Genomic DNA, 72,089 nt, shown 5'->3' on the forward strand with positions numbered 1-72,089 from the left:
CTTTGTGGTATTCACAGGAGGGGTCCACAGGAATGAAGGACTCCTGACCTCACCGAATCTTCTGGAGTCATGCCTGTTTAGATATTTCTAGTGCAGTCCCGGTGTGATCAATAGCTGCCAGTGGGACGATGCTGATGGAACTACAGGGATTTAAAGGCATACAGCTGCATTTTAAAGGGGCCAGCTTTTTGGAAGCAGAAATTTCTAATCATGAGCTTGAAGCAGAGACCTAGCAGGGCACCACAGTTTACTGATGTCTGTATAGCCGTGCTCCAGAAAGAAGTGTGACAAAAGAGGGTGGCCCTGTTTTGTACCCAAGGACACCATCCACATAGGTAAACTGTGCTGAGTGCCTGAGAGAAGGTGGTGCTATAAATCACTGATATCGTAACCACCCAGAGGATGCGACTGCAAGTGAGGACAAAGTTCTAAGGTATCACCAAGCTAGAATTCCACTATTGCCTTGTGCCAAATGGCTGGGCAAAGTTTACTTGTCAGTATTTTCTCCCCTTCACAGTCCATTGAATGTTCACTATGCAACCTCCACAGAAGCAACTTTTACCTGTAAATCTTGCAGCACTCACACCTTTAAAGTGCTTCACCCTCAAAATATTTCCATCTGAATGTTGCTTCATGAAACATGTGTCATGTATCTTACATTATTATATATAACTGTATCCTAACATGCTATACATGACTGTAATAAGATATGACCTGTAACCACCAACATACCTTACCACCAGGGGTGCACTTGCAAGACACAGGTATATAAGGACAAGTCTCAGGCAAGTGCAGCATTCCAGAGCTGTGAAATAAAGGTGCAGGTCCAGAGTGACCTTGACTTCACTACATGCCTCATGTGAATCTGTACTGAGGGGACAGGACTTTACAACATGTATATATCATTACACCCATGATTGGTTCGAAGATGGCTCACCATATGTGCTCCTGACACTTCCAACTTCTCAACTCTGCTTCCCTGTTTGCAGGCTAAGGCATTGCACAATAGAAGGAAGCAGATGGGGACTAGAGAACGCTCATGAAATATAATTTCCTTAAGTATAGCAGAAGATGTTACTTTGAAGAACATTGGGGAAGAAGGCATGGAAATATGGGGATGGGTGAACTTTGAGGCCTCATGAGACTCAGACGAGTAACATGTTTCTCATGTTCTTCCTTCACAATCACTGATTATTGCACCCAAAAGTAAATACTCAAGCACACTGTATGTGTCTATCCTCATGTAATACATATTTGAAGAGGTATCCTGTAGCCAGCATTCTAAAATATATTCCTTTACATTTTCTACAGGAGTGCCACAGGGAGCAGTGCAGGTCTCAGTATTTCCAGAGAAAATAGCAGATCACAACAGCTTGTGTCACTCAATACATCCAAGTCCAAGCACCATCATCGGCATATCTGCTTCATTGTTCAGATTTTGAGTGGTCCCTTCCAAGAAATGGGGCACTGTCTGGCCTCCTGCACTCCTTAACAGACATTGCTTTTTTAAACAAACTTGGCGCATTCCAAATTGGCCAAATCCTTTAAGCTAATGCAGAACTTTTAAGTCCTGCTTATCAACAAATGAACACTGGGAGCTTGCCCGTATATTGAAGTCACACTAACCCAGCAGATCTGAGGGTCAGCGCACTATTGGTTGGAGGGGTACTATTCATGCACCACCCATTTCCAAATGGGTTTATGCCCAATTGAAAACCGAGGCTAGCATGTCAATGATGTGTCTAAAACCAGGAGACTATCAAGGAGAATAATGACATTAAGAAGACTACCAAGGTAAGGATGATGGGGCCAAAAATCCATGGCCCCAACATCCCATGATGAATGCCCACACCTGATCAGTGCTGACCCTGCTAAGGGTCAGGGGAAGGTCAAGTAATTTAAATAAGATGGGCAGCCGCTGATGCCACTAGGAGTGGATCTTGTTCACCTGTCTTGGTAAAGAGGCTGGGAATCCTGGCGGCGTTTTCTCGGTCCAAGGAAGGATGTTGAGACCTCCCCAGAAGCATACCTGTAATTTGTCTCTCTGTAAAATGACTGTGTGTAACTCTCCCAGACTCAGACATGTTGACAATTAGATTATCTCACAGGTGTAATCAGTTAGAGTATTTACCATTTCTAACTATCAACAAAGCTGATGGGTAAATTAGTTAGCTTCAAAATTCAACTGGCATTTTCTTTGCTTCTCTGCTTTAACAAAGGCACTCAGTATAAACTTCACCTCATGTTCCTTCTGAAATTTCCACAAATAAGTTTGATCAACAACTCAGTAGAAGCTAAAGAAAAATATTCCATCAGTACAACTGACTCAATGATGCCAATCCTTCCTGGAAAATGTGATTCATTGCACATGCTCAAATTACACAATCCAAATTCAGCTCACAGTGTCACAACCTTGAGTAAAAATATCCAGTACAGTTCTCAGGCTTTTGGGAGAGGTTGGGGCCTTAAACTAAAATCTTTACGAAGGCATTAAAGGGCAAAAAAAAGGCAAGTCAGACAATTTGGGGTCGCAATTTGGTTGTGGACGCCGCCCGTTACCGCAAACGGACGGTAAAGGCCTAACGTCGTTGTTAAGCGGCTCTTTGGCAGATGTGCCAAGAGGCAATGCTGCTCCAGCTAACGCCATCTGCGTGGTGACGTCATTCAGGGTACAGCGCCTTTTTGACGCCTCTGTCACGATATTTGCTTTGTACGGCTGTCGTACCGGCAGGCGGTTGTACAGCCTGAAAAGAATGGTGGATAAACAGCATTTCTGAATCGCCCAGAAAAGAAGGTAAGTTTTTCTCTTTATTTCTGCATTTTTTATTAGTTTTAAGAGTGGGGAAGTTTATGTGTGGATCGGAGAAGTTTTAGTTATTTTTTTTTCTTCCTGTTTTTTTTCCAGCATGGCGGCAGCCTCCCATTGCGAAATTCAATAGGCCTCCTGAGCTCCCACCCAAGGATGAGCTTGCAACGCCACATTTTAGCGCTGATCTCTCATCATTGGGCGTAAAAACTGAATTTGGCAGTTGGAGCCTGCACCTAACGCCTGGCGGTAAAGTCAGCACTCAGATAGTGACACTGCCTCAAAAACGGGGGTAGCAAATTTCGTCCCCTAAATTTCATAATGTTATTGTGAAATATGTAATTTTTGTTTTAATTTGTTCAAACTCTTATTTGGACATTTAGGGAAATTGCCCCTTCCGTTAAGGCCTCTGGCTGCCTGAAAGCAGCAGCCACGGAGCGGCGTTGGAATGTCTGCCGAGTCTCCACAGAGGGGCCGCCATTTTTTTAATTGCCCTTCCTCGGTCAGAGCGGTGTAGGGGAGTGCTCCGCCTGTTTTCCTGTCACGGCGTGCACGCGGCGACCCCTTCCCGAAATTGCCCTATGGAAAATATCCCTTTTGTGGAATTGCCCCGCGGGAGCAGTGCTGCCAACAGCCGGTGTCCCCGACAGCTTTTTCTGTCGGCGCACTCCTTGTTGGTCGGCAGCACGACCGCCCTTAAAGGGGAGGTGGCGCTGCCGGTGACGACATTTTCTTTTTTATTGTCGGCCGGGCTGCTCACAGGTAGCCTGGCACCCGTTCTTGGGCCACTGGTGGCCCAGTGAACCTATGTGAAAAATATGAAGAGTTTGCAGCGGCTCTCCCCCTTTAACTGAAGGGGAGAGGCGTTGTGACGCATTAGCGCAAGGCAGCACGTCCGCGTCGCACTGATGTCATCAGCGGAGAAATCTTTAAAAAAAATGGAGGGTGCGCCCTGTTTCAGGCAGTGGGAAATTTCTACCCCTTCAGTTTCATTTACTTAAGAAAGATGGTGGATCAAAAATTTTCAAATGAAAAATCTTCAGAAAGCATCTGAATGATTTGGAGAAAAAAAGATAACACATTGCACAATTACAAATGGCATGTTTGTGTAGGTGTTTCCATTGTAAATGTGAAAATAGGAATATATAATGAGAAAAAAGTTGTCATAAAAATGTGGTTAAGAAGGTTGACAACTGGAAGTAAGATGTTTTGAACAGGATATGCGTGCAGGCACAAAAGTCCTGAAATTCCATGGTGTTTCTTTCAATCTCCTGCTGTAACTCTGACAGTAGATCGTGGGAACCTCAAGGGAAATGACAAGAGACCTGCTTTCAACCGTTCCCTGGGGATCCTGTCAGTTTCCTGCCAGAGTTACAGGAGATTGGGAGAACCCTCCCCTCCTGCAGAATTTCAGAGCCAAGATTTTCAATATTACTTCAGATAAATATCCTGAAGTGCAATCTCTGCGTGGGGTGAAATAATAAAGTATGAGTACAAACCACAAGCACTTTATCATATCTACTGTTACACTTATGGGAGTTATTTTCTATTTTGATTCCAACTTTTTGTCAGTAGCTATCTTGACATATAGCATGGCTCAAAGCATTCTGTATGTGATAATGTCCACACTAAAGAACTTAAGATTTTGATTGCAATGTTGCCAAGTGATATTCATCAGAAAATTACTATGCAATATTAATGTTAGTACATAATGGCCTAGAAATTTGTTAGACCCCCGAAAATGGCCGCAGGGATTGCGATGCGTGATCAGCCCTGTTCAGAGAAATGCAGGCAGCACCCGAACATATTGCTGCCTGCTCATTTCCATGATTGTGACATTCAGCCCAGCGCTGAACATGCTGCTGAGTGGCTAAATGCTCAGCAGGGGCCCAAGTTCACATGAGACTAGCACCACTTAAAGCTAGCTTGCACTACTCCGCTGACCACCTGGCTCATGACTCCATTGCGCAACCCACACTCACGTGGGCAGCATGCATATAACAAAAGCCATTCTGCCACACGGAATCAGATAGAGCAGACGATTGGCATACTTAAGCAATGCTCCCTCTGCCTGGACTGCTCTGGAGGAGCCCTGCAGTACTCAGCAGAACACATCTCAAGATCCGTCGTGGACTGCTGCATGCTGCACAACCTCGCCATCCTGAGGGTGCAGCTCTTGCCACCAGGCATACGGCGACCAGCTGAGGAGGAGGAGGAAGAGGAGGAAACGGAAGGGAGGAGGCAACCCAGACAGCCCCTTTCTGCCTGGGCTGTCCATGATCGACTCATTTGACTGTGTTACCAGTGAACGTAACCTGAATTCCCCATTCAACAATAGTCTCACACCTTGCCTTCCCTCTGTTACTGACCATCACAGCGTCCTCTTGGCCACAATGCTGAAATAAAAACCACCACAAAAGAAACATTCCAATCCAACATTTATACATCAATCCATCCCCTATTACATAACAAAGTCAACTAATCACCCTTGTGCATCCCCTTGGTGCCTTTGCCTGTCCTAGTGCTCCTACGAAGTGCAACCCAGTGGCTGCAGCATGGTTGGTGGAAGGCTGCTGACTTTCAGTGGGGGAGACTACAGATGGCCTTTGCAGGACAGCCTTGAGAACCTCTGGGCCTACAAGGCTTTAGACTGGACCTCTTCGACATGGGCAGCAGCAGTCTGGGCTGGCTGGCTGACAGGCAGCAACAAGAGCAATGGCGGAGTGGCAGTGGTGGGAGTATGAATGTTGTCATTCTGAGAGAGGACAGCAGGTTTGTGATTCACGGAGTCAGTGTCACTCCACCGGGGTGGTGCCTCAGCCTTGCTAGTCATATGTTGGAGGACAGATTGCAGGACTGCTGTGACACCCTGAATACCCCTTTCCATACTGGTAAACACAGCCATGCTGGCATCAGTCTGAGCTTGCTTGGCAGTAAACTGATCCTGCATGAGAGCAGTCTGAGCTTGCATGACCGAGGTCTGAACTTCCACTGCAGCACTCAGACGTTGGGCTGGCTGGCTGGTTGTGGGCGGGTAGGCCTGCAGATGCGAGGGGTCAGCCGGGGGAGTGGGTTGGCATTCAGCATTGGGGATCGCGAGAGGTGGGTCGGGGGATCGATATTGTGGATCCCGCGTGGAGGGTCGGAATTTGGCATTTAGCATCGGGGGGGGGGGGGGGGAGGTGGGCATTGAGGATTTTGAGGGGCAGATCGGCATCTGGGTGGAAGGATCGCGGGTTGGGTCAGGTCGACGGGTGGCAGGGGGGGCAGGCGTTGGTTGGCTGAGGATCGGCAGGGAGTGGAGAGAGTTTTGGGGCAGGCTACCGGAGGATTGTGGCCGGTCTCGGCATCGTTGGTGGGGTGGGGCGGGGGACGGGGGTGGCAAGCCGAATGGTAGGGATTGGATGCCTGGGGTCATGATCGAAGGCCTCGTGAGGGGGCGGGGGCAGGTTAGGCATTGATCCTGGATCCAGGAGGTAGGTATAAAGCTACTTACCTCCTGGATGCAGCAGTCCTCGCCTCGGTTTAACTGCTGGGTTTCACAAATTGTGTGAAACCCGTCCACAGGCAGTTAAATTCAAAATGTAGGGGAAAAAGAGGCTTACAGCCTCATTACAATATTTAAATTAAGGTAATGCCCCCATTCTTTTAGGGGAAAATTCCGGCCTACATCTTTCAGTGAATGCAGGAGCATTGTTGATTTTAGTCTGGATAGATTTAAAATTTTAAGATAAAACCTTTCACAAGGGTAAATACTTCCCTGCATACTGCTGCTAGATTTTATTTTTGAACTGGTAGTGAATCTAATGGAGATCTAGAAAGTTCATTTCACAATCAATAATCTCATTATTTGGGATTGTTTTTCACTTGCTATTAAAAACAGCAACAAATTCATAACACAAGCAAAGATGAAGGCATACAATTGCAGAACGGAATTCCATCACACATCACTTATTTTCAGATTGGATTTGTGAACATTCACTGAAGCCAAATGTCACGAGACTAAATTCAGTCGATTGACTAAGGAGAGTTGGGCTGGATTTATCTTGGGTGTGGTGACATAGACCGATTATTTTTTTAAACTATGGAATGCCTAAATTTCAAGTGGGTCTTGCTGCACATCACAGATCCTTCAATGAAAGCACAAAGCTCTAGAATTGCAGTTCATCAAGGCAGTTAGTCATATCTAATGGATTTCTGTGGAACCCATATTAGAGCACTTGGAATAGTGTTGGTATAGTTGCTGTTGGTTACAGTCTACTGAAACAGCACTTTTCTCCTTGTCGAACAGCATTACTTGTTAATAACTACCTCTTCGGACTCAATTTTCCCCAATGCCGTTTTTTGGCATATTTTAAGAGTTATGTCTTTTTTTTTTTGGCCCCGACTACTCCGAAAAAAAACTTGAAAGTTTCCCCATTCTAATTTTTGCAATTGGCGCCACGTAGCCTGTCCTTTAGCTTCTGGAGGTAAAGCCTAATGTCTGCACCGAAGAAAGGATGCCACCCCCTCCCCCCATTCTGCAAATGCGCAAAAAATAAAATGGTGTTTTTTATGTGACTGCGATGGATGCACAGGCCCAGTACACCATCTGGTCTGCATTTGGCCATTTTTAAAGAGCCGGTTGTGTGTGAGAACTTTGAGTTGTGTGTGAGAACTTTAATTCTAAGTGGAAAAAATCAGAGCTGCAATATGCAACATGGCTCAAGGACCAAGAATTTCTCACAGGATGAAGTGGAGGCACTAGTTACTGTGATTGAAGCCAGATGGCACGAGCTGGACACCAGCAGAGGTCAAATAAAAGTTTCACTGAAAGAAATGAAGAAATGCTGGAACCAACTTGCAGAAGATTACTGTGCAATGGTGACCACCCTGAGGTCCGGAGACCAGTGCAAAAAGAAGTTGCAGGACCTTGGTCAAGTAGTTAGTGTAAGTAATATTTTCATTTATTCACTGGAATTGCAATTGTAAATGTGACCATCTGTATGTCCCACCCAGCAGAAAGACACCCTCTCTAAAAAGTTATATTTTCATCTTTACAGAGGAAGATGGCACACAACAAAAGAGAGAGAACGCAAACAGGAGGAGGCCTGGCAAATCTGCACCCTTAGAAGAGAGGGTCACTGCTTTGATGGGTCCTGCAGGGTCTACAGGGCTATAGTAATACCCGCCCTCCTATATGGCTCAGAAGCATGGACAATGTATAGAAGACCTCAAGTCGCTGGAGATATATCACCAATGCTGTCTCCACAGGATCCTGCAAATCCCGTGCGAGGACAGGCACACCAACATCAGCGTCCTCGTCCAGGCTAACATCCCCAGCATTGAAGTGCTGACCACACTCGATCAGCTTCGCTGGGCAGGCCACATAGTTCGCATGCCAGACACGAGACTCCCAAAGCAAGTGTTCTATGCAGTGTTCCTTCACAGCAAACGAGCCAAAGGTGGGCAGCGGAAACGTTACAAGGACACCCTCAAAGCCTCCCTGATAAAGTGCGACATCACCACTGACACCTAGGAGTTCCTGGCCAAAGATCGCCCTAAGTGGGGAAAGTGCATCCGGGAGGGCGTTAAGCACTTCGAGTCTCAACAGCAAGAGCGTGCAGAGGTCAAGCGCAGGCAGCGGAAGGAGCATGCGGAAAACCAGTCCCACCCACCCCTTCCCTGTCTGTCCCACCTGTGACAGAGTCTGTGGCCCTCGTATTGGACTGTTCAGCCACCAAAGAACTCACTTCAGGAGTGGAAGCAAGTCTTCCTCGATTCCGAGGATTGTCTATGATGATGATGGGTCCTGTCTGGAGAAAAGCAACCACCACTGCACAAGCTGGGCCCACACTCGAGGGAGAGGGTGAATCCTGAAAATTCAACAGTCTGGCTTTGCTAAAAGTTAAGTACTGCGCAGGCTAGCCATGCTTCGGTTCATGGGGATGTCTCCATCAGCTACGCTTCGGTTGATGCTATCATTCATCGTGGTCCTTCAAATGAGCCTGCTGCCTGCGCTGTGTGTGCCTACTCATGCCACCCTGCTCCCTCCTCTGCTGCTAACCATTTGTCTGTTCTGTTATATTTTGCAGAACTTGAGGCCAACCCTGACGAGGCTGAAGCCGATGCAGAATAAGATTCAGAAGCAGACGAGCCTGAAGAGGAAAACATCTTCCAATCCCACCTTCCAGAACAAGAGTTTGGGGGTGAGGGGCAGGGGGAGGGGGAGGATGATCCTGTGTACTCACTCTGGAGGAGATGCTGGTGCTGCCCATTGAGGAGCCAGCCCCTTTCCTGAGTGGTACGAGTGTTGGGACATTCCATGGTTTCACACAGTCTGAGGCTGTGAGTTCCAGTGGGGTGCAGCGAGCCACACCCAGGGCCGCACCGTCCGAGGCTGCGGGTCCCAGTGGGATGTAGCGAGCCACACCCAGAGTGAGGAGGGGAAGGAGAGTTCGACAGCACTCTCCTGAGGTGCAGCATGTAACAGATTTGGAAGGTTATATAGGGAACACTTCCGCTGGGCCTAAAGAGGGTATAATGAGTGGAATTCCCAGGGCATCCCAGGAACTCCCCCAGATCTGCCCCCAGAGCTGACTGTGCAGGTAAGGAGGGGGGGGGGGGCGGGCAGGTGGAAGATTTCTCTGCACCCCTTCAATCAGAATTTGGCATATATCATTAGCGGGTTGGAAACCCAGCAGATCCAACCCAAATTCTGGTGGGGTTTAGCCTCCTTTGCACTCTTGCACGACTGAGAATCTCTGAATCCAAGATATCTTGAAGAAACAGCAAAAATAACTTTCCTTAATTTCCTGTATGTTTACTTCTCCTCGTGACATCCAAATCTTTGAGGGATGGCTTCAAATCTGCTTCAAGCATTCGGCTAATACCGCAGTATCTGATACCTGGATGTGCACGATAGCAGCCCAAGTTAATTTCTCCTCCGACTATTAATTTGCCTTATCTTCCGCCCCCCACTTCCCTCTCCACTCTCAGCTGCATGTGGAGAGGCTGCATTTGGCATTTTCTACCGAAGAGGAACAGCATGAGGTTTTATTTATACTGTAACATGCCTATTAAACTGAAAATGTTGTATGTAATACAGTATCTCTTTAACTATTCAGACTGGGACTTTGCTTAGTGCTAGCAATGCGATAACCAGCCCGTGGATCACTAAAGTGGATAAGAGTGAGTTATTAGAATTGAGAATAACCTCTTTATGTAGCTGAGATATTTTAGCCAGTCAGAGCTGGTGATGGTGCCAGCAGTCAAGAACACAAGCACTTTATAATATGAGTGAGCAAAGCTGTAGAAAGCTAATGGGAGTACCAGTGTTAAATTAACTGCTCTTTTGAGATTAAACTTATCCCCAGGAGTCCAACAGGATTTTTACTATTGAGAGGGCAGAAAGTGTAAAGCTGATATTGTAATGATTATTTTCACATTTTCTTGCAATTCTCTACGAATTACAGATGAGAGGATTCCCACAATTTCAAGTATCATAGTTGTGCATCTTATTTGGAGACACTTCAGTTAAAAGCCGCCTGCCTATCTTAGTAAATGTTTCCCATGTTTTGACAACAATCATATTAAATGCAAGATATCTGATGCCATTCTCTTCCTTCTTCCAGGAGGGCGGTTTCTTCAATGGTTAGGTGGGGTAGGTCGGGATGCAGAAATGCCCCTGGCTACTGTCATTTCTGATATGTGATATGTTGGAATCCATTATTAAAGAAGCAGTAGCAGGACATTTGGAAAAGCAAAATTTGGTCAGGCAGAGTCAGCATGGATTTATGAAGGGGAAGTCATGTTTGACATATTTACTGGAGTTCTTTGAGGATGTAACGAACAGGGTGGATAAAGGGGAACCAGTGGATGTGGTGTATTTGGACTTTCAGAAGGCATTTGACAAGGTGCCACACAAAAGGTTACTGCACAACATAAAAGTTCACGGAGTTGGGGGTAATATATTTGCATGGATAGAAGATTGTCTGACAAACAGAAAACAGGGAGTCGGGATAAATGGTTCATTCTCTGGTTGGCAATCAGTAACGAGTTGGGTGCTGCAGGAATCAGCGCTGGGACCCCAACTATTTACAATCTATATTAATGACTTGGAAGAGGGGACTGAGTGTAATGTAGCCAAGTTTGCCGATGATACAAAGATGGGAGGAAAGGTAATGTGTGAGGAGGACATAAAGAGGCTGCAGGAGTGATAGACAGGCTAAGTGAGTGGGCAAGAATTTGGCAGATAGAGTGTAATGTTGGAAACTGTGAGGTCATGCACTTTGGCAGAAAAAAATCAAAAAGCAAGTTATTATTTAAATGGAGAAAGATTGCAAAGTGCTGCAGTACAGCGGGACCTGGGGGTACTTGTGCATGAAACACAAAAGGATCGTATGCAGGTACAGCAAGTGATCAGGAAGGCCAATGGAATCTTGGCCTTTATTGCAAAGAGGATGGAGTATAAAAACAGGGAAGTCTTGTTTCAGCTGTACAGGGTATTGGTGAGGAAACGCCTCGAATACTGGGTGCAGTTTTGGTTTCCATATTTACGAAAGGATATACTTGGTGTGGAGGCAGTTCAGAGAAGGTTCACTAGGTTGATCCCAGGAATGAGTGGGTTGAGTTATGAGGAAAGATTGAGTAGGTTGGGCCTCTACTCATTGGAATTCAGAAGAATGAGAGACGATCTTATCGAAACGTATAAGATTATGAGGGGGTTTGACAAGGTGGATGCAGAGGAGATGTTTCCACTGGTGGGGGGACTAGAACTTAGGATAAGGGGCCACCCATTTAGAACTGAGATGAGGAGAAATTTCTTCTCTCAGAGGGTTGTGAATCTGTGGAATTCACTGCCTTAGAGAAGTTGGGACAATGAATAAATTTAAGACAGAAATAGACAGGTTCTTAAACGATAAGGGGATAAGGGGTTATGGGGAGCAGGCAGGGAAGTGGAGCTGAGTCCATGATCAGATCAGCCATGATCTTATTGAATGGCGGAGCAGGCTCGAAGGGTCTTATGGCCTACTCTTGCTCCTATTTCTTATTTTCTTATGTTCTTATGTGATCAGCTGATGGAAAACTGGACAGTTCCTGATTCCATCATTTTTCCTATTCTCTTGGATGGAACCTGCTGTGGAGTGCAGCACTTCATTATTTAGAAATGGTTGGTGAGAAGTGCAGGATAATGTCAAAAAGCTCAAATCCACTCTGGTAAAATTTTAATTTGCAACTGTCTCATTAATCTAACACTATAGGTTAACGTTAATTAGAAATTTTGATCATTGGTCCTCAAGACTGGGTCTCAGGTTATACCCGGAGAATTTTGAACTTTCTACAAATGGTAATCCTATCTCTGTGGTACCAATGGTTGGCATCAGTTTCATCCTCTGACTCAAGTGCTGGTTATATATAACTTCGCAAGTTGACACTCTTTTATCAACATCTTTTTATTGGTTAATAAAAATAAATGGCATTGGTACTTTTTTCATTTAAGTGTTGTTTTTCTTACTTGGACAGCTTCAATTCAAGAAACTGTCAGTGCCATTATTGCTAAGTTCAGATTCTGGGCATGATGCTCCAAGCTCGCTGCAGGCTAGTTGGACAGTTATTTCATGTTCCTAGTAATTTGATCATTGTGAAAGGAATGTTTTTAGGCTAAAGATGAGACTTCAAAACTTGGGCTCTTTTTTAATAGCTCCTTTAAAAACCGAGCAGAGAGCTAAGACTTCTTTGAGGAGAGCAGCATCTCCTAGATTGGGACATTTTAATTTCTGGAAGCACATTCTGTCATCTAAAGCCAATAAAGCCTGGAGGAAATATCATTGGTTATATGTGCATTAGGGTTCTTAATTTCGTGTAGGCAGGAGCAAATCATTACTTACAAACTTCATCTTTAACAAGAAAAGTCAGTTGGGGCATTCAATTCAAATTGGAACTTTCAAAGTAGATCATAGTGTGGGATAATTTCTTGGTAGATGCAGTATGTCCAGTTCTACTTTGAAATCATTCAAACTAGAAGGAGGAGGAATAGTGTGACAACTTGGGTAACACAGTGCTGTCAACTGTCATGACTTCATGGGGCCGAAATTCAGGCTCTTACCGTCGGAAAACGGCGTCCACGTGGTGAAGTAGAATGGCTGCCGATTTGGAATCCAATGGCCGTCGTCAGTGAAATTCACCTGGCGGGGGTTTTCCGGTGGTCCCCACTTCCGTCCCGCTGCTGTCGACGCGTCCTAAGTGCGTAATCGAAGCGCGCACCGCCGATCTCCCGCACCTCCATCGAAATTCAGCTTGAAAAATCTTTGATTAGCTGTACGGTGCCCCCGACAGCTTTTTCTGTTGGTGCACCTTGTTTTCTGTGTCTGGGACATGGCCGCGCAGCAGTTATTCAAGGGGAGGGCGCACTATCGCGGCCGCCATGTTTTTGTTTTGTCGGCCAACTGCCAGGTCGGGCCAACAATTATGCCCCCGGGTACGGCCGGGCCGCCAAAACTCTCCCTGGTGGCCCAGTGGACTCAAGTTTTAAAATGGCGAAGGCTCTCCCATTTAAGTGAAGGGGAGAGATGCGGTGACGCACATGCGTCATGACGTCATCACCGCTCCGCTGACGATTAACAGCAGCAGTGACTCTGTCCCGCCTCCACTTCCACCCCTCTCATTGTCCATCTTCTGCTTACTGCCCCACTTCCGCCCCCAGTATGACTGACTTCCGGTCCACCTAAAAAAAATGACAAAGAACTAAATTTCGTGAAAGAGGCCACCTCATCCAGCGCAGCGGAAAAAAACTTTAAAAACGGTAGGTGCGCCAGGTTTCAGCAATTGTACAACCCTGTCTAGAGTAAAAATAAAACGGGGAAGATGGCTCAACCGTGGCTAACAAGGGAAATTAAGGATAGTGTTAAATCCAAGGAAGAGGCATACAATTTGGCCAGAAAAAGCAGCAAACCTGAGGACTGGGAGAAATTTAGAATTCAGCCGAGGAGGACAAAGGGTTTAATTAAGAGGGGGAAAATAGAGTACGAGAAGAAGCTTGCCGGGAACATAAAAACTGACTGCAAAAGCTTCTATAGATTTGTGAAGAGAAAAAGATTGGTGAAGACAAGCATAGGTCCCTTGCAGTCAGATTCAGGTGAATTTATAATGGGGAACAAAGAAATGGCAGACCAATTGAACAAATACTTTAGTTCTGCCTTCACGAAGGAAGACACAAATAACCTTCTGGAAGTACTAGGGGACCGAGGGTCTAGTAAGAAGGAGGAACTGAAGGATATCCTTATTAGGCGGGAAATTGTGTTAGGGAAATTGATGGGATTGAAGGCCGATAAATCCCTGGGACCTGATAGTCTGCATCCCAGAGTACTTACGGAAGTGGCCCTAGGAATAGTGGATGCATTGATGATCATTTTCCAACAGTCTATCGACTCTGGATCAGTTCCTATGGACTGGAGCGTAGCTAATGTAACACCACTTTTTAAAAAGAGAGGGAGAGAGAAAGTGGGCAATTATAGACCGGTTAGCCTGACATCAGTAGTGGGGAAAATGTTGGAATCAATTATTAAGGATGAAATAGCAGCGCATTTGGAAAACAGTGACAGGATCGGTCCAATTCAACATGGATTTATAAAGGGAAAATCATGCTTGACAAATCTTCTAGAATTTTTTGAGGATGTACCTAGCAGAGTGGAGAAGGGAGAACCAGTGGATGTGGTGTATTTGGACTTTTAAAAGGTTTTAGACAAGGTCCCGCACAAGAGATTGGTGTGCAAAATCAAAGCGCATGGTATTGGGGGTAATATACTGATGTGGATAGAGAACTGGTTGGCAGACAGGAAGCAGAGAGTCGGGATAAACGAGTCCTTTTTAGAATGGCAGGCAGTGACTAGTGGAGTGCCGCAGGGCTCAGTGCTGGGACCCCAGCTCTTCACAATAACCATCAACGATTTGGATGAAGGAATTGAATGTAATATCTCCAAGTTTGCAGATGATACTAAATTGGGTGGTGGTGTGAGCTGTGAGGAGGACACTAAGAGGCTGCAGGGTGACTTGGACAGGTTAGGTGAGTGGGCTAATGCATGGCAGATGCAGTATAATGTGGATAAATGTGAGGTTATCCACTTTGGTAGCAAAAACAGGAAGGCAGCTTATTATCTGAATGGTGACAGATTATTAAAAGGGGAGGTGCAACGAGATCTGGGTGTCATGGTACATCAGTCATTGAAAGAATGGCCTACTCCTGCACCTATTTTCGATTTTTCCATGTTTCTATGATTATTTTGGGAGTCTCGTGTCAGGCATGCGGGCGATGTTGGCCTGTCCAACGGAGCTGATCGTGTGTGGTCAGTGCTTTGAAGCTTGCGATGTTGGCCTGAGCGAGGACAATGACGTTGGTGTGTATAGTGTTCCTAACACAGATGAGGCTGCACACAGGGAGGTTAAAGTAACAGTGACCTCAGTCTTTAAGAAGACACTCCAGAGTGAGGAACAGGCCTTAAGGGCCAGCTCATATACAATGCTCGCAAGGGATGCTGGGATCCCTTGGGATTTCAGGGGATGAGCTCCCTGTTGGCGGAACATGGGAGTGCATGCTTTTCAGATACACATCATTCCCCCTCCAAAGTCAAAGTGAAAACTATTTACAAGGTGAGGCGGTAGTGAGCCTTTCTTTCCCTGGTGGACCGCCTCGGTACAAATGTCTGTTCTGGTGTGTTGGCTGTGCCCTCGCTGGGCTGGCGTGTTGTTGGCCCTGCAGGGCTGCTAGGTGAGCCTGGCCTTGCTGGGCTTTTAGGCGTGATGGGTTCAATTTCCTGGTCTGACGTGGTGTCGTTGATCCTTTGTGTGTGTGTTGTGGGTTCGAAAAAGGTGGTGTCTGCTGTGGGTTGTTCAGGGCAGTCTGTGAACCGCAATCTTGTTTGGTCCAGGTGCTTTCTGAAAATTTGTCCATTGTCTAGTTTGACTACAAACACCCTATTCCCTTCTTTAGCTATCACCGTGCCCGCGATCCACTTGGGACTATGTCCATACTCAGGGTCATTCAGATCAATTTCCCGTGACACAGTGGCGCGACCATCATTTACATTTTGTTGCTACTGCCTGCTCTCTACCTGATCATGCAGGTTGGGGTGAACCAGCGAGAGTCTGGTTTTAAGTGTCCTTTTCATGAGTAGCTCAGCCGGGGGCACCCTGTGAGCGAGTGGGGTCTCGTGCGGTAGCTGAGCAGTACTCGGGACAAGCGGGTTTGGAGTGAGCCTTCTGTGACTCATTTAAGGCTCTGTTTGATTGTTTGTACTGCCCGCTCTGCCTGCTCATTGGAGGCTGGTTTAAACAGGGCCGAGGTGACCTGTTTGATCCCATTGCGGGTCATGAATTCTTTAAATTCGGCACTGGTGAAACATGGCCCGTTGTCACGGACCAGTATGTCAGTCAGGCCCTGGGTGGCAAACATGGCCCTCAGGCTTTCAATGGTGGCGGTGGTGGTGCTTCCCGACATTATTTCACAATCAATCCATTTTGAAAAAGCATCCACCACCACCAGGAACATTTTACCGAGAAACGGACCCGCATAGTCGACATGGCTCCTCGACCATGGTCTGGAGGGTCAGGACCACAAACTTAGTGGTGCCTCTCTGGGCGCGTTGCTCAACTGAGCACATACGCTGCATTGCCGTACACAGGACTCTGAGTCAGAGTCGATACCGGGCCACCACACGTGGGATTCGGCTATCGCTTTCATCATTACTATACCCGGATGTGTGCTGTGGAGATCCATGATGAACGTCTCCCTGCCCTTTTTTGGTTTCCCCACAACAGGCAGTCTGCCTGAATGGACAGCTCATCCTATCGCCGCTGGAACAGCTTGATTAGCTCATGCATTTCAATGGGGATGCTGGCCCAGCTCCCATGCAATACACAGTTTTTTACTGGATAAAGCAGAGGATCTTGGCTGGTCCAAGTCCTAATCTGACGGGCCGTGACAGGTGATTTATCATTTTCAAACGCTTCCATGACCATCAACAAGTCTGCGTGCTGCGCCACCATCAACAAGTTGGGCAATGGTAGCCGACTGAGAGCATCCACACAGTTCTCGGTACCTGGCCTATGGTGGATGGTATCGTTGTACGCTGATAGCGCGAGTGCCCACCTTTGTATGAGGGCTGAGGCATTAGTATTTATCCCCTTGTTTTCAGCGAACAGGGATGTGAGGGGTTTGTGATCGGTTTCCAGCTCAAAATTGAGGCCAAACAGGTACTGATGCATTTTCTTTACCCCGAACATGCACGCTAATGCCTCTTTCTCAATCATGCTGCAGGTCCTCTCGGCCTTAGACAAGCTCCTGGAGGCATAGGCGACAGGTTGCAACTTCCCCGCAACGTTTGCTTCTTGTAATACACACCCAACTCTGTACGACGACGCGTCACATGCGAGCACAAGTCTTTTACACGGGTTATACAATAAAAGCAGCTTGTTGGAGCATAAAATGTTTCTGGCTTTCTCAAAAGCAATTACTTGTTTTTTTTCCCTTTACCCAGTTCTCACCTTTGCACAATAACACATGTAGGGACTCTAAAAGGAATCCCAGGAACGAATGCAGCTCCATGACGTTCTGTGGGCTGGGCGCATTCCTGATAGCCACTGTCTTGATGTCTGTGGGCCGAATGCCGTCCGCCGCGATCGTTCTCCCCAAAAACTCCACTTCTGTTGCCATGAAGACACATTTCGTCCTCTTCAGTCACAGCCCTACGAGATCCAGTCGCTGGAGGGCCTCCCCAGGTTTTGTAGGCGCTCGACGGTGTCCCGACCTGTGACCAATATGTCGTCCTGAAAAACCACCGTGTGTGTTACCGACTTGAGTAGACTCTCCATGTTTCTCTGGAAGATCGCTGCAGCCGACCAAATTCCAAACGGGCATCTGTTGTAGATCAACAGTCCCTTGTGCGTGTTGATGCAGATGAGGCCCTTCGAAGACTCCTCCAGTTCCTGCGTCATGTAGGCCAAAGTCAGGTCGAGCTTGGTGAACGTCTTGCCTCCTGCCAGCATCGCAAATAGGTCGTCTGCCTTAGGTAGCGGGTATTGGTCCTGTAGCGAGAAATGTTACTTTATAGTTACTTTATAATCACCGCAAATCCTGACCTTGCCATCACTTTTGAGGACTGGAACAATCGGGCTGGCCCACTCGCTGAATTCCACTGGGAAAATGATGCCCTCGCTTTGCAGCCTGTCCAGCTCGATTTCCACTCTCTCCCTCATCGTGTGAGGTACCGCTCGCGCCTTGTGGTGAATGGGTCATGCCTCTGGGACCAAGAGGATCCGCACCTTCGCCCCGGAAAAGTTTCCAATGCCTGGTTCAAAAAGTGAAGGAAATTTGCTGAGAACCTGGGTACATGAGGCCTCATTGACATGTGATAGCGCTCAGCTGTCATCCCAGTTCCAGCGCATTTTGCCCAGCCAGCTCCTTCCAAGCAGTGTGGGGCCATCACCCATGACAATCCAGAGTGGCAGTTTGTGCACTGTGCCCTCGTAGGTGACCTTGACCATGGCGCTGCCCAGGACAGTGATGAGCTCTTTGGTGTACGTTCTCAGTTTCGTGTGGATGGGGCTCAGGGCTGGTCTTCATGCACCACAGTCTCTCAAACATCTTTTTACTCATGATGGATTGGCTCGCGCCAGTGTCCAGTTCCATAGCTACGGGTAAGCCATTCAATTTTACATTTAGTATTATAGGTGGACATTTCGTCGAAAATGTGTGCACCCCGTGTACTTCAGCATCTGCCTCCTCTCTCTGAGGCTCAAAATTGCTTTGATCCACGTGGTTGTTCGCAGGTTTTGCAGAGCTTGCAGCTCATTTGCAAACTCGTTGGAGGTGCCCCATTGTTCCACAGCTCTTGCAAACATACCCTTTTAAGCAGCATGCATCGACTGAATGGAAGCCTCCACAACACCAACAAGGTGTGAATTGCCTTGCATTCATCCTTTGTTGGGGACTCAGTCATCTGGGTCACCTGAAGCCTGCTGACAGTTGCAGACTCGTGGGTTATGCCCTGTACATTTCTGCTCGCAAATACAGTTCCAGTTAATTTATGAACATTGCTAGTACTTGTGTGCTGAGAGATTTGTTTGGTGTTATCACTGGTGGACATAAACGCCTGTGCTATTGCAATGGCCTTACTGAGGGTCGGTGTCTCTACAGTCAAAAGTTTTTGTAGGATGGTCTCGTGGCCAATGCCCAGTACAAAAAAGTCTCTGAGCATCTGCTCCAGGTAGCCATCAAACTCACATTGTCCTGCAAGTCGCCTTAGCTCGACGACGTAGCTCGCCACTTCCTGACCTTCAGATCGCTGGCACGTGTAGAACCGATACCTCGCCATCAGCATGCTCTCCCTCAAGTTAAGATGCTCCAGAACCAGTGTACACAGCTCCTCATACGACTTATCTGTGTGTTTCACCGGAGCCAGAAGATTCTTCATGAGGCTGTAGGTCGGTGCCTCGCAGCCTGTGAGGTGGACCACTCTCCTTTTTGCTTCCCTCTCCCTCCAGCTCGTTGGCTACAAAGTACTGGTCTAGCCGTTCGTCACAGGCTTCACAGTCCTCACCTCCGAGATCTTCTCCAGGATGTCCACAGTTTGCTGCATCTTTGCGTTGGATTTGTATTCTCGTCGCCAGTTATTGTGTTCCTAACAGAGATAAGGCTGCACATAGGGAGGTTAAAATAACAGTGACCTTGGTCTTTAATAAGACACTCCAGAATGAGGAACAGGCGTTAAGTGCCGGCTTATATACAGTGCTCCCCAGGGATGCTGAGATCCCTTGGGACTTCAGGGGATGAGCTCCCTGGTGGTGGAATATGGGATTGCATGCTTTACAGATACACAACAGTGTGCCTATCCTGCTAGTGGATTTGCAGAATCTTGCGAAGCATAGAAACATAGAGAACAGGTGCAGGAGTAGGCCATTCGGCCCTTCGAGTGTGCACCACCATTCAATAAGATCATGGCTGATCATCACCTCAGTACCCCTTCCCTGCTTTCTCTCCATACCCCTTGATCCCTTTAGCTGTGTCATATCTAACTCCCTCATGAATATATCCAACGAACTTGCATCAACAACTCTCTGCGGCAGAGAATTTCACAGGTTAACAACTCTCTGAGTGAAGAAGTTTCTCCTCATCTCGGTCCTGGATGGCTTACCCCTTATCTTTAGACTGTGTCCCCTGGTTCTGGACTTTCCCAACATCGGGAACATTCTTTCTGCATCTAACCTGTCCATTCCCATCAGAATTTTATATGTTTTTATGAGATCCCCTCTCATTCTTCTAAACTCCTGTGAATACAGGCCCAGTCGATCCAATCGATTCTCATATGTCAGCCCTGCCATCCCGGGAATTAGTCTGGTGAACCTTCGCTGCACTCCCTCAATAGCAAGAACATCCTTCCTCAGATTAGGAGAGCAAAACTGAACACAATATTCCAGGTGAGGCTTCACCAAGGCCCTGTACAACTGCAGTAAGACCTCCCTGCTCCTATACTCAAATCCTCTAGCTATGAAGGCCAACATGTCATTTGTCGCCTTCATCGCCTGCTGTACCTGCATGCCAACTTTCAATGACTGATGTACCATGACACCCAGGTTTCTTTGCACCTCCCCTTTTCCTAATCTGCCACCATTCAGATAATATTCTGCCTTCGTGTTTTTGCCACCAAAGTGGATAACCTCAAATTTATCCACATTATACTGCATCTGCCATGCATTTGCCCACTCATTCAACCAGTCCAAGTCACCCTGCAGCCTCTTAGCATCCTTCTCGCAGCTCACACCACCACCCAGATTAGTGTCATCTGAAAACTTGGAGATATTACATTAAATTCCTTCATCTAAATCATTGATGTATATTATAAAGAGCTGGGGTCCCAGCACTGAGCCCTGCGGCACTCCACTAGTCACTGCCTGCCATTCTGAAAAGGACCCGTTTATCCCAACTCTCTGCTTCCTGTCTGCCAATCAGTTTTCTATCCACGTCAATACATTACTTCCAATACCATGTGCTTTAATTTTGCACACCAATCTCTTGTGTGGGGCCTTGTCAAAATCCTTTTGAAAGTCCAAATACACCACATCCACTGGCTCTCCCCTGTCCACTCTACTAGTTACATCCTCAAAAAATTCTAGAAGATTTGTGAAGCATGATTTCCCTTTCATAAATCCATGCTGACTTGGATCGATCCTGTCACTGCTTTCCAAATGCACTGCTATTTCATCTTTAATAATTGATTCCAACATTTTCCCCACCATTGATGTCAGGCTAACCGGTCTATAATTCCCCGTTTTCTCTTTCCCTCCTTTTTTAAAAAGTGGTGTTGCATTAGCTACCCTCCAGTCCATAGCAACTGATCCAGAGTCAATAGACTGCTGGAAAATGATCACAAATGCATCCAATATTTCTAGGGCCACTTCCTTAAGTACTCTGGGATGCAGACTATCAGGCCCTGGGGATTTATTGGCCTTGAATCCCATCAATTTACCTCACAAAATTTCCTGACTAATAAGGATTTCCTTCAGTTCCTCCTTCTCACAAGACCCTTTGTCGCCTACTATTTCTGGAAGGTTACTTGTATCTTCCTTTGTGAAGACAGAACCAAAGTATTTGTTCAACTGGTCTGCAATTTCTTTGTTCCCCTTTATAAAGTCACCTGATTCTGACTGCAATGGACCTACATTTGTCTTCACTAATCTATTTCTCATCACGTATCTATAGAAGCTTTTGCAGTCAGTTTTTATGTTCCCAGGCAACGTTGGTGTTGCAGTGTTTTGCGGTGCCTACTGTACATAGTCCAAGTCTCTGAGCCATATCGGAGGGCGGGTATCACCACTGCTCTGTACACCATGAGCTTGGTGCCGTGTTAGAGGTCGTGGTTTTCAAACACTTTCTTCCTCAGGTGACCGAAGGCTGCACTGGCACACTCAAGGCAGTGTTGGACGTCATCGTCGATGTCTGCCCTTGTTAGAATTCAACAGAGGAGGACTAAGGGTTTAATTAAGAGGGGGAAAATAGAGTACGAGAGGAAGCTTGCAGGGAGCATAAAAACTGACTGCAAAAGCTTCTATCAATATGTGAAGAGATAAAGATTAGTGAAGACAAACGTAGGTTCCTTTCAGTCAGATTCAGGTGAATTTATAATGGGGAACAAAGAAATGGCAGACCAATTGAACAAATACTTCGGTTCTGTCTTCACGAGGGAAGACACAAATAACTTTCCGAATGTACTCGGGGACAGTGGGTCTAGTGAGAAGGAGGAACTGAAGGATATCCTTATTAGGCGGGAAATTGTCTTCGGGAAATTGAAGTGATTGAAGGCCGATAAATCCCCGGGGCCTGATAGTCTGCATCCCAGAGTACTTAAGGAAGTGGCCTTAGAAATAGTGGATGCATTTGTGATCATTTTCCAACAGTCTTTTGACTCTGGATCAGTTCCTATGGACTGGAGGGTAGCTAATGTAACACCACTTTTTAAAAAAGGAGGGAGAGAGAAAACGGGTAATTATAGACCGGTTAGCCTTACATCCGTAGTGGGGAAAATGTTGGAATCAATCATTAAGGATGAAATAGCAGTGCATTTGGAAAGCAGTGACAGGATCGGTCCAAGTCAGCATGGATTTATAAAGGGAAAATCATGCTTGACAAATCTTCTAGAATTTTTTGAGGATGTAACTAGCAGAGTGGAGAGGGGAGAACCAGTGGATGTTGTGTATTTGGACTCAAAAGGCTTTTGACAAGGTCCCGCACAAGAGATTGATGTGCAAAATCAAAGCACATGGTATTGGGGGTAATGTACTGACGTGGATAGAGAACTGGTTGGCAGACAGGAAGCAGAGAGTCGGGATAAACGGGTCCTTTTCAGAATGGCAGGCAGTGACCAGTGGAGTGCCGCAGAGCTCAATGCTGGGACCCCAGCATCTTTACAATATACATCAATGATTTGGATGAAGGAATTGAGTGTAATATCTCCAAGTTTGCAGATGACACTAAACTGGGTGGCGGTGTGAGCTGTGAGGAGGACGCTAAGAGGCTGCAGGGTGACTTGGACATGTTCGGTGAGTGGGCAAATTCATGGCAGATGCAGTATAATGTGGATAAATGTGAGGTTATCCATTTTGGTGGCAAAAACACGAAGGCAGAATATTATCTGAATGACGACAGATTAGGAAAAGGGGAGGTGAAACGAGATCTGGGTATCATGGTTCATCAGTCATTGAAAGTTGGCATGCAGGTACAATAGGCGGTGAAGAAGGCAAATGGTATGTTGGCCTTCATAACTAGGGGATTTGAGTATAGGAGCAGGGAGGTCTTCCTGCAGTTGTACAGGGCCTTAGTGAGGCCTCACCTGGAATATTGTGTTCAGTTTTAGTCTCCTAATCTGAGGAGGGTCATTCTTGCTATTGAGGGAGTGCAGCGAAGGTTCACGAGACTGATTCCAGGGATGGCAGGTCTGTCATAAGAGGAGAGACTGGATCAACAGGGCTTTTATTCACTGGAGTTTAGAAGGATGAGAGGGGATTTCATAAAAACGTATAATATTCTGACGGGACTGGACAGGTTTGATGCAGGAAGAATGTTCTCGATGTTGAAGAAGTCCAGAACCAGGGGACATAGTCTTAGGATAAGGGGTGGGCCATTTAGGACTGAGATGAGGAGAAACTTCTTCAGTCAGAGAGTTGTTAACCTGTGGAATTCCCTGCCGCAGAGAATTGTTGGTGCCAGTTCAGTGGATATATTCAAGAGGGAGTTGGATATGGCCCTTACGGCTAAGGCAATCAAGGGGTATGGAGAGAAAGCAGGAAAGGGGTACTGAGGGAATGATCAGCCATGATCTTATTGAATAACGGTGCAAACTCGAAGGGCCGAATGGCCTACTCCTGCACCTATTTTCTATGTGTCTGTGTTTGACAGTAGGCTCCCGAGGTGTGGAAAATGGTGCAGTGTGAACCAGCAGCAGGATCGTGGCTCAGGAGCAGCGCAGCACGGGCCAACACAGTGAGACCGCCATTGCGTCCTACAAAATCCAGGGATAGAGGCCATGCGGGAAGGAGGAAGGAGGACAGTAAGAGTATGCATGATACATTTCAGGGAAAGCTTGATGCATACAGGAGGGAGAAGGGAATAGTGGTTACTAGGGCAGGATGGAAAGAAGTAATTAGAGTGGGGGGAGTCTCGTGCGGAGTGCAAATACTGGCATAGACCAGTTGAGCTTGATGGCCTGTTTCTGTGCTGTTGATTCTATGTAATTCTATGTGAGTGACTTCAATCCTAAGCAAGGTTTTCAAAGTAGTCGGTAAATAATAGGTTGGAATTTGCTGAAGCAGGGCAGCTCACAGCATACCTGGTTTGTTCGACCTTATCCTGCACACTTCAACTCAAAAGACTTTTGGCCTGTAAGTTGCTGGATGTGCGCGCTGATAATGTGCACAGCGAAGGCAACGGGACATCTGGGACTTTGGTGAACGACAGGACAAACAGTGTATCTCCTGAACCATTGAGATTTAAGGATTGAGAAATAAACAGAGGAAGGACTAAGAAGGAGAATGAATTAGAATGGGTGAAATCAATATCAAAAAGAGAATTAAAGGGCCCAAGTTTCGGACCGCGCCTAGAACGGCCCGTTTTTCGCGCCACAAAGTGCGCCTAAAATAAACTTCCAGATTCTCGGGCTCCCTGCAGGTCGTTTGCAGCCGGGCGCGGCGCAGCATGAGCTGTAGGGGGCGGAGCCAGGTCCCTGCGCTGAAAACAGTGCCGGGACCTCTGCACATGCGCGCTACAGTGGGCGCGCATGTGCAGTAGCTCCAGGCGCCCAAAACTGTGTGGGAGGGGCCCGAAGCACGCAGCCCCTAGCCCTGGCCGAATGGCCTCACTGGGGCTGCGTGCATCAGGCTGCCTCCCACGCCCAGCTCCTGCTTCCTCCTGACCGGACCCGACCCGACTTGACTCCCGCTCCCACCACCCCTCCCCCCCCCCCCCGCACACCGGACCGCCCGACCTCCGCTCCCGACCAATCTCCCCCCCCCCCCCCGGCTCCGCCCCCGACCGATCTCACACCCCCCCGACCGACCGACCCCCCTCCCCCCCGCCCTGACTCGCGCTCCCCCGATACGCGCTCCCGACCCCCCCGGTCCCTGGACCCGACGCCACCTACCTGTCAATCCGGTAAGTCTAAGCTCGAAGTCTTGGGCCCGGGCCCGGCCCGTTCAACCTCCCTCTCCTTTCTTTCTCTCTCTCTCCTCTCTCTCTCTCTCCCTTCTCTCTCTCTCTCTCTTCCCCTCTTCTCATCCCCCCCTCCCCTCCCTCCCTCCCTTCTCTTCCCACCTCCCCTCCCTCCCTTCCCTCTCTTCCCCCCTCCCCTCCCTCCCTCCCTTTTCTTCCCCCCTCCCTCCCTCCCTTCTCTCACCCCCCCTCTCCTCCCTCCCTTCTCTCAACACCCCTCCCTCCCTTCTCTCACCCCCTTCTCCCTCCTCTCCCCCCTCACTTCTCTCCCCTCCCTCCCTTCTCTCCCCTCCCTCCTCCTACCTCTCCTCCCCCCTCCCCTCCCTCCCTTCTCACCCCCCTCCCCTCCCTCCCTTCTCACCCCCCTCCCCTCCTTCCCATCTCACCCCCCCTCCCCTCCCTCCCTTGTCACCCCCCTCTTCCCCCCACCCCCTCTCCCCCACTACACCCCCTCTCCCCCACTCCTCCTCCTCCACCCCCCCTCCCCCTCCCCATCCTCCCCCTCCCCTCCACTCCTCGCTGTCTGAAACACAGACACTGGCAGACAGAGAGTGAGAGAGACGAGAGAGACACACACAGGCAGACAGAGAGATAAAGACACACGGAGGGAGTGGCGGAGGCGGGGGATGGGGGGGGGTGGTGCGGTGGGGCCGTCCCAGCATGCTGTTGGAGGACTCCCGGTGCTGTAGTCAGTAAGTAGAAAATGTTTTATTTATTGATTTTTTTTTATAATTTATTTTTCTAAATTTTTTTTGGTTGATTTATTGATTTATTTATCATTTATTATTGATGATGACTCTTTTTGTAAAATTGAAGTGTTTAATGTTTGTAAACTTCCCTTTAAACCTCCCCCCCCCCATTCCCTACGCCTGATTTGTAACCTACGCCTGATTTTCTAAAGTGTAGACAAGGTTTTTTTCACGCGTACAAAAATTTCACTTACTCCATTCTAAGTTAGTTTGGAGTAAGTTTTCACTGCTGAAACTTTGAAAACAGGCGTAAGTGGCCGGACACGCCCCCTTTTGAAAAAAAAATTCTGTTCCAAAGTGAAACTGTTCTAACTGACTAGAACTGGAGCAAACTAAATGCCGAGAATTTGAATTTCTAAGATACTCCGTTCTACACCAGTTGCTCCAAAAAATCAGGAGCAACTGAGGCCGAAACTTGGGCCCAATGAGAGGGAAAGAAAGATTAGATTAAGAGAGGGAGAAGAAAAAGAGACAGAAAGAAAAAGTAAGAAATAAAAATTAAAATGGGTCATTCACACACCGTCATGCTTTCATCAAATTGCTGCTGAGGTGTGTAACTCAATGGAATGCTGTTAGTATTCTTTGGGAGCTAGTCCATTGGCTCCCACACACCCTGCTACTTATATGTCATTGCATTTCTGGCATCCAGTGCTGATTTGTGCAGTGAAGAGCAGGGTATTTAAATTTTAAAACTCTGCAAGGGGTATTCACAGCGGGAACCTTGTTTTATGCGGAAGTGGGAGGCACCTGTAAATCTTGCCAAAAGAACAAGAAACAGAATCTGAAACCACCAGAAAATACCTACGGCACTGATGTGTGAGGAGAGACTCTGACAATGGAGCCAGTTTTCATTGAAGAAAAGAATATTGAACTTTAATATAATTCATGTCTTTCACTGAAAATGTATTCCATATATCAACCCACTGTGAGGAAAAAAATGCTGCTTGATGCTTGTTAATTTTGTATTCTTTTGTCCAGCCAAAGTTGAATAACTATGCTTCCTCATTATCATTTCCTCTCAGAATTAAAAAAAAACTCTCCCATCCTTTCCTGAAAGCACTGACTGCTTGTTGGAATGCAATTCCACAGGTGTCAGACTACCTCTCCGATACTTTGCTCAAGCAGCCGTTATTCAATGGGAGCCTTGACCATGTCAGCAGGCTACTTGACAGGAAGGGCATCGTAGCTGAGATTCTTCCTGTGTCTATGCAACATCTTTCACACTTTCAAAGATCCATGTGACATGCAGTCAGCACTGGCAACAAAAAAAATGGAGTATATTTATGTCTTTGGTGCTCCTGGTGAAAGGGTTCAGAGCTGCACATTGGGAATTCAGCCCCAACACTCGGCCACATCTTTCCATCCGTTAGTTTGCAATTCTTCACTCCAGTGTCAACAGAACTCTCGTGAAGTGCTTTTGATATAAAATGGAGTTTGAATGTAAATGTACCAATGATGTAACCAATCACATTAGGGTAAACTTTGAGAGGCCCCACACCCTGCAGCATGCACAGCACCCTCTTATCCATTTGTTGCTACCAATCCCAGCTCCAGATCCTGACCAATGCTGTTGCATTGATCCAGAAATGGTTTCTTTGCCACTCTCGTGCACTTAATTGTTCCTGCCTGACTGCTAGACCAGTAAGTTGCAGCACTTTGGTGAAAATTTATAAAACATTTAAGAGTACTTCCTCTGGCACCAGTACAGTTTTCAAATTAGGAAAAGATTATTTTTCGATGGGGTGATAAATTTTGCGCGGGAGGTTGGAGGGTTGGTCTTTTTTGTGGGTTCAGTGGGAAAAAGCAGCCGTGGTTTTCCTGTGGTCCTAGTCATGAATAAATCAGTGCGCACCATTTGATAAATGAAGGCATGTTCAGATCTTGGAAACGCTTGCAGCGAGTCCAGAAGTTTCCCACCAAAGTTATAGAAGGTGTCTGCCAGAACAGCTGAGGAATTTTGACCTCCGAGGATAACTGTTTATTCATCTCATTGCTGTTTGTGGGGTCTTAAGTGATAGAAGCCTAAAAATTGGTTTTTGCCAGCAATAATTGGAATGCTCCCTGCTCTGGAACTAGTAGACCCAAGGCCCACCGATATTGGGCCTTAGGCACATTTACATGGGACTGGCAAGCTGCAGACACCTTCCCAACACAGCTCCTGTGGGGCAGCCACTGTCCCAGGGAATGTCCGCCGGCTGTCGACTGGGATCAAGAGGAAAGCGGGAATATCTCAAGGGCAAGGGTCACCAAAGACAATTCGCAGGTTGCTCACCAGCGAAGACGATTTCAATTTAGGGCCACCATTTTAGTGGTGGCCTCCAGTACTGCAGATTAGGCAAAATGAGTCCACGTTTTTCTGAATGTAGCCGGCCCAAGGCAGCCCAGTTTTACAAAGGGGGCCTCAAACAGGCATAAGGCCCTCATTTGCATATGCAAAAGGCTTAACGCCTGTTTCAGGCACGAATCCTGGATGCTTCTTTTTCTGCCTTTAGCAATATGGCAGGCAGAATAAGCAGCGCACCCTGCTCATCATATTGGATTTTTAGGCACTCGTTTTTTAGCCTGAAAAACGGGCGCATGCCATTGTATTTCTAGGCTGTAGTGAGGTGCCATACAAATGAGTCTTTTTTTCCTCACTGCCTTGTAGTTACTACTTTGATTACTGATAATCTTTTACAACCTTACATAAGCAAACATGATTTTGAGTGCATTTGAAATGCTAAATGTTGCAAAGTAGAATGAGAGAAATGTATCGAGTCACATGAATGTTTATCTATACATGCTTATTGCCGGATGAATAAAAAGTTTGGATCCTTTTTGATTTTGCTGTGGGCTTCTACCTCGTACTCTACCTTAAATGAATATGTGGTGCTGCGTTTGTTGTCTTTTCCATAATGTATGAATAGACCTTGGTCGAAGAATGACAGTTTTTTAATATATGTATTATTCAGTTTTGTTGCAATGATCGAAATGTTCAGTTAGAACATTTTGAACATAAGACAATTTTGAATGGTTTGATTTTGCTCAATTGGGCCTCCAAGGAAGTACAGGGCAGTCTCATTAAGCTGCATTGTAGGAATGCTCTGTATTTTAATTGCTGCAGTATATTAGCAGATGCTTCAGTGAATTGCTCTGCCTTTGTGTAAAGAATCAGAAACAAATGTCCCTTCACTGACCTTTACTGTAGTTTGTGATACTTATACCAGCTTTAGCTTCCTCAGTAGCGTTGATCCAACTGACTACTCAATATGGCGAGATTATTTTGCTATACAGATTACAATAGAAAGTATATCAATATTTTAATGCACAAATAATTTATTTTGTGGTATTTCTTGCTGGGCCATCAATTGTAAGTGCATTCAAAAAATGTCAAAGGAAATTAATTAATTAATATTGCTCTACTATTTGGACCAGGAGAATAAGTGGAGCTTTATGCTTTTGGCACATGAACCAATACGTAAATCCATTTTGCATCATTCAATTAATTGTTCGTGCTACTTACCCTCCAAGAATACTTCATCCCAAGCTTGTCTATTATTTCGTAAATTAACAAAGGTCAGGGAGTCTCTCGAGTTCTGATTACCTTTTCCAGCTGACATTTATTAGTCTCATTACTTGAATGCTATGATTTTAATGCTATTATTAAAGAATTTTTCATTTTGTTACCACTTCAAAAAATGATAGGCATGCTAAGGAGGTTGGTATGTTCAGTGAACACTGCATCTCAATTAAATTGCAGCCCTTAGGTTAGTTTCAAACACAGCATCCAGTCCATCCTTCCACCTCCAATATATCACCTGTCGCAGTCGCTACCTTATCCCTACCCTCATTCATGCATTTGTCACCTCCAGTGTTTACTTTTTCAGTAGCCTCCTCACTGGCCCCCCAAGCTCCAACTGACATACACATGAACTCATCCTAGAACCCCGCCACCCACATCCTATTCCACAGAAAGTCCAGTTCTCCTATCATCCCTGGTGTCACTGACCTCAGTTAGCTCCCGATCCCTAGGTACATCAATTCTGAAAATCCTTGTCCTCATTTACAAATCTCTGCACAGCCTCAGTCCTCATTATCTCTGCAATTTCCTCCAACCTTAAATCCCAATACGCAGATGGTGCTTTCACAATTCTGATCTACTCCCCATTCCCCTTTCCCTCTCCACAACCATTGGTGGCAGGATAATCAGCTATCTCGCCCCAAATACTGCATCATTCATCCTAAACCCACCTCTTTGCTATTTCTCTTCCCAGTTTCAAAAGCCTCCTTTAAATCCAATGTTTCTTTGGTTATTTCCTCTTAGTCCTCTCATTCAGCAAGGGACTGCCTTTGAACCATAAGGACATTTTTCTACAAATACAATTTTTTTTTAAAGCCTGGCCTAAAAATACCGCGGCACCATTGTGCTGCTGAAAGTCCAGTGGGGAGGAACTTCTGCTTGCTGCTTTCTCACCACTGGCCCTGTCCTAAATCCCAGGAATGGGGTAATGTAAATAAATGCAGTACAGGTGCAGCACCTAAAATCCAGAACTCTCGAGACCAAGGCCGTCCCAAACTTGGTGTTTTTCTAGACTTTCGAACGTGTTTCTGACGTCACGAATCCAGAAACACCCAAGCCCAGGTTCGGGTATTTCTGGATTTCGGAACGTCAGAAAGATGGCGGGTGAGGACGGAGCCCCGCCAAGGAGAGAGGCCCCTGCCGAAGTGGTGTGTGGTTGGGCGGGCCCCTCCGAAGTGGTATTCGGGCAGGTGGGCCCCGCCCGAGATCGGCAGCATCAGTGGGTCCGGATTCCGGAACATTTTACGGATTCCGGACGACCCTGCCACCGATCGTCCCGGATTCTGGAACATTCTGGATTCCGGAACTCCGAATTTTTGACACTGCACCTGTACTACAGGTTACAGAACTGCATGATTTTCCATAGCAACTCTAACCAAACATTTAAAACTGCAATTCAGGGAGTAAATATCCACAGGGATTCTCCCACTCATCTTCCGTTTATGCCATATTTTGGAGGGATTGCCGTTACTCTTCCACTGAAGTTTCAGAGGACAATCAGGAGAACCCCCTCAGAAATACTTCGCCCGCCCTCCGCCACAGTCATTTAGATTTCTTTGCGTAGAGTTTTGAATTGGAAAATTGGTTGGAGATCTTTCACACCGGTTCTTTGTTCATTTTGCATACAATTTGATTTTGAAGTTGTGGATTCAGTGGCATTAGTTTGTAGTTGTTTGCATGAAAATGACATCATAATATCCTACTGACACAGGTACTGGAGGAGTGGGTGGCAGGAGCATAGGCAAGCTGTCATCCTGAGACAGCACGGCAGGTGACTCCCCCATGGAGTGAAGGCTCACCTGGGACTGCTCCTTAGCACTCCTTCAACTCGGCACGAGATCAGAGTGCAGGAGTGATGTGACGCTGTGGAAGCCCCTGACAACATTGGCCCCTGGAACCAAGCTGGCAGCAGTATGAACTTCCATAACAGCTGCTGAGTTGTCATGGAAACTGTCAGAGCTATCAGCGGAGGCTCCATCATGGTGGGTCTCACTGTCGTCTTCATGGAGCTGACCACTCGCCCCATTTTGGGCGGAATGGTCTCAATGCTCTGCGCAAAGCCCCGACACAAGTTAGAGCTGCACTCCTCCATGCTCTACGCCATGGCGTGTAAGATAGCAGGCACAGCACCTAGTATCTCCTGGTGTATGCTCATCAGCCTTCTTTGGTAGCCTGATCCGTGAAGTCAGCATCTGAGTCTTCTGCAGCAGAGCTAGTATGTGATGTCATCCTATGGTGAGCGGACATCCGTGGCCTCCTTTCAGCCTTCCTTAGCTCATGCATACTTGTGCTCAGGACTCAACATGTTACGAGATGACCCTTCCGCTAACTCTAAATTACACTTGGTGTTGGCCTCGAGCTGGTGTTTACTATGGTCAGATAGAGTATCGAAGCATCTTCAGGAACGATATTGTCTTTTTCTTGAAGTGACAGAAAGGTCTTGACATATTCAGCATTTGAAATGAAAAAGAGACAGACAATGAGTAGCTTTTAGTGTGAATGGAGAGAGATCAGTAACTGCTGAAAGCAACTGTGGTTTCTCATGCAGAGTGGCTACGGTGAGATAGAAGAGATAAGGGAAGAATATAAGAACATAAGAAACAGGAGCATGAGTAGGCCATTTGGCTCCTCGAGCCTGCTCCTCAATTCAATATGATCATGGCTGATCTGACCAGTTCCCTGCCTGCTCCCCATAACCTTTAATCCCTTACCGCTCAAAAATCTGTCTATCTCCACCTTAAATATATTCGATCACCCAGCCTCCATAGCTCTCTGGGGCAGAGAATTCCATGGATTTACAATCCTCTGAGAGAAGAAATTTCTCCTCATCTCAGTTTTAAATGGGCAGCCCCTTATTCTAAGACTATGTCCCCTAGTTTTAGTTTCTCCTATGAGTGGAAATACCCTCTCTGCATCCACCTTGTCGAGCCCCCGCATTATCTTACAAGTTTTAATGAGATCACTTTTCATTCTTCTGAACTCCAATGAGTACAAGCCCAACCTACTCAACCTATCCTCATAAGTCAACCCCCTCATAAGAACATAAGAAATAGGAACAGGAGTAGGCCATACGGCCCCTTGAGCCTGCTCCGCCATTCAATAATATTATGGCTGATCTGATCATGGACTCAGCTCCACTTCCCCACTGGCTCCCCATAACCCCTTATCCCCTTATCGTTTAAGAAACTGTCTATTTCTGTCTTAAATTTATTCAATGTCCTAGCATCCACAGCTCTCTGAGGCAGCGAATTCCAGAGATTTACAACCCTCTGGGAGAAGCAATTTCTCCTCATCTCTGCTTTAAATGGGCGGCCCCTTATTCTAAGATCATGCCCTCTAGATCTAGTCTCCCTATCAATGGAAATATCCTCTCTGCATCCACCTTGTCAAGCCCCCTCATAATCTTATACGTTTCGATAAGATCACCTCTCATTCTTCTGAATTCCAATGAGTAGAGGCCCAACCTACTCAACCTTTCCTCATAAATCAACCCCCTCATCCCCGGAATCAACCTAGTGAACCTTCCCTGAACTGCTTCCAAAGTAAGTATATCCTTTCATAAATATGGAAACCAAAATTGCACGCAGTATTCCAGGTGTGGCCTCACCAATACCTTATATAGCTGTAGCAAGACTTTCCTTTTATACTCCATCCCCTTTGCAATAAAGGCCAAGATACCATTGGTCTTCCTGATCACTTGCTGTACCTGCATACTATCCTTTTTTGTTTCATGCACAAGTACTCCCAGGTCCCGCTGTACTGCGGCACTTTGCAATCTTTCTCCATTTAAATAATAACTTGCTCTTTGATTTTTTCTGCCAAAGTGCATGACCTCACACTTTCTGACATTACACTCCATCTGCCAAATTTTTGCCCACTCACTTAGCCTGTTTATGTCCTTTTGCAGATTTTTTGTGTCCTCCTCACACATTGCTTTTCCTCCCATTTTTGTACCATCAGCAAACTTGGCTACGTTACACTCAATCCCTTCTTCCAAGTCGTTAATATAAATTGTAAATAGTTGGGGTCCCAGCACTGATCCCTGCGGCACCCCACTAGTTACTGGTTGCCAACCAGAAAATTAACTATTTATCCCGACTCTCTGTTTTCTGTTAGTTAGCCAATCCTCTATCCATGCTAATATATTACTTCCAACCCCGTGAACATTTATCTTTTATGCAGTAACCTTTTATGTGGCACCTTTCAAATGCCTTCTGGAAGTCCAAATACACCACATCCACTGGTTCCCCTTTATCCACCCTGTTCGTTACCTCCTCAAAGAACTCCAGCAAATTTGTCAAACATGACTTCCCCTTCATAAATCCATGCTGACTCTGCCTGACCGAATTATGCTTTTCCAAATGTCCTGCTACTGCTTCTTTAATAATGGACTCCAACATCAGATGTTAGCCTAACTGGTCTATAGTTTCCTGCTTTTTGTCTGCCTCCTTTTTTAAATAGGGGCGTTACATTTGCAGTTTTCCAATCTGCTGGGACCTCCCCAGAATCCAGGGAATTTTGGTAAATTACAACTAATACATCCACTATCCCTGCTGCTACTTCTCTTAAGACCCTAGGATGCAAGCCATCAGGTCCAGGGGATTTATCTGCCTTTAGTCCCATTATCTTACTGAGTACCACCTCCTTAGTGATTGTGATTATATTAAGTTCCTCCCCCCCTATAGCCCCTTGACTATCCACTGTTGGGATATTGTTAGTGTCCTCTGCCATCTCCATGTTCCCCATAACTAATTCCCTGGTTTCGTCCTCTAAGGGACCAACATTTACTTTAGTCACTCTTTTCCTTTTTATATACCTATAGAAACTCTTGCTATCTGTCTTTATATTTCATGCTAGTTTACTTTCATAGTCTATCTTCCCTTAATCATTTTTTTAGTCATTCTTTGTTGGCTTTTAAAAGCTTCCCAGTTTTCTGTCCTCCTGCTAATTTTAACCATTTTGTATGCCCTTGTTTTTAATTGGTTACCATCCTTAATTTCCTTTGTTAGCCACGGCTGGCTATCTTTTCTTTTACAGCCTTTCCTCCTTACTGGAATATATTTTTCTTGAGAGTTGTGAAATATCTCTTTAAATGTATGCCACTGTTCATCAACCGTCCTACATTTTAATCTATTTTCTCAGCCCACTTTACCCAACTCTGCCCTCATACCTTCATAGTCTCCTCTATCTAAGCTTAGTACGCTGGTTCTTAAGGAGCACTGAAAGGGAGAGGGGAGGAATGAACAAAAGGGAAGGTCTGTGATCGGATGGAAGACAGGAGAGATTTGACAGGCAAAAGGAATGATGAGACAACTTGAGATGGTGATGGCAGAAGTTAGATCAGGTGTGAATGGCAGAATAATTACCAGCTGCCATGGAAAACACTGAGAGAGAGATCGGGGTGGGGGTGGGGTGAAAAAAAAGGAGGAAAGGGTGCAAAATATGGGCAGAAGTTAAGGTCTGAAATTGTTGATCTCGATGTTGAGTCTAGAAGGCTGTAAAGTGCCTAAACGAAAGATGAGGTGCTGTTACTCGAGTTTGTGTTGAGTTTAATTGGAACAGTGCAGGAGGCCGAGGACGGAGAGGTCAGAGTGGGAGTGGAGCGGAGAATTAAAGTGACAGGCTGAATAGAGGTGTTCCGCAAAGTGGTCATCCAATCTGCATTTGGTCTCCCTTGTGTAGAGGAGACCATATTGTGAGCAGCGAATACTGATTTGCATGTTACAAGTGGCCTCCTGCCTGAAAAGGGACAGTAGGTGACCCAGTGCAATTTTCAGGCTGCGACAGCCCCATTTATGACAGAGGGGAGCACTCAAAATCCCTGGCTGATCCATCAAGCCTTCTCCAAAATCTATCACCTGGGGCATAATTTAAAATAATCTGGTGCTTCCAAATGGATTATAAATCATTACTCAGTTTTGTCAAAGTTAGCATGCTCATCCTTAACAGCACACAATGTACCCTTTAGCAGCTTCAATTGTCACTTCTGTAAATGCCAAATGTGTTAATAGTTCCTATGAACGAATCAAGTTAACACCTCATTATTCTCTAGCTGCCAGTGATAGGCACTGTAAATATTCAGTTTAAATTCCCTTAGCTGTTCTATACAGTCTTAGCATTACAAAGGCTAAGCATTATTTTTTTCTAAACATTTTTTGAAATGCAGTATGTGACACCGAGTCCCCGCCAGAATAGCGATGATTGACAGGGAAAATTACCCAATCACTGCTGTAACTGCAACTCATTGGCTGACACAATGCAACTCATTGGTTAACATATTGGTGTCAGTACTCATCCGTATATATAGATAGACATATATATGTATATGTACGCACATTCCTGTATCCCCTGGGTAAATGCAGAACAAATATGGGAAATTTAGTTCAAGTTCTGATGAAAGGTCATTGACCTGAAATGTTGGGCTGGATTTTAAGGAGGAGAACAGGTTGGGGGCGGGGTGGAGGCTCTGAGGCGAGCGGGAATCCCGGGAGGCCGGTTTCCCATGGGCCCTGCCAACTTTAACGGCAGAGCCTGATTTGTATTCGAGGCATCGGTTTGCCGCCCGCAGCCAGCCATATTGAGAGGCTGGCTAGCTGTGGGTGTGTAGGCTTGCGGCACTAGGCCACACAGAGGTGGGAGGGAGGGATTGGGGATCGGGTCATTAAAAGAATGTGGGGAGGGGTCGTACAGGGATCGGGGATTGGACTGTGCCATTAAAAGGATCGGCATTGGGGGGGTGTCAGGCAGACGATCGGGATGGGGGGAGGGGGGAAGAGAGGATTGGGGTTTTGAAAGAATGATCGTGGCATCCCACCAGAGAATCGTGGCCGGCCTGAGCATCATTGGTTGGGGGTGGGGGTGAGTCCTGGGAGGGCAATCGGAGGCCTCATGAAGGGGTTTCCGATCATGGGGGGTGGCATATGCAGTGTCCCTGGATCCAGGAGGTAAGTATAAAGGCACTTACCGACTGGATCCAGCCTGCTTTAACAGCCCGGTTTTATGAATTGTCTAAAACCCGTCCACATGCAGTTAAAAACAAAATGGAGGTTAAAAAAGAGGCTTCTAGCCTCATTATAATATTTAAATTGACGTCCCACCTCTTGAAAGCGGGTTGGCTGCCCAGTCCCACCCGCTGCCTTTAAAATCAGATGTGGGCTGGTTGGAGGCGGGTTCAGGTCGGGAATCCCATTTTTATCAATTTAGCAATCCCCACGCCCCTAACACACTCGTTTTTTTAGCTTCAGTTTCCCCTCATTAACTGTTTATCCCTCCACAGATGCTGCTGAGTATTTTCAGCATTTTCTGTAGTATTTTACTTTTGTATGGGTAATTTAAATCTTAAATTGAAATAACCAGTATTCAACTATGCTGTTGCAATTCTGTGAAGACCGTTTGCTGACTGCCAGGCTCACCGCTCCCACTGCTCTGCTGCTCCCAAGGCCAGTAGCTATTAAACCAGAGCAGGTCCCAGTCTGTTCAATGCTGTTCTCAGTGCTGATGGTCAGGATTGCGATCTCTGTTCACTGCAGGCGAGAACTCAGGCAAGAACGGAAGTTTCCGCCCATGGTATACAAAGACCACTATCCCAGCCATTAGTACTGGGAATGGCACAGAGATAATCTTGGACCTGTTCCAAAGTATTGCCCATTAGATGCAGGTCATAGCATGCGTGGGGTGGAGGGGGGAATGGATGCCAGTGAGTGGGGAGAAGGAGAATGTCTGTCAGCTGGGAAAAATGGATGGGAGTAGAGTGGCAGGATAGATTGGATGGGAAGAGAGAAGGAGAATGAATGGCAGTGAAAGGAGGGGGGCGTTGATGGCTGTCAGGGAGGGAAAAAAATAGCATTGAAGGGAAAGGGGGAGGGAGAAGGGGGAAATAGATGGCAGGGAAGGGGAGGAAAATGGACGACAATCGAAGGAAGGACGAAGTGGATGATAAAAGGGAAGTGGGAGTGGGGACAGCCAAAATGAACTCTGAGGGGTGAGGAAATACAGCTGATGAAACATTTGATATAGCTACAGCTTAAGCCATGACAAGTGATGTCCCACTGAACTCACATTATAACTACTTTTCAATTTGCAAGGCTGTTGGGTTTTAGTTTTCACAGAAAAATAAACTGAATTGTTGAACTTGATCCCATTATATCAATAAAAATCTTGAAATTCAATGTAATAAAGGATGATTTGAAGTGATGGTATTGGTCATGGGTTTTTATTCAGGACTGTTTGCTTTTTGATTTGTCAGCTGTTTTGAAGCTGTTCATTAGCTTTTCCGGGCTTAGTAGGTTGGCATCTATGTCCAACCTGCTGAGAAAATTACATTCTGTATGTGATGTACACAATATCCATTCCTTAAATTGCCACTGCACTCAGTGCTAGAGTGAGAGGATACAGGTTTAATCCCCCAGTCTTGACTTCTGATTCCAGCTGTGTCGAGTGAGAAGATGTCGAGTGGAAGGGATGTCTGATGGGTTATTCCAGCCTGGGTAGTACCTGATGCCTTCTGGCAGCTTGTAGAGTTCGGGAGCAGGTTGTTAGCCTGCCCCTTGTCAATGCAATTCGGAGGTCGGGGGGTGGGGGGGGGTGGGCGTGTTGTCCTTGCTCCAGCAATAGTGCAGTGGCGCAAGAGTCATAGCTTCCTGCAGCCTAAAATGTAGACTCCGTCCCAAATTGCAGGGCAGATGGCCCACACTTATACAGGTTGATCAGAGGCACTCAGCCCACTATGCCGGCAGTAGTTAAAGTGGCACTATATTGTTTTGGCAGGATGAGATGGAGGCCTGGGTAGGGTGGAATTTTTTTTAAATCCATCATTGTTTTTCACCACTGCTAAGGGGGAAATGTGTGTTTTTAGAAAGGTCATCGATCCCCTATCAGACCTTTTTCTCAGACAGACTTGAGACTTTTGCTAGGCCCACAACTGAAACCATGGCAGCTGAGAGCCCAGGAAGAGTAAAATGGGCAAAATTCCCAGAGAATCCAGGGAATTCTCCTAGACACCACCCCAAAATAGTCTTCAGATGTAGGGAGTAGTGAAAAACTTGCCTGATCCCCTCTCACCAGAATTTGGTCGGATTTTACATATGGCTGATCCAGATTCCACCTCAAATTCTGCTCCCACCCCTGCGACCAAACTAGATTAGTCCAGATGAACTGAAGAACATGGTTAACTTACTTATGTTGGAAAAATTATTAATAAAGATAAAATAAAAAGTGTAATGTAATTGTAATATTTGTCATGGTGACCTGGGTGTACCTCACTGAAAACAAATGGGACAGGCAATGTATTTTGCTTCTATAACCTAGGTAAAAATTCTGTTTTTGAAGCATCTATACGTGCTGACACTAACACCCCGTTTCTTGCAGTGCTTCAAAGGCTTGCCTTGCATATTGTTTTGGATATATTTCATGCTAAAGCAGTCAGTGTTTGTTCAAGAATGGCTTTAAAAAATATAAACCTCCAAAACAGTCTGCATGGATTTGTTAATCCATCGTGTCTGACTAATTTGATTGAGTCCTTTGAGGAGGTAACAATGAGGGTTGATGAGGGCAGTGTATTTGATGCAGTTTACATGGATTTTAACAAGGCTTTTGACAAGGTCCGGGATTCAAGGGAGAGTGGCAAGTTGGATCCAAAATTGGCTCAGTGGCAGGAAGCAAGGGGTAATGGTTGAGGGGAGTTTTTGTGACTGGAAGGCTGTTTCCAGTGGGGTTCCACAGGGCTCAATACACGGTCTATTACTTTTTGTAGTATATATTAATGATTTAGACTTAAATGTAAGGGCATGACAGATAAATTTGCAGATGATACAAAAATTGGCCATGTGGTTGACACTGAGGAGGATAGTTCTAGACTGCAGGGAGATACGATGAACTGGTCAGTTGGGCAGAAAAGTGGCAAATGGAATTCAATCCGGAAAAGTGTGAAGTAACGCATTTTGGGAGGGGCAACAAGACAAGAGAATACACAATAAATGGGAGGATACGGAGAGATGTGGAGGAACAGAGGAACCTTGGCGTATACGTCCACAGATCCTTAAATATAGCAGGACAGGTCGATAAAGTAGTTAAAAAGGCATACGGAATGCTTTCCTTTATTAGCCGATGCATAGAGTACAAGAGCAGGGAAGTTATGCTAGAACTGTATACAACACTTTTTAGGCCACAGCTTGAGTACTGCGTGTAGTTCTGGTCACCACATTACAGGAAGGATGCGATTGCACTAGAAAGGGTGCAAAGGAAATTTACGAGGATGTTGCCAGGATTGGAAAACTTTAACAATGAGGAAAGATTGGGTAGGCTGGGGTTGTTTTCCTTGGAACAGAGATTTAATTGAGGTGTATAAAATTATGAGGGGCCTAGATAGAGTGGATAGGAAGGACCAGAGGGTCAATAACAGGGGGCATAGATTTAAAGTAGTTGGTAGAAGGATTAGAGGGGAGATGAGGAAACATTCCTTCACCCAGAGGGTTGTGGGAGTCTGGAAATCACTGCCTGAAAGGGTGGTAGAGGCAGAAATCCTCATTACATTTAAAAGGTACTTGGAGGTGCACGAAGAGCCGTAATCTACAGGGCTACGGACCTAGTGCTGAGAGGTGGGATTAGGCTGGATGGCTCTTTTTCGACTGGCACAGACACGATGGATTGAATGGCCTCCTTCTGTGTCTTAATGTTTCTATGATTCTATGAAAGCAGGAATGGTACCACAGTGGCTAAGTTAGGAACTAGTAATCCAGATGCCTGGACTAATAATCCGAAGATTGAGTTCAAATCCCACCACGGCATCTGTGAAATTTAAATTCAGTTAATTGAATAAATCTGGAATAAAAAGCCTGTGTCAGTAATGGTGACCATGAAACTACCGGATTGTCATAAAAACCCATCTGGTTCACTAATGTCCTTTCGGGAAAGAAATTTGCCATCCTTACCTGGTCTGGTCTGCATGTGATTGACTCTTAACTGCCCTCTGAAATGGCCTAGCAAGCCATTCAGTTGTGACAAACCGCTACAAGGACCAATAAGGAGAATAAAACCAGATGAACCAACCAGTACCTGCTTCGGATTCGAGTCCAGTCGACCCTGCAAAGTTATCCTCACTAACATCTGCGGACTTGTGCCAAAATTGGGAGAGCTATCCCACAGACTAGTCAGGCAACAGCCTGACATAGTCATACTAACAGAATCATACCTTTCAGGCAATGTCCTAGACTCCTCCATTACCATCCCTGGGTATGTTCTGTCTCATCGGCAGGATAGACTCAGCTGAGGTGGCAGCACAGTGGTATACAGTTGGGAGGGAATGGCCCTGGGAGTCCGCAATATTGACTCCGGACCCCATGAAGTCTCATATCTTCAGGTCAACCATGGGCAAGGAAACCTCCTGCTGATTACCAGCTACCGCCCTCCCTCAGTTGATCAATCAGTACTCTTCCATGTTGAACATCACGTGGAGGAAGCACTGAGGGTAGCAAGGGCACAGAATGTACTCTGGGAGGGGTCTTCAATGTCCATTACCAAGAGTGGCTTGGTAGCACCACTACTGACCAGGCAGGCCGAGTCCTGAGGGACACAGCTGCCACACTGGGCCTGCAGCAGGTGATGAGAGAACCTACTTGATCTTGTCCTCACCAATCTACATGTCGCAGATGCATTTGTCCATGACAGCATTGGTAGCAGTGATCACCACAGTCACTGCAGAGACAAAATCCCATCTTCACACTGAAGACACCCTCCATCGTGTTGTGTGGCACTACCACCGTGCTAAATGGGATAGATTCAGAACAGATGTAGCAGCTTAAAACTGGGCATCCATGTGGCGCTGTGGGCCATCAGCAGCGGCAGAATTATATTCCACCACTATCTGTAACCTCATGGATCAGCATATCCCTCACTCTACCATTACCATCAAGCCAGGGGACCAACCCTGGTTCAATGAGGGGTGCAGAAGAACATGCCAGGAGCAGCAGAAGGCATAAATAAAAATGAGGTCACAACTTGAGGAATCTGTAACACAGGATTACATGCATGCTGAGCGATCCCACAATCAACGGATCAGATCAAAGCTCTGCAATCCTTCCACATCCAGTCGTGAATGATGGTGGACAATTAAACAACTAACGGAGGAGGAGGCTCCATGAATATCCCCATCCTCAATGATGGGGGAGCCCAGCCTGTGAGTGCAAAAGACAAGGCTGAAACATTTGCAACCATCTTCAGACAGAAGTGCCGAGTGGATGATCCATCTCCTCCTGAGGTCCCCACCATCACAGAAGCCAATCTTAAGCCAATTCGATTCACTCCACATGACATCAAGAAATGGCTGAGCACACTGGATACAACAAAGGCTATGGGCCCTGACAACATCCCGGCCGTTGTGCCGAAGATTTGTGTTCCAGAACTAGCACAGTCTTCACAAAAAACAGGACAAATCCAATCCGGCCAATTACTGCCCCATCAGTCTACTCTCAATCATCAGCGAAGTGATGGAAGGTATTGTCGATAGTGCTATCAAGTGGCATTTACTCACCGATAACCTGCTCACCGATGCTCAGTTTGGGTTCTGCCAGGACCACTCGGTTCCAGACCTCATTACAGCCTTGGTCCAAACATGGACAAAAGAGCTGAATTCAAGAGGTGAAGTGAGAGTGAGTGCCTTTGACATTAAGCCAGAATTTGACCAAGTGTGGCATCAAGAGGCCCTAGTAAAATTAAATCAATAGAAATCGGGGAAAACTCTCCACTGGCTGGAGTCATACCTGGCACAAACGAAGATGGTTGTGGTTGTTGAGGGGCAAACATGTCAGCCCCAGGACATCACAGTAGGAGTTCCTCAGGGCAATGTCCTGGGCCCAACCATCTTCAGCTGCTTCATCAATGATCTTCCCTCCATCATTCAAGGTCAGAAGTGGGGATGTCTGCTGATGATGGTGTTCAGTTCCATTTGCAACTCCTCAGATAATGAAGCAGTCCACGCCCGCATGCAGCAAGACCTGGACGACATTCAGGCTTGGGCTGAAGTAACATTCGTGCCACACAAGTGCCAGGCAATGACTATCTCCAACAAGAGAGCATTTAACCAGCACTCCTTGACATTCAACGGCATTACCATCGCCGAATCCCCCAACACCAACATCCTGGGGGGCTCACCACTGACCAGAAACTTAACTGGACCAGCCACATGAATACTGTGGCTACAAGAGCAGATCAGAGGCTGAATATTGAGTGCCGGTCAGATCGGCCGGGATCGTGACTACTGTCGTGGAGAAGGTAAGTACTTTTTTCTTTGCAGAGCTTGCAACGATGGCCCTTCCCTTTAAGGGAGGGAAGGGGCTTTTCAACGCTCCACTTCCTTCCTTGAGTGCAACCACCACATTTTTTTAAAGTTTGTAAACATTAGCGCCTGTTACTAATTTTTCAAACTTTTAAAAGTTAGTGCCCCGAATTCTCCCTAACTTTTTTAAATAGTTAGAGAGCGCAAAAGGAAGATTGGAGTTCTCATATGGGGAAAATACAAACCTGAAATAAAGATGCACACACACACAAAATGCTTTTTAAAATTTTTTTGAGAAGTTTCTTAAAAAAAAATAGTTTTATTAAAATGGACAAATGGGTGGTCAGATAAGAAATGGTGTGTTTCAGCTGAGTGGAGAGGTGGTTCTCGGGAGAAGGCACTGCATACTTCTGGCTGTTGTAGAAGGGTTCTACTTAGCATCTTCTTCCTGCTCCTGCTGCTGGTGGTAACCTACTATCCCTCATTATTTTCTGCCTGATCCCTTTTGAGTGTCATGAATGAGCAGCCCTCTCTCTAATACAAATAGTGCAGTTTGCAATGCCTGACCATTATCCCTGACGCTTGTCTAGGACTGTACTGCAGAGCCCCACAAAACCTATTGAGGCACCTGAGGCATTCAGCATTCTAATAGTGTATTCAATGATCAAGCTCCAAACTGACTCTGAAGTGAAACGGAATGATACTGCCTCCCCAAGGGAGTGTCACTTCTCTTCCATCCAGTGCCAGGTTGTCCCCTGACTCCAGACTCAGTTAAACTAGATCATGGATTTTCTTCTTTGTTGTGCCTGGGAAATAATTAGTTCCCATGTGTAGCAAAGGGAAAATAACAAGAGGGACCCATTACGTTGGGTCTCCATTCTCACTATGCTGCCACAGGTATCTGGGGGTTTCCAGATTGGGCGTAATTAGTGGATATGTTTCTAGAGGCTATTTAGGCAATAAAATCAATACACACCTAGAAACTCGAGCTAATTTAGGACAGCCAACATGGCTATATTAAAGGGAAATTGTGTTTAATATATTTAATAGAGTTATTTGAGGTAATAATGGAGTGCATTATGTAGATGTGTGTATGGATTTTCAACATTTAATAAAGTGCCACATAGGAGGCTTGTTGATAAAATGAAGGAACACACTATTAAAGGGAATGTGGTAGCATGAGTAGGAAATTGACTAAATGACAGAGAACAAAGAATAGTGGTTAATGAATGATTTTTGGACTGGAGAGATGTAAACAGGGATGTCCTCAGGGGTCAGTGTTAGAACTGTTGTCCTTAAAATGATTTAGACTTGAGCATGGAGGACACAATATCAAAATTTGCAGACAACACAAAAATAGAGAGTGTGGTTAACTGTGATAGGGATAGATTCAATCTAACGTGGAGGTCGAAAAAAACAGACTTTGGGAAAATGAATAAAGAGAGGGCATATACACTAAATGGTAAAACTTTAAAAACAACAGAGACTTAAATGTTCAGATAGACAAATATTTAAAACCGGAAGGATAACACTGTATAAAGAACATGAGAATCGAGACTTTATGTATTAATGCTGCCGCTCAGAATTTTGCCTTCAAATGTGTTCCATTTGCCCTCGTTTATACTGTTGTTGAACAACTTGCTGCAGCAATTTTTTTATGTTGTCCCTTCATTTCTTTCAAATTAGCCCTTATAAAGTTAAATAACTGGCTCTTGGTCTTCGGTATTTTTGAATCCTGGATCTTGTTGAATTTAATCATTCTGTGGTCATTGTCCCCAAGGGTACCATGACTTCAGTTTTCTATACATTGGGCCCAAGTTTCGGATCACCGGCAGAACGGCGCACTTTGGAGAGGCCCGCCTAATTTCTCGAACTGAAAAAGCGCCAAATACTTAGCTCGCGATTCTCCGATATCTGCAAGCCCGTTTGCAGCTCAGTGCAGCAGGAGCTGCTGGGGGCGGAGCAAACGTGTTCTGACCAAGCACTGCCGGCAGGGGGGGCAGGACTAGGGCCCAGTGTCAGTTTGAGTGCCGGCAGCGTTGCGCATGCACGTTGGAGCGTGCGTGCATGTGCAATGGCACACAAACATTGACAATCAGCCATCTTTAACGGGATATGCAGAAGAGTGATTTTTGGTGTGTGGAGCTGTGCAAAGCCTTCTGACTGGTTTTTTGTGCCTGAAGGAGTGCTGTTGGTAGTACTGTGGAAGAAATCAGCTGCTGGAATCAGTGAGTGCTATTTGTTGCTACTAAACTTCCAGAAGAAGTACTGCATAGGTGCATGCAAAATAAGAACAATGCGTTTTGAAAAATCACTGAGTGTCAATTTAATACAGCAATGGAACAATGTCCACCAAGAACGAAGAATTTCTTGCATAAGGAAGTGGAGACACTAGTTAATGTCATTGAGCAGAGATGGCAGGAGCTGGATACCAGCAACAGAGGTCGCACAAAAGTGGCACCCAAAGAAATGAAGAAACGCTGGAACCTCGTTGCAGAAGATTATTGTGCAGTGGTGCATACCATGAGATCTGGAAGCCAGTGTCAAAAGAAATGGCACGACCTTGGTCAAGTAGTTAGTGTAAGTAATATTTTCATTTTTCAATGGAATCTCAATTGTAAATGTGACCATCTGTATACGTCTCACCCTGCAGAAAGACGCACTCTGTAAAAAGTTAGATTCTAATCTTTGCAGAAGAAATTGGCCCACAATGAAAGGGAAAGAACTTGAACAGGAGGAGGCATGCCCAATCTGCATCCACTAACACCCTTGGAACAGAGGGTCGCTGCTTTGATGAGTCGTACATGGAGAAAAGCAATCAGTACAGCACAAGCTGGGCTCGCACGCGAGGGAAGAGGGTAAGTCCTCAAAAATGCATCGTGACCCTTCAAATCAACCTGCTGCCTGGCCTGCTATGTGTGAGAGTACTCATGCCACCCATCCTGCCCCCTCCTGTGCTGCTAACAATTTGACTGTTCTGTTATATTTTGCAGAAGTTGATGCCAATCCTGAAGATACAGAAGAGCCAGATGCGGACAATCCAGACCAAGGGTGGGTGCAGGGGTTGACTGAAATGTCTTCAGGGGAGACTTTTGAACTTAATATTTATGAGCCCACATCAACGGACATCAGTGTTTTAAACACTTGCATAGGTTCTAGTCTGACATTCTATAATTTCACAGATTCTGACGTTGCTGGTGATGGTGGTGGTGTAATGCAGCATTTTACACCCAGTGCCCCGCCGTCCCAGCCTGTGCCTCCCACTGGAGTGGTGCCGCATGCAAGACCCAGGCCCCACCATCCCAGCCTGTGCCTCCCACTGGAGGGGTGCCACTTGGAACACCCAGGGCCCCACCGTCCCAGTCTGCGCCTCCCACTGGAGTGGTGCCGCGAGGCAGACCCAGGCCGAGGAGAAGGAGAATCGGAACATGCTCTCCTGAGATGCAGCGTGCAACAGATGTGGGCCAGGTTGTGGCATTGGGTGTGGAGACCAATGACCTTACCCGAGCATTTGTGGGCAGCGTCAGTGCAGTGGGTGAAGAGGTGACGGTACTGACGGGAGAAATAGCAGTAATGACACGGGAAATGAGGGAGGGAATGTCAGACGGAGTGCAAGCGACGGCACAGGCCGTCAGGGAGGGCCTGAGTGAGGTAGCTGCTGCAATAAGGGCACACAGCCCCGCCAATCAAATGACACCCCCATGAAGAAGTGAACATTCACTGAGATGTGGATGAGAGATGGTTGCAGCCTTTCTTTGCTGCTTTTGTTCTTGTTCTTGATGTAATTGTACTAACTTTTTTCACATTGAAATTCTTTTGTAACTTTTGTAACTTTACAACTTATAAGTGATCTTAGGGGTTTTAAGTGATCTTAGAGTGTAAATGTTCTCACATTTTGTAAGTTATTTAATTTTGCACCTAAAAAGTGATCTTGAAGTTTCAGTGATCTTAAGAGTGTAAGATTTATCACATTGAAATTGTTTTGTAACTTTTGTAACTTTACAAGTTTATAAGTGAACTTAAAGTTTTTAAGTGATCTTAAAGAGTCATATTGAAGTAAAATTTGATACAACAAATATTTTATTACACTATCGTGCAGTACAGTGTGACCTTTTCAATAAAATATTTTTGCATTAAAACTGAATCATGTTCCATTAACACAACACAACATAGGAACAACTCCAAAAAATAAAAATGTCCATGCAGAACAGTTGTCGCTGAGCCCTCAGGCATCAGTAATTGAAGCGTTCACGGATGAGCTGCTGGCGCAAGGCTCGAGCAATCGTTAAAGGAGCACGACGGACAGCCCTCCTCCGACCTCGTGCTCCAACATCAGACACTTGCATGTTTTCCTGATCATCGTCATCATCCTCATCCTGCACTTCCAAATTACTATCATCAGGTACTCTCCCCTCATGTGGGTCTTCTGGTTCCACTACCAGCTGCTGCTGCCTCATGATGGCTAAGTTATGCAGCATGCAGCACACAACAATGAAGTGACCGACAATCTCGGGAGTATTTCAAGTGGCCTCCGGAATGATCCAGGCATCGGAAATGCTGTTTCAAGATGCCAGTGGTCCTCTCTATGGGGTCAAGTTTCGGCCTATTTTTTTTGAGCAACTGGTTTAGAATGGTGTATCTTAGAAATTGTAATTCTCGGCATTTAATTTGCTCCAGTTCGAGTCAGTTAAGAACAGTTTCATTTTGGAACAGATTTGTTTTTCAAAAGGAGGCGTGTCCTGCCACTTACGCCTGTTTTGAAAGTTTAGGCAGTGAAAACTTACTCCAAACTAACTTAGAATGGAGTAAGTGTAGACTTTTGTATGCTTAGAAAAACTTTGCCTACATTTTACAAATCAGGCGTAGGTTACAAATCAGGCTTAGGGAACGGGGGGGGGGGGGGGGGAAAGGGGGGGTAATTAAATTCTACAAGCATTCAACAGTCTTACTTATACAAATAAAGAACCATCCTGACTAAAAAATTATAAACAAAGCAAGACAAAATATTGAATATTCCTACCTGTGAGAAGCAGCAGCAGCCTTCGAGCTGCGGTGCTTCAGGCAGGCCTTCCATGTAGGAGACAGGGGCGGTGCCAGTGACTCTACGGCAGCCCAACAACAACAGCAGCAAGCAGCCTTCAAGCTGCGGTGCTTTAGGCAGGCCTTCCTTCCATGGAGGAGACAGGAGCGGCATCAGTGGCTCGACGGCAGCCGAAGACACAGCAAGCAGCCTTCGAGCTGCGAGGGAAGCTGAGGCCAATCGGCCACGAGATAGGGGCGTCGGCAGTGGCTGATGGTGGCCAAAGACACAGCAAGCAGTCTTCGAGCTGCGAGGGTAACTGAGGCCATTCGGTCAGGGACAGGGAGAGGCAGCCAGATAGCCAGTTTGAAACTTAAATTTGCAGAATGGGTGCTGCATTGTCAACGGTTTATGCAATGGTTCACCAGCAATTCACTGCATAGGAGAGAATTGATTCGAGCTCACCGTACCAGGAACGTCATAGCCTGTAAGCTGATGGGCAGGAGACCTTACCCACGTCGGCAATATCGAGCCAGGCGCTCGTACCTGGACATGACCGAGGCTGATTGTGTCAAAAGGCTGCGTTCCCGCTGAGAAGTTGTCGTTGAGATCTGTGATATGCTGAGAGCAGATTTGCAGCCCAGAAGCAGAACGCCAACTGCCTTGTTTGTTGAAGTGAAAGTAACAGCTGCACTTGCCTTCTATGCCTCGGGATCGTTTCAGGCTACAACTGGAGATGTGTGTGCCATCTCTCAACGTGCAATACATGCCTGCGTTTACCAGGTCACGGCTGCACTGTATGCGCAGAGGAATGACTTCATCAATTTCCCAATGACCGCACAAGCGATCCATGAGAGGGCTGTGGGCTTCTTCAGGATTGCCGGCTTCCCAAAGGTACAGAGCTGCATTGATTGTACCCACATAGCCTTGCGAGCACCTGTGAAGGATTCCGAGCAGTACAGGAATAGAAAAGGTTTCCACTCCATCAATGTGCAGCTTGTGTGTGACGACAAGCAGCGCATCATGTCAGTCGATGCAAGATACCCTGGCAGCACCCATGATGTGTTCATCCTACGCAACAGCGTTATATCTGACATGTTTGAGCAGCAGCCAGAAGGGCAGAGCTGGCTACTGGTAGACAAAGGGTACGGCCTGACCACCTGGCTCACGACGCCCCTACGCGTGACACAGACAGAAGCTGACCGTTAGTACAACATGGCGCACATTGCGACGTGCAGCATCATTGAGAGGACCATTGGCATATTGAAACAGCATTTCCGATGTCTGGACCATTCCAGAGGCCACTTGCAATACTCTCTTCAGATTGTCGGTCACTTCACCGTTGTGTGCTGCATGCTCCATAACTTAGCCATCATGAGGCAGCAGGAGCTGGTAGTGGAACCAGAAGACCCACGTGAGGGTCCAGTGCATGATGATAGTATTACGGAACAGCAGGATGTGGATGATGACGACGATCAGGAAAACATGCAAGTGACTGATGCCGGAGCACGAGGTCGAAGGAGGGCCGTCCATCATGCTCCTTTAACGATTGCTCGAGCCTTGCGCCAGCAGCTCATCCGTGAACGCTTCAATTACTGATGCCTGAGGGCTCTGCGACCACTGCTGTGCATGGACATGTTTATTCTTTGCAGTTGTTCCTACGTTGTGTTGTGTTAATGGAAGATGAATCAGTTTTAATGAAAAAATATTTTATTGAAAAGCTAACGTCACTGTAATAAAATATTTGTTGTATTAAACTTTACTTTTTAATATGACTCTTGAAGATCACTTAAAAACTTGTAAAGTTACAAATGTTACAAAACAATTTCAATTTGAAAAATGCTACTACAGCTACATCAAGAACAAGAACAAAAGCAGCAAAGAAAGACTGCAACCATCTCTCATCCACATCTCAGTGAATGTTCACTTCTTCATGGGGGTGTCATTTGATTGGCGGGGCTGTGTGACCTTATTGCAGTAGCTACCTCCATGAGGGCCTGTGCCGTCACTTGCATGCCCTCCCTGACGACTTATGCTATAGGATTTCACTCTCTCAGACATTCCCTCCCTAAGTTCTCGTGTCATTACTGCTATTTCTCCTGTCAGGACCGTCACCTCTTCACCCACTGCATTGACGCCACCGATGAGTGATCGGGTAAGCTCATTGGTCTCCATACCCAATGCCACAACCTGAGCCGCATCTGTTGCACGCTGCATCTCAGGAGCGCGTGTCTCCAATCACCTTCTCCTCTGCCTGGGTCTGTCTCGCGGCACCACTACACTGGGAGTCGCGGGCACGGACGGTTGGACGCTCGGTGTTCCAAACGGCACCACTACACTGGGAGGCGTGGACTGGGACGGTGGGACGCTCGGTGTTCCAAACGGCAGTACTAGAGAGAGAGGCGCGGGCTGGGACGGTGGGGCGCTTGGTGTTCCAGACGGCAGTACTAGAGAGTGAGACACGGGCTGGGACGGTGGGGCGCTTGGTGTTCCAGATGACAGCACTCGAGTGCGAGCCGTGGGCTGGGATGGTGGGTAAATGGGTGTAAACTGCTCCATTATATCACCAGCACCACTGGGACCCGCAACATCAGAATCAAAACCATGGAAGGTGGAACTAGAACCTATGCGAGTGGGAGGCGCAGGCTCGGACGGTGGTGCACTGGCTGTAAACTGCTGCATTACACCAGCAGCACCACTGGGACCCGCAACATCGAAATCAAAACCATGGAAGGTGGAACCAGAACCTATGCAAGGGGTTGAAACTCTGATGCCCCTTAATGCGGGCTCATAAACATTAATTTGGAAGCTCTCCCCTGTAGACATTTAAGTCATCGCCGCCATCATCCAGTCTGGATCGTCCACACCTGGTTGCACTGGTTCTTGTTCTGTATCTTCAGGATCCTCAGGGTTGGCAGCAGCAGCATCATCATCGACATCATCATCATCATGTTCTGCAAAATACATCAGAGCAGTCAAATGTTTAACAGCAAGGGACGGGGCAAGATAGATGACATGAGTACTCTCACACATAGCAGGCCAGGCAGCAGTTTGATTTGAAAGGCCACAATGCATTTTCAGGACTTAACCTCTTCCTCGCGTGCGGGCCCAGCTTGTGCTGTACTGATTGCTTTTCTCCATGTACGACTCATCATAGCAGCTACCCTCTGTTCCAAGGGTGTCAGTGGACGCAAATTGGGCATGCCTCCTCCTGTTCGAGTTGCTTCCCTTTTGTTGTGGGCCAATTTCTTCTGCAGAGAGTAAAATATAACTTTTTACAGAGTGCGTCTTTCTGCAGGGTCATACAAATAGTCACATTACAATTACGATTACATTAAAAATTTAAAATATTACTTGCACTAACTACTTGACCAAGGTCGTGCCATTTCTTTTTACACTGGCTTCCAGATCTCATGGTATGCATCACTGCGCAGTAATCTTCTGCAACTTGGTTCCAGCGTTTCTTCATTTCTTTAGGTGGCACTTTTATGCGACCTCTGTTGCTGGTATCTAGCTCCTGCCATCTCTGCTCAATGACGTTGACTAATATCTCCACTTCCTCATGCAAGAAATTCTTTGTTCTTGGTGGACGTTGTTCCATTGCTGTATTGGATTGACACTCTTATTTTTCAAAACACACAGTCCTTAATTTGCATGAACCAATGCAGCACCTGTTCTGGAAGTTTAGCAGTGAAAAGCAGCACTCATTGATTTCAGCAGGTGATTTATTCAACAGTGCTGCTAAAAGCACTCCTTCAGACACACAAAAATCACCAAAATTCAATCGCAAGCCTTTCCAGAGGTCCACGAGACAAATCAGCACTTTTCTATTAAGTTCCTTTAAAAATGGCCGAATGCCAATGTTTCTGGGCTACTGCGCATGCACGCGCGCTCCAACGCGCACGCGCAGGGCTCCGGCACGACATTGCCTCATTTAACGTAGCCCCGCCCCCCTCCACTTGCAGAATCGGCGCGACTCTGTGGCTCCGCCCCCCGCTGCTCTGTGCGCGCCGCGCCGAGCTCCCAGGGACCAGCAAGGAGCCGGAGAATTAAGAGATATTTTTAAACGAGCGTCCAGGTCGGGGTTGCGCCGTTCTAGGCACGGCCCGAAACTTGACCCCTATGATGCTGCACGTTGCAATGTGCGACATGTTGTATTGATGGACAACTTCCGTCCGTGTTATGCATAGGAGCGTCATGACCCAAGTGGCGAGCCCATACCCTTTGTCTCCCAGTAGCCAGCTTTGCCCTTCTGGCTGCTGTTCAAGCATGTCGGATATAACGCTGTCACGTAGGGTGAATGCATCATGGGTGCTGCCAGGGTATCTCGCATCGACTGACATGATGCGCTGCTTGTCGTCACACACGAGCTGCACATTAATGGAGTGGAAACCTTTTCTATTCCTGAACTGCTTGGCATCCTCCACCAGTGCTTGCAAGGTGATGTGGGTACAAACAATGCAGCCCTGTACCTTTGGGAAGTCAGCAATCTTTGAGAAGCCCATAGCCCTGTCATGCATTGCTTGGCCAATTATTGGGAAGTTGATGAAGTCATTCCTCCGTGCATACAGTGCAGCTGGTGAACACAGGCATGTATTGCACGTTGAGAGATGGCGCACATATCTCCAGTTGTAGCTTGAAACGATCCCGAGGCATAGAAGAAAAGTGCAGCTGTAACCTTCACTTCAACAGACAAGGCAGTTGGCGTTCTGCTTCTCAGCTGTAAATCTGCTCTCAGCATATCACAGATCTCAACGACAACTTCTCTGCGAAAACGCAGCCTTTTGACACAATCAGCCTCGCTCGTGTCCAGATACGAACGCCTCACTCGATATTGCCGACATGGGTAAGGCCTCCTGCCCATCAACCTACGGGCTATGAAGTTCCTGGTGCGGTGAGCTCTAATCAATTCTCTCCTATGCATCGAATTAATGGAGAACCATTGCATAATCCATGGCGTTGATAATGCATTCATACTTGAAGTAAAAATTAAACTTTCAAAGGTGCGTGCTGGCTGGCTGGCTCTCCCTCCCGGTGTTTTTCAGGCCTCCCCTATCCCCTGGCCGAACGGCCGAAAGATCGCAGCTCGGTGCCTGCTGCCTGCGTGTGTGCTCCCACTCCCGGTGTTTTCAATGCCGTCTCTATCCCCTGGCCGAACGGCTGAAAGATCACATCTCGGTGCTTGCTGCCGCTGCTTCGATGGAGAGGTAGGAAAATTAAATTTTTTATTTATTGATTTAATTATAATTTATTATTGATGATGGCTCTTTATTGGTAAAAGTGAAGTGTTTAATGCTTTGGAAAATCCCCTAACTTCCCTCTAACTTCCCTTCCACCCCCCTCTCTCACTCCCTGTGCCTAATTCCTAAAATGTAGGCAAGATTTTTCTGAGCATACAAAAATTGACACTTACTCCATTCTAAGTTAGTTTGGAGTAACTTTTCGCTGCCTAAACTTGCAAAACAGGCGTAAGTGGCTGGTAACGCCCCCTTTTGAAAAAAATAATGTACTAAAGCGAAACTATTCTAACTAGAATTGGAGCAAACTAACTGCCGAGAATTGCGATTTCTAAGCTACTCCATACTAAACTAGTTGCTCCAAAAAAATAGGAGCAACTCAAGCCAAAATTTGGGCCCATATGTTTGGTCATTTATGAATACTGAGTCAAGTTGAACAACTTCTCTCATGTCTTCCCTGATGCAGTAGGTTACAAGGTCCTAAAGTTATCATACATTACACATGATTCCAGACGACTTGGTTTTCCCCAATTTATATTTGATTGATTGAAGTTATCGATTTAAATAACTTTACTGCTCTCACATAGCCTTTCTATATCGTCACAGAGCAAACCGTCTTCCAGCTTGTGCTGACCTGGAGGTTTATAATATAACCCTCGGGCTAGAAATTCTGTTGCGCCCCATTTGGGGCGATAATTTTTGAAAAGTGAGAAAAGTATCGCCAAGCGATAATCCTTTTTTTATCCCAGGAACTTCAGCTTTAACGCTCCAAGAGGGAAGTGGAGCGCTAAATGAAGCACTACCACTTCTCTTAGGGCACTGAAGTGTGAGAGCAGGGCGATAGCGGCAGAGCACTGAAGAATGTTCAGTGCAGTGCTGTCGGCATCACAGGCTCCTTCCCTCACTTAAAGGGAGGGGCCAATCATGGTTTGCAACATTCTTCTTCTTACTTCTGTGGGGCCAGGGGACGTGCGCAACTTCCATTACAGCCCCAGTCACTCTCAGAGAGTGGAGGGCTGAAGCATCCCGCAGCAGTCAGCCGTCAGAAACATTCAGCAGGCACCAGAGTGGTACGAAGAATAAAGTTTGCCCTAACTGACCACCACTGCCTTTAATTACCACTCTCCAAGCAGCCAGCCGAAGTGACAATTCCTCCTGCTGCTGCCGTTGTTGACACCCGGCAATGCAGCCAGGGGGCGGGAGTGAATATCACATCCGGGGCAGTAATGGGGAGCTGTGCACCTGATGATGTCACGATCTACGGGGCACAAGAGACCGAGGTAGAGAATCTTAGCGCCAGCTCAAAACCCCCAGGGAAGTTCGACATTGGTGAATTCGCCACACCCGGTCGGTAACCCCTTAGCGTCCCGTTACCGCCCCCCTAGTGTTATTTTGCATTTTTTCACATTATTAATTACTAACCAGAATAGTTTATTGTGTAACATTCAACTTCCCACTGCATAAACTTCATTTACTTCCCTGGTGTCCTTGACATATAAGGTTCATCATCATCTTTTCTGTCCATTCTAATTTTTCAGAACACTCTTGTATCCCAGAATGTTATGATTTTACACCAGATTGCCAGCCATTCATTTACATCTGCAATTTTCTTGGTGAATTCCCCACCTTTCACAAGCACTGAAAATATACCAGAGAACATTACTTCACACACTACTGTTGTGCACTGCTGTTGGTTTAGTATCAGTGGTTTGCTTTAATTTAATAGAATCTAATTCATTATCATACTGTTAATATCTAAATTGTGTTGTGGCTTTTTTCAGGGTCATCATCACATGATATACCCTGAAAAGCCAATCACTGTTTGCATAAGGGCATTCTGATTATGATATAAAACTGAACTTCTTTGTTCTTACAATTTAAGACCAGGGCACAACTTGGCATAACATGCTTTCATTCTCTGACCAGTTCTGGTTTCACTCTCGAATGAACAGTGATAACAAGGATAGAAGTTTGACATTCTGATCATGATAACATTTGTGTTTCTTGTGGATTCTTATAGTTTTCTTACATTACAACAGTGTCAGCTGTGGCCGAGTGGGTAGCGCACTCGTCTCTGAATCAGAAGGTTGTGGGTTCAAGTCCCACTTGAGTATAAAAATCTAGGCTGATAATCCAATGCAGTGATGAGGGAGTGCTGCACTGTCGAAGATGCCGGCTTTCGGATGAGATGTTAAACCGAGGTCCTGTCAGCTCTCTCAGGTGGATGTAAAAGATCCCATGGCACTATTTCGAAGAAGAGCAGGGGAGTTATCCCTGGTATCCTGGCCAATATTTATTCCTTAATCAACATCACTGTCAATGTCATTACCACATTGCTGTTTGTGGGAGCTTGCAGTGCGCAAATTGGCTGATGTGTTTCCCATGTTGCAACAGTGATTACAGTCCAAAAGTACTTCATTGACTGTAAATCGTTTTGGAACATCCGGTGGTCGTGAAAGGCGCTATATAAATGCAAGTCTTTCTTTTCTTTCCTTCTTTCTTTTGACCTCTTGTGTTACAGTTGGTACTCTTGAAGAGGCAGTCCTCAATGGGCAAATTGGAGTGGACTCAATAACCCATCAGAAGTTGTGCTCGGGTTAACACATTCTCTATTACACTAGTAAGCTAATGTATGGAACGTGACAACTGATGATCGTGATTGTACTATTTTTAGGCAAACCATTTGATTTGAGCACCTACATACAAGAAAACTTATGAAAACACAACAGTGAATCATATATTCAGGACAGGATCGTTCGTGACTCAGAAATCACCACAGCACAAATTAGAGACAAGCAGTGTGATAATGAATCAGACTTTATTAAATCAAAACAGCTATCTAAATCCAAATCTACCTCAGTTCAACAGAAAGTCACTGTGACAGTACCAGAACACGAAATAAGAAAATCAGAGAGACTTAGTTGTGTTAAACGATTAGTGTTTAATTTAATGTTTAAACTGAGCTTCATTTGATATGTGTGTCATCCTGACTCAGTGGTTAAACTCTTGCCTCCGAGTTTCTACTTATTTCGACTTATGTGGCTCGGTGTCAAATTTTTATCACATAATACTCCTGTGAAGTGCCTTGGGACATTTCACTACGTTAAAGGCGCTATATAAATACAAGTTGTTGTTGAATTAGAAATTGGTGGTTTCAAGCCCACTCCAGAGACTTGTGATGTAATCTAAGCTAACACATCAGTGCTACATTGTCAGAGGTGCTGTCTTTTTGATGAGATATTAAACTGAGGCCCATGTGCTCTCTCAAGTGGATGTAAAAGATCCCATGGTACTATTCAAATAAAAATAGGGGAGCTCTCCCAGTGTGCTGGCCAACATTTATACCTCAACTACTATCATTATTTAAAAAAAAAAGATTATTATTCATTCATCTCATTGTTGTTTGTGGAACCTTGCTGTTTCCAAATTGGCTGCCGCAATTGCCGCAACAGTGACAACACTTCATAATTACTCCATTGGCTGTGAAAGATGCTACGTAATGCAATTTCTTTCTCTTAGACATTTTTTGCTCTCTTGAAGAGTCTGCGTATTTCAGCCCTTGGCAGTCTCTTGTCCAATCTGTTCAAGATCCAAACTCTGGTATTGATGCTATCAAACTGCGCTATTACTTCATCATCACTGGAACTCTGACAATCATGATAAGGTCTCAGCTGCATGCAGTCATTTTCCAGCAATGTATGTCACATGTAGATTGTTGAGCCGATTTTAACCCTGCCTACCCAGCCGGAAAATTGCAGCAGTGTACTTACCGTTCCATTTCCAACAGCTGTCCTTTTAACTGTGCAGTTTTTTGAGTGGGCCGAGGCGTCCGCCAAGGGCATAAACATCAGGGTTTTATGATGCAATTAGGACCCCAAAGCCATTTAATATGAAATCACCAAAGTCCTGCCCAGTGTCCAATCTGCCAGTAAAACCTTGAAGGGTTGATCTCTCAGGACCACCAAAGCAGTACCAAAAGGGGCACTCACCTGCAGCTAATTGGATAACTGGATCTGTATTCCGTTGTACTGTTTGGATTACCAGGAAAGTATCCAGTTTCCGGATCACTTCTTTCTCACATTTGCCTGGCTTAACCTCGGTATGCTGTATCTGCTCATCATGGCTACTACTTTGCTCGTTTCCTTTGGATGTAGGAACAGTTGGGAGGAAGAGGAGCAGTAGCAGCAGCCTCAACAACTAGCAGCAGCTGGGCCTTTTAGAAGGCAGTAGATAAGGGGGTAGGATGGGTACTCGTAGGAGGCCATACCCAGCACACAGGGTGAAAAAGACCAATAGTCAGTTTCTTGGATCATTCTGAAGAGCAGTGCATCAGGAGCCTCTTGCCTCGGGAGCCTCTAATCAACAAAAGCAGACATTGATGAGGAGATCCAACAACGCCTCCAGTGCGCCAGTGCAACTTTGGCCGCCTGAGGAAAAGAGTGTTCGAAGACCAGGCCCTCGAATCTACCACCAAGCTCATGGTCTACAGAGCTGTAGTAATACCTGCCCTCCTGAATGGCTCAGAGATATGGACCATGTACAGTAGACACCTCAAGTCGCTGGAGAAATACCATCAACGATGCCTCCGCAAGATCTTACAAATCCCCTGAGAGGACAGATGCATGAACATTAGCGTCCTCGACCAGACCAACATCCCCAGCATTGAAGTACTGACCACACTCGATCAGCTCCGCTGGGCAGGCCACATTGTCCGCATGCCAGACACGAGACTCCCAAAGCAAGCGCTCTACTCGGAACTCGTTCATGGCAAATGAGCCAAGGGTGGACAGAGGAAACGTTACAAGGACACCCTCAAAGCCTCCTTGATAAAGTGCAGCATCCCCACCGACACCTGGAAGTCCCTGGCCAAAGACCTCCCTAAGTGGAGGAAGTGCATCCGGGAGACCGCTGAGTGCCTCGAGTCTCATCGCCGGAGCATGCAGAAATCAAGCGCTGGCAGCAGAAGGAACGCGCGGCAAATCTGTCCCACTCTCCCTTCTCTCAATGACTGTCTGTCCCACCTGTGGCAGGGACTGTGGCTCTCATATTGGACTGTTCAGCCAACTAAGGACTCATTCTAAGAGTTGAAGCAAGTCTTCCTCGATTCCGAGGGATTGGCTATGATGATGATGCATCAGGAAACTGCCCTTCTCCAAGCAGGCTGTTGCAGAGCTCTGCAGCCTCCTGCAACAGGACCTGCTGGACCAGGGGGCTATGCTTTGCCAGTGACTCTCAAAGTCACCACAGCCCTTACCTTCTTTGTCACTTGGCTCCTTCCAGTCTGCTACAGAGGACATCATACACATTTCCCAGTCTGCAGTACACAGCTGCATGAAGTAGGCCACCCGCCAGTGCTCTGTTCGCCAGAGCTAACCAGTAAATCCCCTTCCCCATTGACCTCAGCGGTGAACAAGAGAGGGCTCAGGGATTTGCACCATTGGATGGCTCCCTCATAATCAGGGCGTTACTGACTGTACGCATGTTGCCATCAGACACCAGAATACCAGCCATCAGCTTTCATGAATAGGAAGGGCTGCCACTCTACTAATGTCCAGTTAGTCTCTGATCACAGAAAACGGATCATGCAAGTTTGTGAATGGCACCCAGGCACATGTCACAATACTCACCCATACCCCCAATGCTTGACCCTTCTGCCTGTCTGACAGGATAGCTGCTGGGGGCAAGAGAAACCGCCATCATGCATGACTCATGACAATCACTACAACCCCACCAAGCCTGAGCAACACTGTATAATTCCTGCATTTATAGCAGTGACTACACTTCAAAGTAATTAATTGGCGATAAAATGCCTTGGGATATTCTGAGGTTGTGAAAGGCGCTATATAAATGGCAGTTCTTTCTTAATAAATACCATGATGATTGTTGAGCACACCATAGGGCTGTTAAAGCAGAGTTCAGGCGTCTGGGCAGGCCTTGGGACCCCTTACAATATGTTCCATAAAGAGTCTCCCTCATGATAGGAGTGTGCTGGCCAATATTTATCCCTCAGTCAACATAACAAAAACAGATTATCTGGTCATTATCACATGACTGTTTGTGGGAGCTTGCTGTGCGCAAATTGGCTGCCACGTTTCCTACATTACAACAGTGACTACTCTCCAAAAGTACTTCATTGGCTGTAAAGCGCTTTGAGATGTCCGGTGGTCATGAAAGGCGCTATATAAATCCAAGTCTTTCTTTTGCTGCATTCTGCACAACCTTACCATACTCTCTCCCCAAAAAGGCTGTGGGTGCTGGATCAATTGAAATTATAAAGACCCAGATCAATACATTTTTATTCGATAAAGTTATCAAGGATTAGGAAGAAAAGGCAGGTAAATGGCATTGAGGTACAGATCAGCCATGATCTAATTAAATCATGGAATAGACTCAAGGGGCTGAATGGCCTATTCATGTTCCTATTTTCCTACACAGCGAGGCCTATATTTGGAGGAGACAGAGCAACAGCAGCAGTCCTCATCGGATGAGGAAGACCAGTGGGAAGGTGAGGACGCAGCAAAATGAGGGCCACCCCAACACCTTGCGTCAAGAGATGCGAGAGATGAGTTAATTGGTCAGCAGTTCTGGTGACCTGCTCATTCCCTGCCCTGAACATTACATAGAGTTCCTCTGCAGTAACAGTTCTTGTTACATCCTTCACCGCTCCCTTAATCCTGCATTAAAGAACATTGAAACCACTTCAGCCACCTTCAATATCAGGGTGGGAAATTATTTGGGCTGGAGGGCCACTTAACAAGTTTTGGTGAACTGTTGAGGGCCGCCGACCAACGTCCCGCCAATCTCGCGGTCCTGCGAAGGCCGCTCCCCAGCTCCTGCCGCTGGAAGAGACACTGCATATGCGCGGCTGCAGCAAATTTAAAGGCACCGTGTGCGAAGAAAAATAGAGGGAACCTTGCATCAACATAGACATTGCATAAACATAAATTCAGATAGTAGTCAGATGCTACCTTACATATACAACATGTATTCGATACTGCTTAGAAATGAATCAAAGATAAATGTTGAAATGTTGTATCTTCGATAAATGTTGAAATGTTGTATCTTCTGGTCTCTTTAGATCAGTGCTGTGCAAGAGAACTGTACCCTCTTTGGAGCCTGTGTCAGCATCAATTTCCCACCTCAGTCATCCTTATGCCCCTCTGCACAGATTACTAATGCCGTCCCAATTGGTGTCAGATGAAAACTCCCCTGCCGTCATACTCTGGATACCGGGAGAGGAAAGATGCAGCACCGGTCACTTTCTTCGGTAAAAGATTTGTTGAGTTGAGCAGCCATGACTCCACTCTAAAATGTATCGGGCATATTCGAGTACGTAGTGCATTCTGGGTACGGACATCCGCCATTGAGGCCCAGACTCACGGAACGGATCCTTTTAAGATCGGGCCAGGGAGTATCGCTTTTGCGAATTATTAATTTGAATGAACTATTGCTATATATTTTCCTTTCCTGCAGTTCGGGTCTGTCTCTGACCCATGAGAAGTGAAAGTGGATGGACGAATGTGCAGCTCGAGCTCCGGCTCGCATTCTACTTCTGTCCCATCCAGAGGGCCGGATAGAATGAATTGGCGGGCCGAATATGGCCCGCAGACCATATCTGGCTGTTCTATATCAATGACATACTGACAATGCAGACCTATAGCTTCTATAAAACATACTGCTGATCAAAGTGCCAAATATGATTAAGGTGATGAGTTTAATACCCAGGACTATAATTATCTGCCACTCATTTCACATTTAAGTGTCAACCCAATGGACTCTTTCTTAAGGTTTTCCAACTCTAGTATTCCTATGAGGTGCTCCCCTAGTGGCCTCAGCAAAGCTGGTGGAAGGCTGTGGTTGCTCATGTTGCGACCCTTGAGATGCTTGTGACCGGTGACTCTTGGGTGCTCGAGCCTGTAAGTGCACCTTGGCTGCTGCGGGGCAGTCTGGCCCAGCTGATTTGCTGGGACTATGGTGGGTATTGGTAACGGGGGCGGTGAAGGAACAGACATGCTGGCATCCTGGGAGAGGGCATCATGTACTGCTCCTATTGCGCCACTGCCAGTCCATGGGACTGGAGCTCATCACTTCCACTGACCTGCGAGACAACAAACTGCAGAAGATGAGTGACTGCTTGAAAGCTCCTAACTATTTGATCCACCAATCTGTCCAAGATGGATGCTTGTTTCTCCAAGGTGGAGCGCAGAGCCTGCATGGCAACTGTTTGAGCTTCCATCAAAGCTGCAAAGGCTAGTGACATTGATGTTTTTTGTGAGCTGCAGCATCCCTGGAGGTGGCCACACTTTCTACAGTAGAGTGCATACTGGTAACACTGCGCGAGATGTCATCACTCAGGCTGGAAGCAGACTCCTCCAAATGTTCAGCCGTAGTGCTGAGACTCTTTGGCCGGCCTTCCAATTTATTTTCCCCTGAAGTCCTCATCTCTGTCCTGCTCAGCAGAGCTGGAGTGGACCTTGCCCTCTGCAGAGTTGTTGGCTGGGCAGTCCCTGCTTGAGCTGGGTGTTTCACCACGCGCAGACCGCTCTGGCTCACTATCTAATTCACACGGAGGGAGTGCCAATGTCTGTCCATTTCCCACTGGTTGGGACGCATGGAGTGCGTGATGGTGCAACCTCGGGAGGCCTGTTCTGCTCTGTACGATCCATGTGCTGAGAAGGAGCTAGAAGAAAGAAAAAAGGGACAAGAGTTAGGCTGGCACTGAAAGATTGGACATTAGCAAGTGGAAGTCTTGATAATGCAGCTTCAATTTGTGAAGCTGAGGTGAATGAAGGTTACAAGTTAAATGCAAACACCTGTCTCAGATAAGCCGGCAGTCTTGCCTTCACTGAAGCTCATGGCTTTGTACGGGCCAGTGTTCCCCAAAATTTCACGCCCTGTTTGGGTGACGGCTATGTTGTTAGGTACTCCTCCCTCGGTCTAGGTCCTCTCACACGAATGATGTGCTGTTTCGTCCTTCAAAAGTACAGGGAGAGAGTTGTTGAAAAGGTAAGTGGAGAAGTTGGTGGTTATGCAATTGCTAAGATGCGAGAAGGGAATGGTGCTAGTGTGTGGTTTGAAAAGCGCAAAGGAAGAGGTGAGTTTTTCTGGAATGAGAAAGTGAGATGTTACATATAAACATAGAAATTAGGTGCAGGAGTAGGCCATTCGGCCCTTCGAGCCTGCACCACCATTCAATAAGATCATGGCTGATCATTCACCTTAGTACCCTTTTCCTACTTTCTCTCCATACCCTTTGATCCCTTTAGCCATAAGGACCATATCTAACTCCCTCTTGAATATATCCAATGAACTGGCATCAACAACTCTCTGTGGTAGGGAATTGCACAGGTTAACAACTCTCTGAGTGAAGAAGTTTCTCCTCATCTCAGTCCTAAATGGCCTACCCCTTATCCTTAGACTATGTCCCCTGATTCTGGACTTCCCCAACATCAGGAACATTCTACCTGCATCGAACCTGTCCAGACCCGTCAGAATTTTATATGTTTCTTTAAGATCCCCTCTCATTCTTCGAAACTCCAGTGAATATAGGCCCAGTCGATCCAGTCTCTTCTTATATGTCAGTCCTGCCATCCGGGGAATCTGGTGAACCTTTGCTGCACTCCCTCAATAGCAAGAACATCCTTCCTCAGATTAGGAGACCAAAACTGAACACAATATTCCAGGTGAGGCCTCACCAAGGCCCTGTACAACTGCAGTAAGACCTCCCTGCTCCTATACTCAAATCCCCCAGCTATGAAGGCCAACATACCATTTGCCTTCTTCATCGCCTGCTGTACTTGCATGACAACTTTCAATGACTGATGTACCATGACACCCAGGTCTCGTTGCACCTCCCCTTTTCCTAATCTGCCGCCATTCAGATAATATTCTGCCTTCGTGTTTTTTCCACCAAAGTGGATAACCTCACATTTATTGACATTATACTGCATCTGCCACACGTTTGCCCACTCACCTAACCTGTCCAAGTCCCCTGCAGCCTTTTAGCGTCCTCCTCACAGCTCACACCGCTACGCAGCTTAGTGTCATCTGCAAACTTGGAGATATTACACTCAATTCCCTCATCCAAATCATTAATGTATATTGTAAATAGCTGGAGTTCCAGCACGGAGCCCTGCAGCGCCCCACTAGTCACTGCCTGCCATTCTGAAAAGGACCCGTTTATCCCGACTCTCTGCTTCCTGTCTGCCAACCAGTTCTCTATCCACGTCAGTACATTACCCCCAATACCATGTGCTTTAATTTTGCACACCAATCTCTTGTGTGGGACTTTGTCAAAAGCTTTTTGAAAGTCCAAATACACCACATCCACTGGTTCTCCCTTGTCCACTCTACCAGTTACATCCTCAAACAATTCTATAAGATTTGTCAAGCATGATTTTCCTTTCATAAATCCATGCTGATTTGGACCGATCCCGTCACTGCTTTCCAAATGTGCTGCAATTTCATCTTTAATAATTGATTCCAACATTTTCCCTATTACTGATGTCAGGCTAACCGGTCTATAGTTACCTGTTTTCTCTCTCCCTCCTTTCTTAAAAAGTGGTGTTGCATTAGCTACCCTCCAGTCCAGGAACCAATCCAGAGTCGACAGACTGTTGGAAAATGATCACCAATGCATCCACTATTTCTAGGGCTACTTTCTTAAGTACTCTGGGATGCAGACTATCAGACCCCGGGGATTTATCGGCCTTCAATCCCATCAATTTCCCTAACACAATTTCCCGCCGAATAAGGATATCCTTCAGTTCCTCCTTCTCACTAGACCCTTGGTCCCCTAGTATTTCTGGAATGTTATTTGTGTCTTCCTTCTTGAAGACAGAACCAAAGTATTTGTTTAACTGGTCCGCCATTTTTTTGTTCCCCAATATAAATTCACCTGAATCTGACTGCAAGGGACCTACGTTTGTTTTCAGTAATCTTTTTCTCTTCACATATCTATAGAAGCTTTTGCAGTCAGTTTTTATGTTCCCAGCAAGCTTCCTCTCATACTCTTATTTCCCCTCTTCTAATTAACCCTTTGTCCTCCTCTGCTGTATTATAAAATTCTCCCAGTCCTCAGGCTTGCTGCTTTTTCTGGCCAATTTTTATGCCTCTTCCTTGGATTTAACACTATCCTTAATTTCCCTTGTTAGCCACAGTTGAGCCACCTTCCCCATTTTATTTTGACTCAGACAGGGATGTACAATTGTTGAAGTTCATCCATGTGATCTTTAAATGTTTGCCGTTGCCTATCCACCGTCAACCCTTTAGGTATCACTCGCCAGTGTATTCTAGCCAATTCACATCTCATACCATCAAAGTTACCTTTCCTTAAGCTCAGGACCCTAGTCTCTGAATTAACTGTGTCACTCTCCATCTTAATAAAGCATTCTACCATATTATGGTCACTCTTCCCCAAGGGGCCTCACACAACAAGATTGCTAATTAGTCCTTTCTCATTACACATCACCCAGTCTAGGATGGCCAGCCCTTTAGTTGGTTCCTCGACATATTGGTCCAGAAAACCATCCTTAATACACTTCAGGAAATCCTCCTCCACTGCATTGCTACCAGTTTGTTTAGCCCAATCAATATGTAGATTAAAGTCGGCCATGATAACTGCTGTACCTTTATGGCACGCGTCCCTAATTTCTTGTTTGATGCTGTCTCCAACCTTACTACTACTGTTCGGTGGTCTGTACACAACTCCCACTAGCGTTTTCTGTCCTTTGGTATTCCGTAGCTCCACCCATACTGATTCCACATCATCCATAATGTCCTTCCTTACTATTGCATTAATTTCCTCTTTAACCAGCAATGCCACCCCACCTCCTTTTCCTTTCTGTCTATCCTTCCTAAGTGTTGAATACCCCTGGATGTTGAGTTCCCAGCCTTGGTCACCCTGTTGCCATGTCTCCGTGATGACAATTACATCATATCCGTTAACTGCTATCTACGCAGTTAATTCGTCCACCTTATTCCGAATACTGCTCGCATTGAGGCATAGAGCCTTCAGGCTTGTCTTTTTAACACACTTTTCCCCTTTAGAATTTTGCTGTAATGTGGCCCTTTTTACTTTTTGCCTTGGGTTTCTCTGCCCTCCACTTTTACTTTTCTTCTTTCTATCTTTTGCATCTGCCCAGGTGCAGACCGTCCGGTTTGTACTGGTCCCACCTCCCCCAGAACCGCTTCCAATGTCCCAGGAATTTGAATCCCTCCCTTTTGCACCACTCCTCAAGCCACATATTCATCTGTGGTCTTGTGATTATATGCTGAAGGATGTGATGGAGGGAAAGGAACTGTTGAGAATGGTGAAAGGAGAATTGTTAGGTGTTGTTGAGAAATGGAGTGTTGAGGAGCTGTAATTACGCTTGCTGCTCTTGTGAGGTTCTTGAACCTCTTCCTACACTGAAGCTAGGACCGAGGGGTGATGCTGCTGGCAATGACCCTGTCAGCCACCAGTGTACATTAGTTCTGCGGATGCTCCTGCATGCCCTGACCTCCTCCACATGAACTTCCAGGGAGGCCTCAAAAATACCTGGAGGCAGCCTAAGACTCATTTTCCTAATGGTCCTTCTTGCAGCAGTATAACAGCAGAATCTGGTATCTGGAAATACAACCTCACTATAAGAGGTTCATTCCTGCTTTAAATAGACCGAGGGAGGCCTGCCAGAAATTGCAGAGAGAAAATGAACAGGCTGCCCGTTTCCCAATCAGCTGGGCAGCACATCAATTATATTAAAATGAGGCCTGAAAGTTAAAATAGCCTGGGGCTTATGTTGACAACATCATGGGGGCTTCCCACTTGCCCCATTCCTTGCCCACCAAATCACATTTATAAGATGCGTACGCTGCTGCTTTCCAGCCTTCATTTTTGGGGAGTAATATAGGGCCCAATCTTGGTCAAAGCCAAGGCCCACCCAAGTGCCGCCCAAAGTGCCGCCAATGGCCATTGAGAGACCATTTTAGATCTCTTTTAGAGGGATCTTCCTGGCAAAGTACTGGCAGCAAAATAACGGCTAACGCCATCAATCTGGGCGGCAAATGCGATCCTCACCAAAGTGCCACCGAGGATTGAGTCAGGCCCAGGGAGGGGGGAACACTGAAAAATAAAAATCTTCACACAAAAAAACCCAACAGAACATCTTCAGGGGACCCCATACAGTTAAAACGCTGGAAAAAAAAATAAAACATGTTCACAAACCTTTTTTTGCAGGTCTTCTTACTTACCGTTGGTGTTAGACCTGCCTCCATGCGGTGGTCCTTCCCCCTGCTGCCACCCATTCCCGCCGACTTCCATCCGCACAAATATGCCTGCTTGGCGGGCGGGAGGTCACTTACGCGACTTGACCGCCAGCGGTCGTCAGCGGGCGGTTCCCAGCGGTACTCCCCTCCCGCCAGCAGCAGACCTGGAGGAATCTTGTCACCGAGGGGAGACCGCCGAAAAAACTTGGTGGTATTCGGCGGCAGCAGGTGGCAGTGGACGCTAAGGCCACTAATTTCGGGCCCATAGTACCTAATCCATATTAACCTCAAATAGATCTTTATAGACTTTTTCGGAACATAACACATAGGGACCGGTTCTTGCGATACCATACTAGCGATGACAGAGCAGCTCAAGAAGGAAACAGAATATTGAACAAAATTTTAGAGTACAAGATGGAGGATGCCATGCCTAAGCTGTATGATGATCTGGTTTGACCACACCTCGAGTCTGTGTCTGGTTTTGCTCACCAAGACATAAGGGAGACATTTGGACCATGGAGGAGGTTGAGAGAAAAAAAAACTGATCGTCAGCATCAAAGGACTGAGTTGTGAGGAAAAATTTAAAAATTTGGGCTATTCAGTCTGAAAAGACTACTAAGAGGGGACCTCACGGTAGTGCACAAGATCATAAACCATTTAGATAAGGTAAATCCAGGACACTGCTTCATTATATGATGATAGGATAAGGAAGCATAGGTTCAAATTGGCAAATGTGAGACTGAGGTTAGGTACTTTCTTCACACAAAGAGTGATGTCCATGTAGAAAAAATGTCTGGATAGGCTAGTAGTAAATGAATCTGGTGAGAGCTAACAAGGCAAGGGAATATACATTAAATGGTCTGACACTGAGAGGCGTAGATGAACAAAGGGACCTTGGAGTGCATGTCCACAGATCCCTGAAGTTAGCAGGCCAGGTCGATAAGGTGTACTTGCCTTATTAGCTGAGGCATAGAATACAAGAGCAGGGAGGTTATGCTTGAGCTGTATAAAACACTAGTTAGGTCACAGCTAGAGTAACCTCCGCTGCCTCCAGGCCAGATCCAAGATCATCCCATCCTCTGTCATTGAACTACAGTACGTGGACGACGCTTGCATCTGCTCACACTCGGAGGCCGAACTCCAAGCCACCGTCAACACCTTCACCGAGGTGTACGACAGCATGGGTCTTATTCTAAACAAAGGTCCTCTACCAACCTGACCCTGCCACACAGCACTGCCCCCTGATTATCAAAATCCACTTTGAGGCCTCAGACAACGTGGACCATTTTCCATACCTCGGGAGCCGACTGTCAGCAAGAGCAGACATTGACGACGAGGTCCAACACCGCCTTAAGTGCGCCAGCGCAGCCTTCGGACGCCTGAGGAAGAGAGCATTTGAAGACCAGGACCTCAAATCCGGCACCAAGCTTATGGTCTACAGGGCAGTAGTGATACCCACCCTCCTATATGCCTCAGAGACGTGGACTATATACAGCAGACACCTCAAAACGCTGGAGAAGTACCACCAGCTCTGTCTGCACAAGATCCTACAAATCTATTGGCAGGATAGACGCAACAATGTCAGTGTTCTCGCTCAGGCCAACATCCCCAGCATCGAAGCATTGACCACGCTCGATCAACCCCATTGGGCGGACCACATTATCCGTGTGCCCGACATGAGACTCCCAAAGCAGGCGCTCTATGCGGAGCTTCAACACGGCAAGTGAGCCCCAAGTAGGCAGAAGAAACTCTTCAAGGACACTTTCAAAGCCTCCTTGATAAAATACAACATCCCCACTGACTCCTGGGAATCCCTGGCCCACGATTGCCCAAAGTGGAGGAAGAGCATCTGGGAGGGCGCTGAGCACCTTGAGCCCCATCGGCGAGAACAAGCAGAAACCAAGCGTAGACAGCGGAAGCAGCGTTCGTCAACCCAGGCTCCCCACCCACCCTTTCCTTCATCTGTGACAGAGACTGTAGGTCCCACATCGGACTCCTCAGTCACCTGAGAACTCACTGTTAGAGCAGAAGCAAGTAATCCTCGACTCCGAGAGACTGCCTATGATGATGATGAGAGTACTGCATGCAATTCTGGTCACCACTTTACAGGAAAGATGTGATTGCACTAGAGAGGGTACAAAGGAGATTTACAAGTATGTTGCCTGGACTGGAGGATGCTAGCTATGAGGAAAGGATGAGTAGGATGGGTTTGTTTTCTTTGTAACATAGGAGGCTGAGGGGAGACCTTATTGAGGTGTATAAAATTATGAGGGGACTAGATAGAGTGGATAGGAAGGACCTATTTCCCTTACCAGAGGGGTCAACAACCAGGGGGCATAGATTTAAAGTAATTGGTAGGAGCTTTAGAGTGGATTTGAGGGGAAATGTTTTTACGCAGATGGTGGTAGGGGTCTGGAACTCACTGTCTGACAGGGTGGTAGAGGCAGAAACCTTCACCACATTTAAAAAGTAGTTGGATGTGCACTTGAGGTGCCATAACCTACAAGGCTACGGACCAAGAGCTGGAAAGTGTGATTCGGTTGGATAGAGGTTGGATAGTTCTTTGTCAGCGGGCACGGACACAAAGGGCCAAAATGGCCTCCTTCCGTGCTGTAAATTTCTATGATTCTATGAAAACTCTGGAATAATTTAAGAAAAATTGGATGCTGCGGCAGGAGTGAAGTGGGGATCATTCAGAACTGTTCGAGCTTTTTGGAAGCATAAGTTGAGATGGGCCCAATGGCCTGTCTCATTCGCATCTTTTTCTTTTTGATCAACACTTTTAGGGGTCCCAATCTGAAAAGCACCTTCCTGTACTTTTTACCCTTCTGAGAAATTTTTGTAATCCCGTTCTTTGTTGTTAGTCTGTCCATGTTAATTGTAGCCTCAACTTTCATGTCCTGATCTGTAACCTGATTCTCTATGAAAATGGGTTCATTCACAATGCATACTAATATACCTTTGTTGAACTTTAGATTATTTTTCCTGACTATTCTTGCCTGATTCTGGTATTGATTTTCTGTTGAGTGTATTCCCAAACAGTAATCTTGTCCATGCCTGTATCAACATCATTTACGTGTTCAAACAAAAAATGAATGATATAATGATACACTTCAGCAGCATTGGAGATTCTATATGGAACAGTCATGGTGTAGGTTCACATGTGAAGAACTACCACTTACTGAGGTGAGGCAGCAGACCTCCATGGAACTAGAATCCAGCAAGGAGCTAATGCCTTCAGAAGAGAAAAAAGCAAGTGGAAAACAATTAATGGAATAAAAGGAGTAAAAAGAGAAAAAAAATATTGCTTTGATCCCAATCTTTTTTTTAGTTAAAAGCATATCTTCAGTCAGATTCTGCTGAGCTCATGTGCAGACATCATACATAGCATAATAATATTTCACATAAATAATTATTACATTTTACGCTGCTTGAGCAGCCATTTTGTAAGTTATGGGATGGAAGCAAGGAGTAGAAAGGAAAATTATATATTTTTTTACTGCAGAAAACTAGTACATTTGAATGGACTTGTTAAAACATCTTTATTGATTTTTACATGTCATCAGCATCAGGCATATGCACCAATAAGTGCTGCTTGAAGTAAGCCTTATCTGTCAATAAAATTGTTTACCATGTGTGTCCACAGTTAGAAATAACATTAGAATGCACTCAACTTACCTTGGTTTTGTTCAGCACTTCCCTGAGAGAGCAATGCCACCTGTTTCCCAGTACCACCTGTTTCCCAGCACCATCATCATCGGCAGTCCCTCGAAATCAAGGAAGACTTGCTTCCACTCTAAAAGTGAGTTCTCAGGTGACTGTACAGTCCAATACGGGAATTACAGTCTCTGTCACAGGTGGGGCAGACAATGGTTGAAGGAAAGGGTGGGGAGCCTGGTTTGCCGCACGCTCCTTCCGCTGTCTGCACTTGATTTCCGCATGCTCCCAGGTGGTTTCCCAGCACCAGCTATTAGTTCTTGTGCTGGGAGGGTGTGAGAATCCATTTTGTCCCAGTGCAAGTAGAATGCGCTCAGAAGATATCAAGAATTTGACCTGGGTAACTATAATATGATCAAAATCTGTGGTGTTTGAGGCCAATCACACATCACCGTTTGAGAGTTGTCAGGTCAAGCTCACAGTTGGAGATTTTTCATGTCACTTTGTTGACTGCAAAATATTCCATTTATAACCCTTGTACGGTTTCAATTAAACAATAAAAAATGAATTTTAAGAAGTATTGTTGAGGTACTACTTTGTAGCTGTGATATCATGATCCTAGATATATTACTGATTTTCTCCAACCCTGGTATTTCACTTTGTGACTTTTATTGAATTGTAGCCTTTCCTTTTGAGCTTCATATCTTTTACTTCAAGTAGGCCTTCTCTTTAAGAAGCTGGCAATTTTGTGAAAATGTTCCCTCTTGTGGGTGAACCTGTAATAGAATACTGATCAGCGTTTTTGTGTAAGAGGCTTGTGAAGACTATTCGTGTGACCACGACTCTGCTGTTTTGTGATTAATGATCATTTTGAAGGTGTTTTGTTTTTCTGTTAATGCAGAATGTTCTTTGCGTGGGGAGCTATTCTTAACACGTACATATGATACAACTAATTTGTTATTGAGAAGCACTGTTAAACCGTTACTTTGCATATTGTAATAATTATGCAAATAATTCAAATGAAAAAGCAACATTGTGCATTTCATTTTAGACATTACTGTTGCATTTTCTAGGCAGCTCAGCAATCATATTGGACAAAAATACCTCAGCAATGTAAGCCAGAAATCCATATCCAACTACTTAACAGAAGCTTTACTCAAGCAAAATAAATCACTTTACCAAGGTGTGGGTGGGTCTTATGCATCCATATAGGGCATTTGTGAAATGACAATTGATTTACATAATGGGCAGGGGAGTTTCCTTCAGTGGCATCACAGAGTTGATGAATGTAGCCTTATTTAGATCCATATTTTTTTCCATATCTAGAACTTGACTATTGCTAATAATCAGTATGTTGTAGATGGTGTTACTGTGCATATAAATAATAATTTCAGCAAGAATTTGATACACCTCCAGTGGTTTGACAGGGTGGAGAGTAATTAGCATGATAAGCCTGAAAAGAGTTTGACAGAACAATGACTTGTACATTGTTGAGTTCCTTCATTCAATCAAAGGGTTCCCTGTGTTTACTGTATTCAGTGGTGAAGTATTATACGTTTCATAATTAACATGACAGTTTGGCGGTGTAAACAACAGCAGCTTGGTTAGCTGGTCCCCTTATAATATGCTGCAATTTTGTCAGCATTTCACTAATTACATTTCCCCAAGAAAATAAATGGAGATTTCGCTTTTCCCAGATTCATCTCAACAATGTGGAGCTGCCTCGGTCCAGCATGCTCCCTAGTGGCACTGTTTACAGCAAATGAAACAATTCAGTTAAATGCATGTTACTGAGGAGAATGGCAGTAAGACGATAAAGTGATTGTACTCTGTTTCCTCCTCTTTATACCCTATTTGGAACTGGATTGATCATTCTCACAGTCAGCTGGGGGGCTGCTGCTGCTGCTGTTGCTGCAGCTTGATATTGAGCCAGAAAGGAGAAAGAAAGGTATCAAAGGAAAAGTAGGCAGAGAATAAGCAAGCAAATTCAGGCAAAGGAAATGAAAAAGAATGGCTGGATGTGAGGAAACTAAAAGACTTGAGGGGAATTAAAAATAGCTGGAAGAGTTCTTAATGTGCTTGCAGTCAGTTTAGGTTAAAAGTGCTGCTGATTGGAAGCTGTCATCTGTGGAAATCTGTTAACAGTCTTTTCCTGTTAGTGCCTTGTGTGACAGTTGCTGGGTTTGCAATCCATTTGTTACTGTTATACCTGGCTTTTGAGGGCAGACTACAATTTGACTGAAGCTGAGGCATCGAAGACTGGTGGCAGTGTGTAAAAGGGACTTCGTTATCGCGGACTGCTCACAGCAAGG

The sequence above is a fragment of the Pristiophorus japonicus genome, chromosome 5 (genome assembly GCF_044704955.1).
Source record: "Pristiophorus japonicus isolate sPriJap1 chromosome 5, sPriJap1.hap1, whole genome shotgun sequence".
Taxonomy (NCBI): Eukaryota; Metazoa; Chordata; class Chondrichthyes; family Pristiophoridae; genus Pristiophorus; species Pristiophorus japonicus.